Source organism: Thermobia domestica, chromosome 2 (genome assembly GCF_964235325.1).
Source record: "Thermobia domestica chromosome 2, izTheDome1.hap1.1, whole genome shotgun sequence".
NCBI lineage: Eukaryota > Metazoa > Arthropoda > Insecta > Zygentoma > Lepismatidae > Thermobia > Thermobia domestica.
In genome coordinates this window covers 69,053,344-69,125,432 of record NC_137455.1, presented here as the reverse complement: position 1 = coordinate 69,125,432, position 72,089 = coordinate 69,053,344, and the positions used below count along the sequence as shown (strand labels likewise).

At 35.7% G+C, this 72,089-nt stretch overlaps 2 protein-coding genes across 2 annotated transcripts; one reads left to right on the top strand and one right to left on the bottom strand.

Annotated features, from left to right (window-relative positions):
- The first annotated feature begins 16,318 nt into the window (after positions 1-16,318).
- LOC145679688 (uncharacterized) lies at positions 16,319-21,200 on the top strand. Its single transcript, XM_081750262.1, has 2 exons — positions 16,319-17,821; positions 20,681-21,200. Exons 1-2 carry the CDS (start codon positions 16,461-16,463, stop codon positions 20,682-20,684), a joined length of 1,365 nt encoding a protein of 454 aa, XP_081606388.1. The 5' UTR covers positions 16,319-16,460; the 3' UTR covers positions 20,685-21,200.
- Positions 21,201-38,847: 17,647 nt separating this feature from the next.
- On the bottom strand, positions 38,848-54,170 carry LOC145679067 (thyrotropin-releasing hormone receptor-like). The gene is made up of 2 exons (XM_081749664.1): positions 52,929-54,170; positions 38,848-38,859 (listed from the first exon to the last, which is right to left on the bottom strand). Exons 1-2 carry the CDS (start codon positions 53,790-53,792, stop codon positions 38,848-38,850), a joined length of 876 nt encoding a protein of 291 aa, XP_081605790.1. The 5' UTR covers positions 53,793-54,170.
- Between the last annotated feature and the right edge of the window lie 17,919 nt (positions 54,171-72,089).

The following is a 72,089-nucleotide window of genomic DNA, read 5'->3' as shown; positions in this document are numbered from 1 at the left end:
TAATCAATTAACAGGATGTCTTTCGCGTCCCAAAACACACTGGCCATGACCTTAAGGGCCATACGATTGTTTTTCCTTTCTTCGGCGCTGCACCACGGGCTTTTACCCACTGCTTGAACTGCTGTTCCATTTCTGGCATGTAGTGATGAACCCATGTCTCATCTATTGTCACAAATCGCCGCTCAAAATCGGTCGGATCCCTTTTGAATTGGTCCAAAGATTGCTCCGAAAATCGTTTTCGGATTTGCTTTTGGTCGGCAGTCAGTAAATGCTTCACCAATCTTGCGCAGAGCGGATCCCTTTTGAATTGGTCCAAAGATTGCTGCGAACATCGTTTTCGGATTTGCTTTTGGTCGGCAGTCAGTAAATGCGGCACCAATCTTGCGCAGAGCGGATCCCTTTTGAATTGGTCCAAAAATTGCTGCGAACATCGTTTTCGGATTTGCTTTTGGTCGGCAGTCAGTAAATGCGGCACCAATCTTGCGCAGAGCTTTCACGTCCCTAGTTCTTTGTGCAAGATGTTTTGCATCCGTTCCTCCGATATCCCCACATTCTCAGCTATTTCACTCACCTTCACTCGCTTGTCGTCCAACACGATATTATGCGCTTTTTCGATTGTTTCTGTTGTGGTTGCGGTTTTCGGCCTTCCTTCACGTGGGTCATCTACGAGGAAGGTGCGACCACGTTTAAATTCAGCGGCCCACTTTTAACGGTTGACATGGAAGGAGCAGAGTCCCCGTAAACTTTTGTCAACTTCGGATGAATTTTCGTAGGGGTTAATCCATCCAAAATGAAAATTTTGATTACCACACGATATTCAAGTTTATCCATTTTCACAACTAAAATGTAAGACGTATATCTGCAATAATGCCTGCACACAAACTACTTGAGAGAACAAGTTAACACCTTTTACACGAACAACTGAAAGGTGCCCCAGGAAAGAACAATAAAATTTTGCTGATTGGAGTGCCAGCTCTGGGTCAGGCCGAAAACTTTTCTCCTCGCCCTCGTACTTTGAGAAGCATAAGGTTTCCATAGTAGACGTACCCTTCACGTGTCCACTATGCATCAAAAAGCAGTTGAAAAGAAAAATCATCCAGGGAACCTTAGCTATCAATACGGGTATCAGTAGTGTAAATAAAGGTGTTGTGACACCTGTTTGAGAGCACGAATACTAAAGAATCAGGTCTAGGTTAGGAGGCAGGTCTAGGTTTCGTCGCTCCTGTCTCACGATTACTCCTGATACCTGCTCAACCCTGACAAAGTCTTTGGTGGTATCGGAAGAGATTTGCAGTAGCTAGACAAGTGGCGAACACTGGTATTCAGTTACAAGAATCGTTTGTTTCTCTGAACAGCGATGGCCGTGCACTTTTGCAGGAATGTAGGCGTGCAAAAATATTCACTACGATTACACTCACTTTACAGAAATTACACTTTTTTCTGGTATAGGCGAGAAGCTACACATCTTGTTTTACTCCATTCTTATTCAGAGGCGTATACGTAGTGTGCTGTACATTCGTGATGTTATCATTTCTCCCTTCCGAAATTATCAGAACGCTTTAGGATACCCTATATTCCAGGGGCAACACATGTTAGCGTGCTGCAATAGCAACACAACGTAAACGCGGATACTCAGAACGTGCCTTTTACTCTGCTTTACTATGTTTCCGGGGCTAAGTTCTATTGACCATTTACAGTCATGTTCAACGGTTTTCGATCCCATCTAGGCTCCTGAAAAAACAATCACCAACTTGCACTAACATCTACAATGAACAATGCATGTTTTATCTCAGATAACTTGAAGGATATGTAGGACGGCACGACCGGATTTAGGGGGCGGTGCACCGGAGCACATGCACTCCCCTCCGTTGTGAATATACACTATCTAAAGGGAAAAGCTGGCAGTGAAAATAGCAATACCTTCCGAAAATTTCATGTCATGTTTTCGTTTCGGGCTTAAAAGAAAGCGGATTTTTGCAAAAGCAATAGTTTAAGTCAAATTCCTAATACACCCACAGATGCCTAAAGGCATTATAAAATACATTTTATTCAAATGTACTGGTAGTTAATTCAGAAAATCCCCTTCAGAAAATCCTGGATCCGGCCCTGTAGGATGGGTTACCTGGTTGATAAGATACTTGTGTGTTTCATGGAAACTACATGCTTTGAACACTCACAGGGAAAAATTTCGGAATGTTCCACAGCACCATGTAACAATGAGTTGCACTTATCAGTACCTTGTTCTTGTGTATGATTTGTGTTTTTGTGAGAAACTATTTATAATAGGTTACTTCAAATGTGTTTCCATAGCTGGTATATTTAAAATAAAACCTCGTTACCCGCCTCATCGAAGTTTTATAAATGATTAAGAGTTTGGGAATGCGCAAAAATTCATCTTGTATGCTCTACTTTATAATTGTTCATGGTCCACTGTTTCGCTAACATGCTATGTTTATTTACCATCTCTCTAACCTTAGTTGTAATTAAGAAATTAGCCATAACAACAACATAGATTCACTCATCCATGAACTTTTAGAGCAATATTCTATAATACGTAATAGATTTGACATTCGAGAGAGAGAAATCCGAAGGGGAAGTGAAACTCAAGAGGAAGATTATTAACTCTATCGAAAGCTTTGCTGAAGTCAGAATAGATGACGTCCAGACATTTCCTTCATTAAGAGTATAGTTTCGTCTTGGGGAAAGTGTAACGTCGGTTAATTTTAATCACTCTTTGATAAAGCTGTGTTTATAAATAATTATATCACGTAGCACATACGAAAAAATACTATCTAAACTTGTCACTTTCAGCTGTATCCTCTGTGACGTTTTTCAGTAAGCCTTTCCGCTTAGCTAGGAGAGGGCAACAAAGATAGTGTTGATAGAAGACAGTGTTTGTAGATGGATGGTTTTGAAGTTACACTATCAGAAGATTCTTGCAAATCTCACACAGCTAACCTTGTTCAATTCTATTTCACCTATTTCGCTCCAGCTTTTTTGTACAATCCTTCATTTTCTCTTATCTCTGATCCAAAAAACAAGCTACTAGGTCATACGTTCTGAAGTTGAAAATGACTGGTGTAGACAAAAAGTTCACAAAGTTGGGAACAAAGAGCAAGACTCCGAGATTGATAAGTAGTTTAAAATAAAAATTGCTTGAGCCTGACATTAAAACATAAGTGATTAAACAGTGTTTTCAAATGTGGATATTTGAATAATATTTGATATAATATACAAAAGAAAATGTATTAAGATGTGAGGTCATACAGGTTCGATCTTAATTGTGGCGACATTGTAAGCGTAAGCGTCTTTGGTGCAGAGGACCCGGGTTCGATTCCCGATTAGAAATAATATGGTTCATGTTCCACGTTAAGCTGTTTATCCACGTCTCATTTAACCTCACTGTTGGAAGGGATACAAATCTATAATTCAATGCAAAGGCATACGTTCATTAATCATTACTATATCAATCCTATGAATGCCTATCATCACCTATCAATGCGTGTCGATTTGATTGTTTTAAGTATAATTAAAATATGGATTTTGAGAGCGAATATTACCATATTATATTTTGAGAAGTATGAATGAACCTGAGAAAAAATTCCATCTTGATGATTAAAGTTCAAAAATGGTCATTAAAAGCAGTAGTGGAGCCATAGGAATTAAAAATAAAGAATTTCGAAAATGACTTGGCTATAGTTGTTTTACTGCACCTGAGAGTGTGTGGAACGCAGCTTACTTCGTACGCAACTAAACAAAAGTTAGAAATAATGAAATACATAATAAGATATCAATATCTTTAATATTTTCAAGGGATTCCACCCTTCCAATTCTCTTAAGCTGTACTGAATAGGGCTTCTATTCATCGCTCATTATTGCATATTGGTAACCTAACATAAGAACTTTCCTATTTTAAAATAATGCATGTTGTTTAACGTTATGTCTTATGAATTGTGCATCTTAAGCACTAAATTGCTTAACTTAAAAACAAATCATTAACGTTAAAAGAAAAATTGGAAATTGGAAATAATACGAAAAGGAGGAATATCATATTCAAGACTTTGGCCTATGGTTCTTTCTTAATGTTATGTATCATGCTAAAATTTCTCCTTAATAGCGGGTGTTACAGTATTATCATAAAAGTTTTTAAACCCGAAGAGGTAGGCATTAGAAAGCTCGGTTTCTTTATGTCAGCAATATTTTGGTATTTGGAGCTTCAAAGAAATGATTATATAGACAAATACTCAATCATTAAACACGTTTTAAAAGTCGATATTTTATACACTTCCATATGTATCTGTTGATATAGAAAAGTTACATAGGTATCATGAAATTGTAATATTACAATTCAGCTAGATTTTAATCTGTAGAATCATAATAGAGAATAGGTTCGCAACCAAATTAGGTTTGGATTGATCATTTCGAAACTTCAAAATAATAAATGTTCTTGGTTTAATTACTGATAATATTTTTATTGAATTGAGTGCCTGTCTGTTGAGGGCCTAATATAAAAAGAATTAATTAAAATACTTAACTACCGTATTGTTATGATGTAGAAGACGGTTGTTTACTTTTATAACGGTAGTTTTATCTAGAACATAATTTACAAATCATTCCATGAAATGAGAAGTTTATTTGTAATAGTTTCATCTGCTTAAAGACAAAACTTCAACTTTGATAAAAGTCCTTTTCCACTATTAGGTCTATAAGTAAACTGAAATAATACTGTGAATTATTAACATTGGTAAATAACCACATCGAATCTATAGTACCAAGTTGATTCGAAATAAATTTAGTATTTAATTGAGTCCATATAATTGCAATGGTGAGAAATAAAATCAAAACGAAGTGATGTGCAATTACTTTGCAATGTTAAACCAGAATTGATTATGTCATACGGCACGTCGGAGGCTTTGTGTGTCCATTCCTGAATCCCTCAGTTTGAGTTGTTATCATAGGTGAATCAGTTGTAATTCGTGACCTCCGAAGATTTTGTTGAAAACAACGAAACAGCTTTGGTAGCGACCAAGGTGGTACGTATTCTAAAAGAAGAAATAGTGGAAACATAGGCGTTACAACGATAGTTTAAACGCTTTAAAAAGGGAGAGATCAGAATCGAATAATAGATACACAGGATTCCCCCGCGTCCATTAATGATTCCCTCGTCAATCCGCAATAAGAGAACCAGGACATCAACATGGTAGGTGGAAGCTGAAGTACAGATGGCAGAAACCAACATGGCTGGTCATTTTCATGTTCAATTTCAACTTCTGTCGAACGTTTTTGGAAAATCCTCAGAATCTGTGGTTCTAGAGACAATTGTAATTGATGATAACATTTGTGTCTACTGCGATCTCTTGTCAATAAGAAATCAGAACTGGAGGTCTCACGAATGTGCAACGAGGACCATTGACACGAATATAGTGTTGTGCACTTGGTGGAACTATGAGGCCCACTGTCACTGTGAACTCATTCCAGATGATGTACTGTGTGCTCCTATCTCTATGGAGAAAAACTTAACTGGTACACTGAGTTTTGTGCCACAAGTACTGGGATTTGGTGAGGCAAAAACGCGCCCTGCCACAAATAGACGAGGCTCATTGTGATCGATCAATGATGGTTCAACAGAAACTACCTAAGAGGGGAGATTAGAATCTTTTTCCCGTTCAGTGTTTATGTTAGTCCCAACTTGCACCCGCCGACTACTACCTATTTCGTTCTATGTCTCAGTTCCAATAAGTTTGGAAGGAATACGAACTGAAGTATACGAGTTTCTCCAATCATAACCGCTGGGGTGAAACTGGAACAACATTAAACAGTTTTACAGCAGAGGGATGAAGAACATTCGATAGCCTAAAGCCGATAATCTATACTTCGCTTAGTTCCGTTCTGCCTGTGTGATATAGGTATGATATAGGCGACATTTTCTTTTTCTCAGGCTGGTATAAATATTGATAGTAACAACATAGTTCGATGAATTTTCACTATATTGAAAGTGATATTACACAAACCCAAAATAGATCGTTCACCTCTGGTGCATGGGGTTCCTGGTTCGATCCCAGCTCGTACCAAGTTAACTTTATGGTGGACAAACACCTTCTCCGTGGGTTTTCTCGGAGTTCTCCCGTTTCCTTCTATTTAATTCGTTCGACCATTTCATTCATTTCTCACCATCACTGTCTCCTTTAGCCTACCCTTCATATTCCTGGAACGTAAAACTCAAAAGACTTCATTTCATTTTCATTCAAAATATCCAAAATCCACGAATTTCTATATTTTCGTAATACTAAGTCCTCGTTTCTCTTTTTTTAAAAAAATAAACAGTTCATATTTATGCAATGGTCAAAGAAAATAAGGAAGTATTAATTGAGTCGTCCTTTTATTGTGTCAAATTGACACTGCAAATTATAAATTTATATAAAAACATCAAATAACAAATATAAAATCGAACTTGCAAATTCTGGAAATATTTAAGATCCAATTATGAGCATTTAAAACAAGACACCATTGTAAATGAGCATTATCTTATTAAATAAAGTAAAGAAGCTTAACCTTGTTATAATTTGTAAATGTTATTAACAATAGACAAAAAATATCGTTAAAAGTTGAAACTTTTTTTCTTTTAAAAAAATTAAAGTAGTCTCTATACAAAAGAAATACTTCTTTCTAACGGGATAATGAGTGCAATAATTAGCGTCTCTAGGAACCGTTTTGAAGAAAAATATCGAAAAAAGGAAGCACTTCGAAGTGGGAAGAAAATCTCCTTTATTCTAACAAGCCATTATGTATTCTTCTCTTTACAAAAAAAAAAAAAAAAAAAAAAAAATAATACGGAAGATCTTACGAAAAAGTAAAAAAATAAAAACACTAAAACACTAAGTAATTTACCATTATTGATTTTGGGACGTCTCACCTTGAGTAATTAATTACGAACACAAAAATTCTCTTATACATACCAAAAGAAAAGATAGAACAAAGAAAATAGCAAGTTGGTGAGTGCTTTTTCTACTAAATATTTTTTATAGTAGCAAGCTATCTTCTGTCTTCCTACAGGTTTCCATAATCGATACACCGTAAAAGAAAAACTCTTTTGTGAACTTAAAAAGTTTTTTTTTCTTTAATGCATCATTCCTTGTTTCCTGTCGTATACGTAAACTAGGTCTTCGGTAAACTCAATAAAACTGGATCAACTTTGGCAAAATCGCAATTCGCACCAAGCGGCTGTTTTCTGGTGTGAATTGACAGCGGAGTTACAAAATGGATTACCATTTTAAGTCAATAGATAGATCCTTTATGTTAAAGCAGAGAGGATGAAAATTTAGTTTTCAATAAATCAATATATACTAATCAACAATATGGGTTGTCCTGCTAGTCTAGCGGTTAGCGCGCACATCAATGGTGAACGGGGTCGGGGGTTCGTTTCCGGCCGGAAGAACATTGAAATTTGAACACGCTACAGTAGTTCAAATTTTACCTTAAACTAAACGTCTCATATAGTCTAAATGCTGTGGGGGACGCTAAACGCTAATGCAAACAAACAACCAAGTAACAACTGATCAACCAATAACTAATTTTTTACTTAATACAATAATACTAATAGTACTAATAAGTATATACTAATACTAGTATGCAACACTATAAATTCATTATCATAAGACAAAGGAAAATGCGGGAAGATGAACTTTAATTTTGTTCATCTAGGCGACGTTTTCCGATTGATATTAAGCATGTATTACATCAACATTGATTTAAAAAAAAAACATAGTTTAAATGTACAAAATAATTTTATATTAAGATAAAATGATTGTGTGTACTGTTATGTTGGTAGTAACATAAGGAAAGACTTGATAAGCGTATATTACGCATACTTTACGTCATCATTGGTTAAAAAACACAGTTAGGTATTTTATATTGCAGTATATCTCATTAATGATTGTGTGTATTGTCGTCTTGCTAGTGACATAACGAAAGACTTGGTAAGCATATATTATGCATACATTACATCATCATTGGTTAAAAAGCACAGTTAGGTATTTTATATTACAGTATATCTCATTAATGATTATGTGTATTGTCGTCTTGCTAGTGACATAACGATAGACTTGATAAGCGTATATTATGCATACATTATATCATCACTGTTTTACAAAGTACAGTTTAGGAATTCTATATTATATCTCATTAATCATTATATGTACTATCGTCTTGCTATTGGCATAATGGAAGACTTATTAACCATATATTATAGTATCAGTTTGACCTCAATAGATGGTGTGATTCTCATCTAACATCAATTTTCAAGTTTAAAAATAATATTTATCCATTATTTAAAGAACTACGTATGGATATATACCTTTAAATATGTTGTTAAGTTTAATCATATCAATTTGCCGACATTTATTTCATCTTTGGAGAGAACTGTCTTCATTGCATGTTGCAAATATTTTAAAAAAATATTTTCTAATTATTTCATCTCTAGTACGAATTTAAGTATCGATAGGGTAAATCAAAATCTACTGGTCGAAATCATGGTATACGTTATGTCGACACTACCAAATCTGACACAAGTAAAACACGAAAAAAAGGATAAGAATAATCCTATTAAAACAACATTAAACTAATGTGTGTAATAACAATTGCTTAATTTTATTATTAGTAACTATATATATATATAAGGATACTGAGCTAAATTCGTAACTTCCTGTGTTTTACATAAATATATCAGAATACGATCGTCATATCTTACGTTGTCCCATAAGTTTTACGTTTTCTCGGCAAGTTTCACATTGTATTCTTTAACAGCCTCCCGTAAATCTATTTCTTCCAATTCTTTAATAAATCAAAGACATGATAATCCTGTTTACTTTCAATTTTTTATAAGTTATTACAATGAAAACAATATATATATATATATATATATATATATATATATATATATATATATATATATATATATAAATTAAAGAAACTGATTTCTCACACTTATTATCACAACTCAACAATGCAACATAGTATTTGGAAGGAAAATGAAACAAGTTGTGTTTCCTTATCTCTTATCTAAATAGCATCTCAACTATATGTTGGAGAATATTTTTTTTCTTTTAACATCCTAGTCTTCGTCTGTCAACATCACCAAGGTTATATCGTAATTTTGAACGATTGTGATATGCTGATAATAGAAACAAAAGTTATTATGAACTGGTAATAACAGAGTGGTTGTGAATACCTATCTGCCCTGCAACGAATTTTTGAACGCATTAAAGTGATGTGGGACTACTAACAGACATAACGTATTCACTGAAATACGGCAAACAAGATTTGTGTAGTACTTGGTTGGTTGAGTTTGACTTTAGCGTCCATTTCAGCACCGAGGCAATATGAGACGAAGACCTGCAGCTTAATGTGGGTGTCAAACCACATGATCTCCAACCAGGTATTTTAATATTGTTTTATGTCTTGCAATTATTTTTAACCCTCCATGCATACTGGCCTCATATGAGGACATATATTTAACAAATCCTTCCTTATCCAATTAAAAGCAGAATTTTCTGTAAATGCACGAGTGTCTTGTAGAAGAACAGGAAAGCATCGGTGAGAAGTCACAAGGTGGCAGCACCTCTTGTTCTGGTGATGTAGTTGATGGAATATGTGAAAACGCGATGGAACGCGTGGTGAGCATATGATCGTAAATTATATTTTTTTCCAGCGATTGGAATCATTTTTTCAGGTAAATATTTCTTTAGTTTGCTGCTTTGGTGTAACTTTATGAAATTGTGTATTTATTTTGAACAAAAGTATTATATAAAGCGAGACAATAGCGAGAAAAGACGTGTCCTCAAATGAGGACGTTATGCAGTTGTGGTTTCAAACTTTTCTGGTTGTCATTATATTGCATACGCAAATATTGCATCTTGTATGTTTTATTTCCAGTCTTTATGATTCGAAACTGTAAACATTGGTAACATGAAACGAAGTAAGGTCAAAATTATATATGTCTGTGTATTTTAAAATTTCTTTTTTCATTTAATTGAGATCACATTACGAAATGAAATGTACACAACTATTACTTTACAAAGTTGACCTGTTACCATATATAAATCCGTAACTCAATTTTTGAGTAAATATGAAGGTAGGTCGGTCGATAACGCTTCTGACTACAAGGCTAAATTGTGCTCAGGGGCAGTTCAAATATTATACGTAATCATAAATTTGGCTATTTTTCAGCAACTCCCCCTTCCAATAAAAAGTAATCAAACATGAGACCCCCTAATAATAACAATACTTTTCAACCATAATATTTTTTTGAATATCATTGAAAAGATAGGGATATCACTAAGTTGGACTAGAACCTCAATTGATTGATTGATTAGGAAGGAATGGGAACGTCAGCATCAAGGCCGTGATAGTGGCCCATCACCATTATCACGGCTGCTCCAATACGAACTGCAATAATAAAATTTAAGGAAATGTTGAAACAGATAAATCAGAAAGAGCTCCGAAAGAAAGAAGAACATTCAAAAATTAAAGATAAAACAATAAATGTTTAGAATAAAATAGATAACGATAACAACAAATATAGAAACAAACAATAAAAAGTAGAACAAAAGATAAAAGCATAGCAGCAATAAAAGAAATAACAGACTAAAATCGCTCAGAAAACGTGAGCAACCTCAGATCCATGAATACATTGAAGTACCCAGCAAATAAGACGAACGTCATCTCCCAACACACTGGTCAGCGTACAAGGCAGTCCGTGACGTTCTATGACATATGAGTATTCAGGACATTCAATAAGAATGTGCTGAATACTTAGGGAAACACTATACTCCTCAGAATACGGACGATTCAAACAACGCAGCAAACATCTGTGTGTCAGATGAGAGTGTACGATATGCAGACGCGCGAGGAACACTTCATTTCATCGACTAGAGCGAGAGAACGTATGCCACTCTCCTACGGCGGCTTAACTACGTGAAGTTTATTTCCAACTACCTAGTTCTAATGGAAAAATTCAAAAGATGAATATATGGATTTTCTTGAGTTCAAAACTCGTATGGCTAGAGACTTATTTACAAAGGAAATGCCATCACACCTGCAAGACTTACTGTTAGAGGAAGACCCGGTAGTGTGACTTCGCTACCTCCACTAAAGAAGAAATCAATTCTGAACGTACCCAGGAAGAAAAAGTTTGATGGAGGAGGTCATTACTCAAAGAAAGGTGACTGAAAATGTGCAAATCGTTGTCCTGATCTGAGGTGTAAAAGTAAGACACAATATATCTGTGGCAGGTATGAAGTACCATTGTGTACAGAGTGCTTTAAAGTGTTTCATACAATTTAATAAATAATAGTTTTCATCGTTTAGTGGGTTAATACAATCTTTTGCTGTAGGCCTATCATTTTCATTATTTTCTTGCTAAAAAAATAAAGATTTATGTTAACTTTTTGAAGCCTCATAAAAAATACGGGTTATTTTATTGTATTGTATTGATATTTTGAATATTCTATTTCAGTATGTTGACTTTCCAAGGTATATCTTAATTGTTTTGCAACAGATTTCTCACTTTATGTAGTTTTTCACAATTTTGTGTCTCTTATATGTCACTAATAAATTCATCCTTTGAAAAAATATTGATCCCTTTATTGCACTGCGTCCACATATGAGGACACGCCATATCTCACTTATCAAACTACAAAATTTAATTTTTTCAAATATCTATTTTAAGGAATCTACTTGATCAGAAAATCAAACCCCAAAAAATATTTTATAACTTTTTCATAATTTATGCATGAAAGGGTTAAATGAACCATCCTACTTACTAACTAACATTATTCTACTTTATCACATGAAACCCTATATGCATTTGTTATATGTTAATTCTGAATATAATATCTTCCGTTTCTTCCCCCTGAAAATCGAAAATCTCTTTTTCCCTCAGAAAAATATGGCAACTCTGTCAGAATGAGTTGCCAGTCATTAAAGCCAGAGTGTTTAATCTGTCACTTCAGATACACCCGTAATAGTAAAAGGAACTGCAATGGACTAGCAAAGTCACTGTAATACTGGAAAATAGTTACCTGCATCATGATTTGTGCTAGGCATCTTCATTTAGCAATCGCTATACCTGCTCAATGGGCGCAAACACCGTAAAAGTGCACACGACATGAAATGCAGAGATGTAACGGAAACTAAGAAGCCGTAGATGAATCTGAAAATACACAGGCGACGTTTCAATTGCAGCAGAACACAATTCAGTCTTCGGACAATTTCAAGAGAAAATAATGAAATAAGTGTTCTGTTTCCTCTTTATGAAATGGATATTGTAGCGTGCACTATCAAGCTGGTCGTGAGTGAGGAGTTCCACTATCACTCACACATGGGATGTAAAGGTGAACTCCTGATAGAAAACACTCGATCAAACTACCTGGTCAAGACAAAGGAGCTCCTTAACGAAATGAAACATCTCGTTGAACCAGTAAAAGAAACATCTCGGTTCTTCTATGATACAAAAAACTTTTTACCATATACAAAACCCCGAGAACAATATATGATTTACTTACAATGAATAGGACGTTCCCTGTGTCATCCACACAAAATTTCTCCAAAAGGTGATGTGTTTGGATGTGTCCCTGTTAGGGTGATATGACGAAACTACGCCCCTTTGAGGATGGACTCAGCCCCAATTCAAATGGCGGTCCTGAACACCGTGCTGAAGTCTTAAGTAGAGAGGATGGCTGCTGGATGATTACGTGTGGCAACAAGATTTGTCTTCCTGCCAGATTCAGATTAACGCTTAAGCTAAGTAATATGGAGCCTAGAGCGACAATCAATTTCGTGGTAGCATATTTTGCTCCCTCTTAATACTACAGAATATATTACTTATAAAATATTACAAAATAAATTAATGTATTTAACAAGAAATTTCCCAGGAGCTCCTTCGTGGTGGTAGATCCCCGTTCGATTCTGATGAGAGCTCATGCAGTTTGGAACCCACATTAAAATGTAGATCTACGTTTAATACGGCATCGGTGTCGATAGGGATGCTAAACTCAATTCCAGGCTTGCAAGTAGAAATTACCCACGTGGACGTTTCTGCATTACCGTTTATAATATGTTTTTCTTTTCCTTTTTAGAGTGATCCTGCAGTATAAACATGTATTCATCAACACGATTTTGTAACACCGCGACTGAGTGCTGGATCCATTATCGTCGACAATTTGATCATTGTAAGTGTAAAAGTTTTATCAAAGTGTATAGTTTTCTTCATGTATTAAAATAGAATTAACTATAAATATATTCGTAGCTATATTATCTCTTCAAGAGAGTGGAGCGGTTCCGAAAGTATAGTATAGAAAGCAAGAGTAGGTTAACGCTGTCCTGCTCCTTGACAAACCGATGGGAAGACTCAGAAGTGATTATCGCAGAGCTTTTACGATTTCAACAGTTCCAACGTGTGCCATACTAACTCCCCTGATTGCAGTTGTATACTATTACGTTTTGAGCATGGTTGAGCAAATACTGTCTTTAACACCAAGATCGAATGGATTGTGGCTGCACTTTGTAACGATATTTGGAAGAGAGAATAAGAGAGAAAGATTAAAAAAAAAAAAGCAGAACTCAAGACTTATGATATTATTTCAGTTTCGCAGCGCCGTAGTGCCAGAAAATGGAACTACGATGTCTGTTGGTAGCAGATTCGGATTCGGGTTAATATAGCTACTTAAAGTATCAGGTGGAACACATCGAATTTTGAAGCTTTGCCTTGTTAAATAGAATACGCATAGCTATGATTCGAAGGGACATTAACGTAAAGTGGATTAACACCGTGAAAAGAAACCTTACTTTTGAGTGTGATTTATATTATATTCTGCGTTAAAATATTATTGTGTTATGTTCCTCCTACAAGGTTTCGTCATGAGACATTTTGTGGGTGAAGTTACATTCCGTATTGAAGAAATTGATTCTTTTCGAGTGATGTGATTAATGGTTGGCCAGTTTGCCTTACTTATTTGTTCGTCAAATTAAAATTCCACGACATATAGAAAAGAATTTTCTCTCTATTTCTCGTAAGAACATTTGATTCTATGAAGAAGTGTAAAAATATAATATTTAGAGAGGAATACTGAAACACCCATATATGTGTTGTAAAAGGGACAAGCAGTTTTACTCATTGGTAAGTGACTCAATTATATGCTTTGATAATACATATAGATTAAATTCTGTTGTATGAATAGCGTTTGTAATATATATATCTATCTATTCAAGTTGTCATATAAATATTTTCGATCATATACAGCTTTTTCTTTGCAATAAAATTACAATTAATATATTCATTTGACCTATGAACCCAATAGGTATTGAGTTAATTAGATTCGTAGCTTGTTATATTTTATTAAATCATATAATCATTATTCTAAAACAATTTAAATTCAATTGTAATTTCAGTGTAGTGAGTTTTGTAGGGCAGTTTTAATTGTTCCGGCTCACTTCCACCCAACGTCACTGCTATTCCATATTATATGGGACGGGGTACGTTGCACAGCTTTAAGTAGCTATCTTCATGTTCGTGAGTTTCTGTCTGTCTGTTAAGCCGACAGAATACCATATAATCAGGTCATTGATTGTTGTAGACGAGTGTACATGTTATGTATATATATATATATTTAGTTAAGTACGGTCGTCAGTATTTTTGTTTAGCTCGATTGGTAAGAATTTATGCAATTTGTCTGCTAGTTTGCTTACGCTATTCGGCAGTAAAAAAAAAAAAAAAAAAAAAAAGCAGGAAAAGAAGCTACAAGAATAAAGTTAAGTTATTTCTATGAGTCATTGGACATCGTTGTATGAATTGGCGTGTCGATGTTTTTTCTTTCGTGGTGTGTTGACCTCAGCTAGGGTAGATAGCTTACATTCCAGATACGTAACAAGTCAAGGTTACTCGTTTCTGTCTGCCGATAAGAAGTGGGTGTTGTTATTGCATGTTTTTGCTCTGTTGTGAGCAGGTGTTTAAAAACCTGTTTCTTGTTTATATTAATTACGTGTCCTTGCAGCACCAGGAAAAAAAAATAGGTCAGCGCTGAAAAGATAGATAAATGCTATTTACTGTGTATGTTAGTTTTGATATTATCAAGCTACTATCTTCATAATAAGTTAAATTGTTTTTTTTTTTCATTCACATAAAAAAAGGAAAGAAATTAAAGACGAGAAAGAATAAATAGTGGAGGTAAATCCCTCTTACAATGGATTTTGAGGGCTCTAGTATTAGTTATCCCGGTCAGCTAGTATTAAATAATATGCCCAATGGGGATTATGGTTATGTTATTCGACATGATAGTACAAATCCATTTTTTGATAGGAGTGATCTTTCGTTGTCTCCTTCAAGTGATTATAATTTGTTAGTTACGTCGGACAGTGACGTAAATGATATGACGCCTAGTCATGTCAACCAGCAGGTTCAAACGGATTCATATGTTAACACGGGTTTTGTACAATATAAACAAACATCGTCCCCAACATATTGTGTTGACATGAGTAATTGGTATAACACAGGGGGTAACCAAAAGCCCGAAGTTTCGATGCCAAAATGGGATTTGAATAATGAGGGAACAAATCCAATGCAATGCATTTATAATAGGGATGGAGACGAAAGTCGCTTATTAAGAGGGTTTTCACCTTTTATAGTAAACATGGATAAACTTACTCTTCGTGCTGCTGGTGAGAATTTCTCAAATTTATGTATGCAAATACCAATGTGTGATGGGTTGGATGATCGCCTCTTTTTTGAATTTTTGCTGTCTGTATATAGAATAGCTAAACGTAATATATTTCCAACTGAATCTCTTGTTATGGCCGCATTGGGTAAAACTGCAAATCCCTTACATTCTGAACTAATTTCACAAATATCTGTAACGAATGATTGGGTGCAAATTAGTAATGCATTGTTTACTAAGTTAGTTACGGGTGTTGGTCGAAAATATATAATGGATACTTATGTTTATTGTTTGCAACAACTACATGAGACTGCCATGGCATATATTGAAAAGGTGTGCGATAGTTATACCATTGTGAAAGGTGCTTTACATGAAAGTGTAGTGAAAGATATTATATTGAGTGGATTGAACCCCCAACTATCTTATGAGCTTTTCCGATATACTCCTCCAAATAGTCTTGGTGCCGTAATACATGCTGTCAAGCAGCATATGTCGCATCTTAAAAATATTTCAACGTACTCAGCATTAGTAGAACAAAATAAAAGTGAACTTAAATTGAAGAATACACTTGGTAATCCAAGACCACAGTGTTTTGAATGTGGGGGTCCGCATCTTGTTTCGAGGTGTTGGGTTCGACGTCAACGAGTGATTAATAATAGAAGTATTAAAACGAACACGAATTAGGGGAGCAGGAAGTCAACTGTGATAAAAGATAATGTTAGGATTGTCCCCAAGGATAATAATAATAGACAGATGGTTAACCAGATCACTCAAGGTGGTTACGATATGACCTCGAATGTGTGTGACCAAAAGTCCCAGGGTCGATCCCCGCAGGTGGTGTCGGGAACGTATTTGAAACCTAAGGAAGTGAATAATAGTGTTGATATGCCATCCAAAATAGATAAATCGAAAATGATTGCTGCATTTGTGCATGCATATATACTCGGTGGAACATTTCTTGGGAGTCTTGATTCTTGTTCTTCTGTTTCGCTCCTCAATAAAGAGCAGTTTTTAACATGGAATAATAAACTTAAACATCCGATTCAAATACTGCCTGATAAATTTAGTGGAGTTAGTGTGGACAATAATAAGGTTGAATTGGAGGGTGCTGTCCGTATACCGTTGAAATTTCTTAGTCGTGTGTATAGATTAAAATTCTTTTTGGCACCACGATTAAGACCAACATTTATTATTGGCATACCTGAACTTAAATATTTAAAAGCATCAATAGACATTAATAACAATCTATTACATTTAGGTATCGAAGGTGGAGAAGTGCAATTAATATACGATAAATCTTCTTCTATACGACATCCTTTTCCTTCCACTAGTGGTGATCAGCAAGAAAATAGTTTTGACTCTGTTAATCAAGATTTATGTTACAGGGGGAGAGGTGATTTAATTTCACAAATGTTTCTTCGTGCGGATTCTGCGATTCTGACAGGATATGAGTGTGGTCCAGATGATATGGATGCTGGGAAAACTTTTATTGTGAATTCATCTTCACCTCACATTAGTTGTGCGGAACAAGATTTCCTGTATCCAATAGGATCCAATGGGCGAGTTCCATCCAAAGGTGCCGAGTCTAGTGGGATCATCAGTGATGCCAACCCATATGGAGGTGACAGTGTTGCCATCTCTTCTGAGGATGTAGTCCAGTCCAAGTCTCAACGAGTTGTTAAATCTTCTCAACGTCGGAAGAGGATCCAAGGGGTAAACCACTCAAGCGTCTCCAGGGTTGCCAGCCTTGATCGACCTATGTCTACCCATGGAACTTATCAAAGGAAGGACCAACCAGATGTTCCAGCCAGGGGTCAAGGAGTTGTCCAGACATCTCAACAATGGATGATGGGGCAGAGGAAGAGTCAGCCAAGGGTGTCCAGTGTTGCCATCCCAAGTCCGTCGGCTAGTGATACAGAAGTACGGAGTTTCCCAGGTGTTCCTGTTCAGAGAATCCATGGATTGGGACAAGAGCAGAGTATTCCACCCAGGGTTGCCATGTCTCCTCATCTGAACGATTTCTATCCAGGCATCTCCAGGATGACCAATGAGAGTCAGAAGTTTTCCATAGATGTTGATCCAGCTCTTCTTGAAATGGATCCAACATTAGAAGGGTATGTACAATCTTTGTGTACTAAATATCCTACTGTTTTTTCTAATCGTGTAGGTGAAGTTCCTAATTATGAACATCGGATCGAGCTTAAAGATTATTCACCTATTCGACATAAGGCTTATCCAATGTCGCGAAAGGCTCAAAGAGAAATGGATAAGATTCTAGATTCTCTTTTAGAACAAAATATAATACGCCCTAGTACTAGTGAGTCTTCTTTTCCGTGTTTTATGGTAGGTAATAGAGATGGATCCAGGAGACTTGTAATTAATTATACTGATCTAAATAAACGTTTAGTGTTGAATTCTCAGTATACTCCTAGAATAGAGGATGTGTTTGCTGAATTATCTGATGGTGTGATCTTTAGCAGGATAGATGTAATGAAAGCGTACCACACAATTAGACTTAGTGAGGATTCAAGTAAATTTACAGCCTTTCTCACACATCGTGGTTTATTTGAATATCGTTATGTTCCTTTTGGCATTGCTAATGGGTCATTTCTATTAAGTAAACTTATCACAGATATCTTTTATTCTATGAAAGATCAGGGTGTAACATGGTATGCAGATGATTTAATCATAAGTAGCCCAGATTTAGAATCTCATAAACATACCTTGGATATGGTAATACGTAAATTGGAAGAAAATGGATTAACCTTGTCCATTGATAAATGTAAATTTTTCCAAAAGAGAATTTCGTATTTAGGACAAATTATAGAAGGTGGTAATATGTACATGGATCCATCAAGAGTTGAATTTATACGGAAATTGCCAGCTCCAAAGAATAGGCGTGGTGTAATAGCATTATGTTCTTTCGCTCAATATTATAGTAGATACATTCCAGGGTTTCAAGAAGTTCTTGAACCAATCTCTAGGTTAAGATCTCCTAAGGTGTTGTTTGAGTGGGGTGATGAGCAAAAGCAAGCCTTAAAGAAATTGAAAGAATTATTTGAAAGCTATGTTGTACTTAAGCTTCCTGATCTAAATTCGTGCTTTGTTGTGTCATCGGATGCTTCGACCCATTCTTTGGGGGGAGCGATTTCACAATATGATAAAGCTACAGGGAAACTAATTCCAGTGTCATTTTTCTCCCGTAAATTGCGTAAATACGATGTAAACAAGCCCATTTTTATTTTAGAACTTATGGCCGCATTAGAAACCATGCAGCGTTTTCGAACCTTTCTTCACGCACCTTTTGAATTGCGTGTAGATAATATGGGATTAGCGTACGCATTGAAAAATTTGAAAAGGGTGAAAAAATACGGTAGCCTATTATATAAATTATTTGAATTTAATTTTACTGTGAAATCTGTTCCATCCTCATTAAATGTACCAGCGGATTTTATTTCCCGCATACATAATACTGAAGATTTTGAGGATTTCCAGGAGGATCCATCCCTGGATGAACAAGTAATCAATATGTTGATGGTAAATTTATGGAATATGCCTTATGCGCAGTTATCGATAGAAGAACACCAAAAAAGGGACCCAGAATTGAAAGCTATTTTTGATAGAATTAAGAATAAGGAGAATGTACCTGATTATAAGATTGTGAAAGGAATATTATGTAAGAAAACACGAGCAATTAAAAATCCTTACAAAATCTGTCTCCCCAAAAGTTTGACCAATAACATAATTGCATTCTATCACGAATCGATATTGCCAGGGGCGCATTTGGGATTTTCTAAATGTGTCGCGAAGATCTGTATGCGCTATACTTGGGAGGGCATGATACCGCAAATAAGAGAGTACATAACATCGTGTCCTTTATGCCAATTGAGTAAAAGTAATAATATGAAAGTTATGGGACAATTGGTCTCTAGTTTTGAGAAATTTCCGAACGGAAATTGGGCATGTGACGTCATAGGTCCTTTGGTAGATACGCAGTCTGGTCGCTTTTGCTTGATAGTGGTTGATTCATTTACGAAAAGGGTATTTTTGGAACCTTTTCGGAATCTATCCAGTCAAACAATAATTAATAAGTTATACAAACTAATGTGTCGACATGGATTTATTCACTCTCTGACCCATGATAATCACAGTATCTTTACGTCGTCTCGCTTTAAAGATTTTATGTATGCTAACGGGATACGAGACATAAGGATTGCACCCTATCATAGTGGTAGTAATCCCAGTGAGAGATACATCAGAGTAATCAAAGATTGTTTAAAAATTTACTTTCCGGATAAACAAAATAAATGGGATCGTGGGATTCATGAGATAGAATTTTCGCTTAATACATCAGTTCATTCCGAACATCAAAAGTGTCCCATGGAATTAGTGTATACATACGATGTATGCGACCCATTGGATATCAAGTGGAGGATAGACTCTACTGATATTAGACAGAGAGATCCTAATATATGGGTTAGTGCTCTCAAAAACATGGAACATGCATGGGAAAAGAGGAAGCGAAAATATGATAAGAAGAGGGTACCGACATCTTACCGAATTGGGGACAAGGTATTAATAAAAGCACAGGTCCAGTCCTCATTAAGTGATAAGATAACAAAAAGCCTTTGTAATCGGTGGTCGGGGCCTTATTCTGTGGTCAAGATTTTAAATCCTAATACCATTCAAGTACAAGCAGTTAATAATGAGCATGATATTAGGAAGTCTCATGTATCATTAACCAAACGATTTCGAGAACCCCGTAATGTTGATTAGTGATGACTGTATAGCAACATAAGTATGTTTTGTAAAATTTCTAGAAATGTAGTTACATTATCATTTGTAAATTTTATTAGGAAATTTTAGAGATTCATTCATCAAATCATACATATTCATAGGTCTCATTTTTAATCATTATATTTGTGAATGAATGTGGTTGTGTTGTATGGATATTCATATAGTTCTCTTTTCAGATAAGTCCGATCGGCATTGTTAGTTTGTCCTTGTATAACCGATTGTAATCATCGTTCTATGTTGTATGTATTTGGATTGAATGTATCTTCGAGTATCGATTCTGCTGGATGGACGACGCTCAGGTCATGAATGAATGGAATATGGAATCATAGTAATCATATTATCATTATTTTTCTTTTTCCTACATGTCTGGAATTTCATAAAAATATACTTATGATCTAATGCTATAAGGCATATTATATGTAACCAATTAATATATATATGTAGAGTGAATTCTATATTGAATGTTTTTGTTAGGGTGTTTCTTTATTAACTTGATCTTGTGTAATTATGAAAGTGAATTACTGTGACTTATGACTAATTAGACTAATTAACCTTAGTAGAAAGGTGAGTGGATTACTGTAGAGTATTTTTTTAGTGCACTTATTTTTTTTTGTTTTGAGGTAGTTAAATGGTCAAATAGGTAGTTTGAATACTAATATCGACAGTTGACTATGGTAATTTATCTTTCATAAAGTTAAAAAAAAGGTTATTATATATATATATATATATATATATATATATATATATATATATATATATATATATATATATATATATATATGGTTATGTAAAAAAAAATATATTAGAATATTTTTTTTTATCCCCACAATGGGATTGTGTAACGATATTTGGAAGAGAGAATAAGAGAGAAAGATTAAAAAAAAAAAGCAGAACTCAAGACTTATGATATTATTTCAGTTTCGCAGCGCCGTAGTGCCAGAAAATGGAACTACGATGTCTGTTGGTAGCAGATTCGGATTCGGGTTAATATAGCTACTTAAAGTATCAGGTGGAACACATCGAATTTTGAAGCTTTGCCTTGTTAAATAGAATACGCATAGCTATGATTCGAAGGGACATTAACGTAAAGTGGATTAACACCGTGAAAAGAAACCTTACTTTTGAGTGTGATTTATATTATATTCTGCGTTAAAATATTATTGTGTTATGTTCCTCCTACAAGGTTTCGTCATGAGACATTTTGTGGGTGAAGTTACATTCCGTATTGAAGAAATTGATTCTTTTCGAGTGATGTGATTAATGGTTGGCCAGTTTGCCTTACTTATTTGTTCGTCAAATTAAAATTCCACGACATATAGAAAAGAATTTTCTCTCTATTTCTCGTAAGAACATTTGATTCTATGAAGAAGTGTAAAAATATAATATTTAGAGAGGAATACTGAAACACCCATATATGTGTTGTAAAAGGGACAAGCAGTTTTACTCATTGGTAAGTGACTCAATTATATGCTTTGATAATACATATAGATTAAATTCTGTTGTATGAATAGCGTTTGTAATATATATATCTATCTATTCAAGTTGTCATATAAATATTTTCGATCATATACAGCTTTTTCTTTGCAATAAAATTACAATTAATATATTCATTTGACCTATGAACCCGATAGGTATTGAGTTAATTAGATTCGTAGCTTGTTATATTTTATTAAATCATATAATCATTATTCTAAAACAATTTAAATTCAATTGTAATTTCAGTGTAGTGAGTTTTGTAGGGCAGTTTTAATTGTTCCGGCTCACTTCCACCCAACGTCACTGCTATTCCATATTATATGGGACGGGGTACGTTGCAACTTCCTCATGGTTCCACATTTGCCAGAATTTGAAGCTGACTTGAGGCGGCTGTGGATGCTGAGGGTGGCTTCTTTGATTTTTTTTATCTTTTCGCTGTAGTCATCTTTGTGTCACTTTCATATTACAAATATATTTCTTTCAACACTATTATTTTTGTCATCTTTCACAAGCAACTGCCAAATTTAGTCCCAACATCCTGTACTTACCGGATATACACTGCTGAAGATTCATTTTTGTTGCACACTATTTTCATGTAGATCACACACAAACAGTTAATTGTAGTCTATTGACAAGCAAAGCAGAAGGTAAATTATATGACAATTATATGACTTTTTGGATTTCAGAACACTGAAATTATATTAAAAGTCAGTCCTTTCCTTAAAAGGATATAATAATCTTGTACATGACTAATATTGTTGCAAAATCCGATTATATAATTTTCCTTATGAGGGCGAAAAATTTCCCCTCAACATCGAAAATTCTAGATACGATTTCTGTACAATCATTATTGGAAACCATGGGAGTTATTAATGAAATACTTGTTAATTTGGTTTTATAACATCTGACTAATCTTTGGCTAGCTGGGGCCTGCGCTCTCAGACCCCTGTGTTTGCTTGGCCTACGGCCTTGCACCTTTTAAATCCACAATTCTATCAAATTTCAAGTTTTTTTTCCTTTTCAACTATCTACAACATAAGATTTTGTATCCCAAGAAAATGCCCATGTAAATAACATGTGAATTTCTTCATCTCCCCTTTATAATCCTTAAAAACTAAAAATATTCACTTTTATCAATGTTCCTGTAGGTTAGTCCCTCAAGGCTATAATCATATGAAATTCCATCATTATAATCCTGCTGGAAGTGCCTAAACATTTTGGGGTGTAGAAGATGTACTATATAAATAACATGAGATTTTTCAGTTCCCCATAAAACCGCTCTACAGTTAAAAGAAAATTATTTTTAGCTATTTACTTAGTTACCACTAACGGTAACGTATAAGCCTACAAAATTTCAAGTTTTTCTTCCAATTCTAAGTACCTGAAATATGAAATTATAGGACCCAAGATAGGCCCATTTAAATAACATGGGGAATTTATCATCTTCCCTTTAGATCCTCTAAAAACTAAAAATATTTACTTTTGGCAATTTTTCTGTCGATTACTCTCACAAAGATACAATCATGCCAAATTTAATCATTGTAGCCCTCCAGGAAGTGCCCAATAATTTGGGGTTGTAAAAGGTGTCCCATATAAATAACATGGAATAGATTTTTCAGTTCCCCATAAAAATACTATACAGTTGGAAATTTTTACTTTTACTTATTTACTTAGTTAACGCTAACGAAAACGTACAAGCATATTGAATTTCAAGTTTTTATTTCAATTCCAAGCACCTAAAACATGAGATTCTTGGTCCGAAAAATGTCCATTTAAATAACATGGGGAAATTCTTCATCCCTTCTTTAGACACCCTAAAAATTAAAAATATTCACTTTTGGCAATTTTCTTGTCGGTTAGTCCCGAAAAGCTACAGTCATGCCAAATTTCAACTTTCCACATCAACCGGAAGTGCCTCTTTAATTTATGTCAGCTCATGTAGTTTTATATATACACTGCTCCACAAAACTTAAGCAACCCGAGAGAACGTGGTATAAGCGACGTGTGGGGCCCATTCAACACTGGTTAGTGGCATGCACATACACAGAGACGCGTCAGAGACACACAGGCAAGGCGAGCACCCACTCCATCGCATAAGCAGCACCGTTTCAAGCGCGGTGAACAAATTATGACATGAGGCGTACACCACAGCCTAGTAGTGTCCGAGGCTCCAAGCATTGTGTTAGTGATTCTTGTGTGGGGTACACACCTTGCAATGACTGATAGACGACATTTGAGTGACTTTGACCGCGGGCGAATAATTGGGCGGTTGGAATTGGGTCGATCGCAAGTGGAAGTGGCGCAGGAATTCAACGTGCACAAAAGCGATGTGTCAAGGCTGTGGAGTCGCTTCCAAAATGGAGGTAAAGTCAGTAAACGTTATGGAGGAGGCCGTCCGAAGAAGACGTCGGCCGTCGATGACGGATATCTCACAATTTCTGCCAAACGTAACCGTCAAGAGTCACGCTCTCAACTGGCCAGTGAGTTGTTTCAGGCTACAGAACAACGCGTGAGTCGTGAAACTGTTCGTCGTCGGCTCAACAGAGCAGGACTGTGTGCAGGAAGGCCTGTGCTGTGTGCGCCATTGAAAGTGGAGCACAAACGCGCGCGTTACACATGGTGTCAGGAACATGTTGCATTTGGGAACACCAGTGGGCGCGTGTCATGTTCTCCGATGAGTCGAGATTCAGTTTGTCGTATGATTCTGGTGGGCTTTTAGTGTGGAGAGAGCCAGGAACACGCTATCATTCAAACTTCATTGCTGAACGGCCTTCCTATGGCGGTGGTTCCATTATGGTGTGGGGTGGAATTATGCTGAATGGGAAAATGAACCTCCATATTGTGCAACATGGCACTTTAACAGCACAACGGTTCCGGGATGAAATTCTGAATGCACATGTGCGCAATTTCCGCGGAGCATTTGGCCCAGACTTCCTGTTCATGGATGACAATGCCCGCCCACACCGTGCACATCTTGTTTCCGGCTATCTGGAGAGCGAAGACATTACGCGCATTGCGTAGCCTGCATATTCGCTGGACTTGAATCCCATCAAGCATGTGTTGGATGCTCTTGGACGGCGAAAAGCGCAGTACAGTCCACCACCACGCACTCTCCCTGACCTGGGAGCAACTCTCCTCGAGGAGTGGCAACATCTGCCACAAGATTGATTAATACTGTGATTTGCAGCACGGAGGCGAGATGTCATGCCTGTATAGCTGTTCGTGGTGGTCACATACGAGCATGGAGGCCATATTGACTGCCTACGCCGTCGCACAATCCAGCTTCACCTGTTGAGGTATTGTTGTGCTGAACTTTTGGTCACTCTGTACATCCTAACTGTATTGTTCGTCTTCACTTGTGTTGCATTGTGCATCTGGACCGTCGGTTTGTTCATTATACTTGGTGCAGTGATGGTGTCGTTTTATTTTCTGCCGCTTTCTTCGAGTTGCTTAAGTTTTGTGGAGCAGTGTAGTTAAGATTTTGTTACGAAATAACAGCTTTAATTTATCTTATATATAATAAAAGTACTAACTAATCTTGCTTAAACGATAAAGCGGAAGTGACATAAATAGTATAAGTAGTACAGAGAGTTTCGTCACTCATCATTTCACTTGCAAACTTCTCTTCTGGTATTGCAGCCTTAATGATCAACAGTGTATTATGATTGTTATCACTAGTAAAACTTTTGAAATTAGATTGTTAACTATCATGTTGGACATCCTTTTATTGCAGTATAATTAATTATAATTATTAATAAGCTTACTAGATAATATATTCCAGTGATTTTAATATGCGACAAGAAAACTTGACAGATTAATTAAATCTGCTAAATCAGGCATATGATGGCTCTAAATTTTAATCTTCTTTTTCCTCCTTAATTTCATTACTAGAACAGATTGTAATTACAGTTGAAGAGACTTAATTAAAAATTCTTGCGGTTAGTTGAGACAAATGTAAATTGGTTACATTCCGTATTTAATAGATTTTTCTCAGAATATAGACTAAATGCATATAAGCTCACCAGACTAAATGCATACAAGGTCGACTACATTGCGTATCATACTTAAATTTCTAGACATTACTTTTGCCAAACAACATGTAAATGATAATATAATTATTCATTGTGTTCTTAAGTCAATGAAATAGATATTGCATGACGAAGTTATAAATATATATAATAATATCACAAAAGCATTTGATGTTGTTGACAGAATTTTCGGTTCAACAAGTTATCAAACATAGTAGTAACTGAAATGGTGTTGGAATGCTCCCAGTCATGGTTAAAGTTGGAAAAGTGCTCTCCGACATATGGATAATCAAAACAAAAATTACTCAAGGTTTTCTGTCATAATCAGTATTACTATATACAATTATTGCAAAAAGTGAGTTTCGTATCACATTGTGCAACAAGGATAGATTTCCAAACTATGCCAAGTCAATATCGAAACTAGATATAGTAGATCTATAACTTCCAGTTGTAATACAAGAATCAGATCATAGATGAAACTTATTCTTCGGACGTTGAAACCATATCAAAATGCCATGCAGTCCGCCGAGGCTCAGTGGTAGAGCTCTTACCTCTGGTGTGTGAGGTTCCTGGTTCGATTCCCGGCCAAGCAGCAACTTTGTGATGAACGATATTGTGTCCGTGGATTTTCTCGGACACTTGCCCGTTTTTCCCACATTTTCACTACACCAATTCTTGCATCATAATTCGCTTGCCTTAATCATCGTATGCTATAGCCAAACGGGCAAAATCGTTGGGCATTAAACTGAAAGATTTTATTTCACTGTTTTAAAAATGCAATTTCTTGTTATCTTTTATCGTATATGCTGTCTAAAGATTAATATTCTAACCGGATGTAGTAGTAGATGTCTACAACTATCGTTTGTGTTATAAATATCAAGTTTGGAGATCAAACATATTCTTGCGCAACCGAACCCACATCAAGAAACTGCATCTCGTTGTCTATTACCGTTTTCTTCTATTGTGATTAACTTTGAAACCGAAAAAGTTAATACGTACCACTTTCGGTTTGAGTAGGTAATGAAGAGGTAACATGTTCTATTCTTTTGGCGACGCATCTTTTCCAGAAAAACCTTCTCGCTATTTCTTGTCGCTTTTCTAAATGAAAATTTATCTTGAAACCGAAAGTAGTAGTAAATATTTACAGCTTTTGGTTTTAGTTGAGGGATAGGATGAAGATGAAATATATAGTTGGGATACGTAATCAACTTCAGAATATCACTTGTCCCTATCTTTTACAATTATTGCTCTGTGACAATCAACTTAGAAACTGGATGTGGTTAATTTAAAGCAATTTTGGTTTGAATAGAGGAATAATCTAGGAGATAGAACCAATTTTGGGGGATTTGAATTTTCGATACCAGAAGATGGCTTCTATCTATTACTTACCGTTTTTTTCCTTGATACCTGTTGGCAGACAAATAGAGGGAGACACATTCCAGTTCTATAAGACTTCCGATACTTACGCATAGCATAGTTTGGAAACCTATTGTATGCATTAATCAAATTAGTGTTTGCTGTGAAATAATGACCTTAGGACGCGCAGGTGTGAAATTCTCTGGTAAGAAATTTGTTGATGAGTGAGCGAATATACAAAAATGTTAAAATAGTTCTCGCCTCAATAAGAGAACATATAGCATGTTTTCCGAAGCAAATGCCCTCATAACAGAGTTTGTAATGTTACTGTAAGCACGTTGGTCGATGTGTAAGTAGTACTTAAGGTCAACCATCAATTCGGCTCCCGCACACAATAGCTGAAGTATACGTTTTTCGCACGACAAGTATAAGAACCATGATAAATATTTGATGATCTTTTTATTTCAGATCTTTGTTAAAATGAATTCAATTTCAAAGGCTAACTTCTTACACAATCGGCCTAAAATAATTACCTTCAATAGCAAAAGACAAAAAGTTAGATCTTTTTTTTTTTTTTTTTGAAAATCAAAACGGTGAATTCACCATATTTCTTACAAATTCTTTGTCCATTCTTGTCAACCTGATGTTTTTTTCAGAGATCCCATTACTGATAAGAGTTTTCCCAAAGATGGGACTAACGTGTAAGTTAATTCTCTCTCTTGCACCTGGATGTCTTCCCTTTCAGTTTAAATAGTTGCTAAAAATCATTATTCCTCAAAATTAGATTTTTTAAAGCCACCCCCTACTGATAAATGTTTCTACTTCCGAAACTTTATTGAATAAACCTACAGCATTGACATAATGAATGCTGAAAAATCTGTGGAACTATATTTATGTAAGTGTCAATTAGAACACTGTATAAGATAATAATAACATAACTATTATATTCTATATATATAAAAATGAAAGTGACTATGTTTATGACTTTTCTCGATCCAGACCGATCTCGATTAATTTTTCTACACAGATGATCTTCGGATCTGGGATGCTTTTTATAATTTCACTTTGACGGTGCAACTTAGGTGACAAGGAGGGGGAAATATATAAAACTGATTAAAAATGGCCGATATTAGTGTCAAATCCATAGTTTTCAGGGTTGCTGAGATGAACAGTGACGCTTTCGATGTAAATCCAAATTCAAGTTTGTAATTTGAGAGAGGGGGATATGTATAAAAATGATGAGAATGACCGATATTAGTGGCGAATCAATAATTTTCCGTTTTACTCAGATGAACAGTGACACTTCCGATTGCGTTTAAACCCAAATTGAGCCCTGTAACTTGGGGGATGGGAAACAGAACCCTTGCTCTTACACGGCCAACTTTATGTGGTATTGTCTTGAGTTGGAAGTCCCTAAAATTTATATGTTCAGATTGAAGAATTACTAATGTTTCTTATTTTAACTTAGCGAAGCCGGTAATTGACGCTGATTATTATTATGTGACAGAACTTACATTTTTTTAGCGTTTCATTAACTAAGTGTCACAGGTGTATGTAATAGAAAGCACTACGTGTTATAGAAGTAAGTGTATTTCAGTTAATCGAACATAACAAAAACACTATGATTAGAAATTTCTGTAAATGCTTTGAAGTTTCTGATTTTCCATTTTTTTTTTACTTTTTTTCTTCTATTCACTTTATTTGATATGCATCGCATGAGAAATATAACCTATTGAACTACATGTCTGCCATAATATTCACTACTATTCATATATATCAAAAGTTGGAGATGATAAAAGAAAGAAACAGAAACGAATACAGTAGGTTACTGAAAATATTAATTGGCCTTTCACATGAACGAAAATGAAATATACACGCGAACAATCTATAGATTCATCTACTGTATAAGAAAGTTTCACGAAAAATTCTAATGCCAATCAATTCTCCAGTGACAGTTATGCTTTAGTTCAGCTTCAGATTGTTGTTATTGTTTAATGCATATCAGTTATCGGATTGTACGAGATTGATTTAACAGTGAAATTGCAATTGTGAATCAAATTTATTTGGAAGTTGTAAGCATGCAATGAAAGTTACTATTTATCAGTCTATTATAAATGTTGGAAGTTAGAAATTAAGTTTTTGATTAATAGGTGATCCAGAGAAACGTCATAAGTTTCTTTTCCGGATTCGATTCATAGTAACAGCACATAACGCTCATTGTTGATCCAACATTGTGAGGCTAGAAAACGTTGTGGACTATTTTGAACTAAAAACAGTAATGGTTCTTGAGGAAAACAACACCAGTAAAAAAATATATGTCGCTATCAGTTAAGGTGAGAAATCTTACTAAATGTACTAACTTATATATACAGCTAAAACTTCCTTTGAAATGAAAATGAAATGAAATTGTGAGTTTTACGTCCCACGGTTATGCCGGTTAGGCTAAAGGAGACGGTGATAATGAGTAATGAATGAAATGGTGGAATGAAGAAAGTGGGAGGAAACGGGAGAACCCCGAGAAAACCCACGCACACGGTGTTTGTCCACCACAAAGTTCACTTGGCGGGAGCAGGGTTTGAACCCGAGACCCCTAGCACCAGGGGTGAACGCTCTACTACTGAGCCACCGCGGCCCCTTAAAACTTCCTTTGTAGCCCCAAGCAGAGTAGTCGCTAACGCTCTAGCCTTTGGTGTGAGTGGTCCCGGGTTCGATTCCCGGTGGAGATACTCAATCAAAAAATATAAACCCTTTTACAGGCTAGCCATCCTGAGTGAAATTTCTCTGGGATTTCCTCATTCCCACCAGGCAATTGCCGGAATAGTACCTAACATAAAGGTAAAAGGTCGCTTCTTTCTTTCCCTAATCCTTTCTTCCTTCCCCCTCTTCGGATAGTGTGATCACCGAGAGACGTCACCCCTTATATGTGATAGATTAACATGGCCATAGATGTCGAAAGCCAAGAAATGTGTGGTAAATCCTAAATCTATGAAACTTCCTTTTATTAGCTCATAAGTAAAGAATTAAAATTTTAGTGTAGAGACTTTCTTCAAGAGCTCACATTGATCAAAGAGCTAGAGAGCTCCTGTTAAAGATGCTAGAAATAATAACTGTGGAGTCTTATACGCTGCCAATATGTGGTAGAAGTAGTATACGTAAATCACAAATCAGTCATATGAGGTGAATGTTCTCTATATACACTGTAAGAAATTATGGAGTGTAAAAATCACTTCATAACTCTGATTTCCTTTATTTCCAAGAATGTGTACCATCAATAGCCAGAATTCAGGAATGTAACAATTACTAGAAGATAGATCAACAATCTTAGACGTTTCCTCTAGTCTAATAGTTACAGTGTACGCCTTTGATACATTTAGCCAATGATTTGCTTCCCACTGAGAGAGTATTGAACGTATTCCCCTAAACTTTAGGCCCCCGTCTTAAATATATCCGTCCTAAAAAGGAACAAAGGAACAAAAACAAGCAATAACCAATGACAATGCTTATATGTTCAAAGTTCGAACATGCTTTTGAATGAGTTGAAGACCATCTAACTCCGAGTTCATGGGAAAGTAGACGAACTAAAAAGTACGCCCCGAGTTGGTTTAACATGAATGATACACGTATCTTTTTAACAGCGTTAAGTAGCTTCGACTTTCTGGTCCAGAAATCCATTCCGAAATGTAACCAAACATTTTACTTTCTCAACTTGGTACCATGTTACTTCTGTACACCACAAGCCCAAACAGGCTGGAATCGAACCAGATATTTTTCGCTGCAGATGTGGGTGCCGTACTACTAACGCCTCTTGCAGACAGTATTACTATCTTAGAAAAATACATATATGTACTTAGAGTATATGCTATGTACAGTACTTTATATAGGATTTCACTGTAGACAGTTTTACATTATTGGAGTATTAGCAGGTGTGGTTCCATTCTTCTGTAGTCGTATTTATGCTAATCTCAACCACGACTCACATCGCCTTCGCTTCTAGCGAATACGGCAATTCTCTTTGGAGAAAGTTTAGCCACTTCGCTTAAACTTTGACTTTTGAAACCCTACTTGACCTTTCTCGCATGGCTAACACTCGTGTCTTTTGTGTACGAGCAATTCTGGCCACATATTTAACTCCCAAATGCACTAGAGTTGTTCACATTTAAACTGTCTACTTGCTTGTTTATACTATATATTTTTCTTTTGCTGACAAAAGACGTAAATAATACTAAACAATCAATCATAACATACCCTATTATTTGAGTCATTTGTCACTCTTAATTAATTTGATAAAACATACATCCACCGTCTAGAGAAAAAGGAATGTTTTGGTATGAGATGTAAATACAACATATTAACACTGGACCAGTTAACTTTAAATATAGTTTAAAATTTTAAAATCTGGATTTCCTAAAAGCATTAGTCAACTTTATGCAATAAAACAATCTTATAATTTAAAGAATTATGTTACAGGAACTTCTGAGAATTCTATATCATTTAGGTACAGCATTTCAAAGGATGGATCCAAGGGTTAATATTTCATAAGGAAAAGAAAGTACTAATAACAGGGATAACTGTATCATGGATATATTAATTGACAGAGAAAAACATAGGCAATTGAACTCACTCTTGGATCTCCAAGATAAACGGCAATAATAATAATAATAATAATAATAATAATAATAATAATAATAATAATAATAATAATAAACCTCATAAGAAGCTACAAGCTTCAATACAGGGCTAGTCGATTTGGATTGACGATATCGGCCACATAAAGAAGACGAAGGAGGTTGAAATGAAATGAAAGGATCATATTCATGTTTGTACCGTCTCGTTGATTGACTCAAACTGAAGGAACATAGATGGATTATGTTACGTGATACAGTCAAACATTCCATCTATCTAGAAAGAACTTTCTTTCAATTGATGAGCTCAAAATTTCTTGGAATTCATTTGGAAAAATGAAATGAAATCTATGAGTTTTACGTCCCACGTTTATGCCGGTTAGGGTGATCATGAGAAATGAATGAAATGGTGGAATGAAGAAAGTGGGAGGAAAAGGAGAGAACCCTGAGAAAACCCACGAGCACGGTGTTTGTCCACCACTAAGTCCACATGACGCGAGCTGGTATCGAACCAGGGATCCGAAGCACTGGAGGTAAACGCTCTACCACTGAGCCACCACGACCCCCTGGAATTCATTTGATGAGAACAGAGTACTATGACGGTACAGAAAAATTGAACCATGCTATGATAATTACTTAAATGTACATGGCAAATGCATTTTAAAGTTTAACAAGGTATGTAATTTCTGTATCATAATTTTTTTTTTTTTTTTTTTTTTTTTTTTGCAAATATCATTTTTCATTGATATTTCACACTAAAATATTCTTCTTTTTCTGGGTGGCATTCATACTTTGGAATATTGAGTAAATAATTGTTAAAAATCCGTTACAAATGATACTTCAATATTGTTACGTGAGTTATGTTCCAGTGTAATGTTATTACTAGAATGACTTTAAACAAGATTAAATGGGTGGTTCGGAAAAGAGCAACATCCGTATGAGCTAATTGAGTTATGACTCCAGCTGCAATATATAAACCTGAAACCACAGTTTTGCGTAGAAAACGATATCAAACAAGTCCACAGCAATAGCAACACTAAGCCACAAAATATTTTGTGTTTTATTAAAATATATGAGAGAATGTATATGTTTATTAGTTCTTAGATGTAATACATTGACTAATATTCTTATTCAAGCTACTGATTTAGTTAAAATATGACTAGTCACAAAGTTGGTTGTATGTATGTTCATTATGCTATCCAACATACCGCGTGTAGATTTACATCCGTAATCATACTGTGGAATACCAGACTATTTTCAGTAATTTTCTCAGTGTAAATATAAATATAAACTATTCCATTATATTCTCCTTAATTCGTAAATTTAAATTTAGGGTTTGAATGAATTACGTTGAACTCAGATCAGTTTTGAATACGAATTTTTTTCTCTTGGATATTTGAATGTCCATAAGGTCGCGATTTAATTCCGAGGACGAAAATATTGTTATTATATTGGGATATGAGGTAATATATAGACTCCTATGCAAAAGAATAATTTCTCATTAGATAGGCGGATTAATTGAATTCAATACTCACTCAAATTATTACATGAAAGTATTTATATTTTGTTCAACAAATAGTGCAAATTTTATCCATCAAAGTTTCTGAATCAGATTTAGTTAATACAATGAAATAAGCTACCTTTATGAACAGATATATTGTTTGGTGTTCGGAAATTATAGCCTGTCTCAGGGAAGAATTTTGGCACTCATTATTGCTCAAATAATCTTTGATACAAACAACACATGTGCCATCATTGCTTGCAACATACTCCTATGTTCTTTCTTCCTAATTCAGAAAATATTTATGTTGTTTTGGAGAATATGCAAATGTCCTTCTCTTATTCTTTTATAGATTAAGAATATAAGAAAAGACTAACTTTTCGTTTTGGGGAATCTCTTCCAAAACAGAAGTGCATTGATTCTGTTATGCCCAAATCAATAATCTGAATTTCTCAAAAGGAAGACGGAATATTATTCCGAGTCATATAGTCATTTGTACAGTCAGTCATTCATCAAATTCGTGACCTCGTGTAGCGTAGTCGCTAACGCTCTCACCTTCATTGCGAAGGCCGGGGTTTGATTCCCGGTGAGGGCACTCGAGCGAAAAGTGTGAAAAGCTTCTTCAGACCAACCATCCTGAATGGGGCTTTCCTCATTTATACCAGGCAAATAACGGGGTGGTACCTAACTTATAGGTCCCAGGCAGCTTCCTTCCTTCCATTTCCCCGGATAGTGTGCTCGCCGAGCCTTGAATCTCTTAAAAGCAAGACGGAAAATTATTCCGAGTCATATAATCATTTGTACAGTCAGTCATTCATCAGATTCGTGGGCCTGCGTAGCGTAGTGCGAGCGCTCTAGGATTCGGTTCCCGGTGTGGGTACTCAGTCGAAAAAGTATAAAAAGCTTTTTCAGGCCAGCCATCCTGAAGGAGCTTTTCCTGGGTTTCTCTCATTCACACCAGGCAAATGCCGAGGTGGTACCTAACTTATAGATCCCAGGCCGCTTCCTTCTTTTCCCAATCCTTTGTTCCTTCCCTTTTCCCGATGGTGTGCACGCCACCCCTCATATGAGATGGACTAAATGGCCGTCAATGCCGGAAGTCCAGAAATCTAAATCCTAAATCCTAAAATCCATCAGATTCTAATTGAGTCTGGTTATAGACATTTTCAATCTTGGGAAAGTACAACACGATTATAGAGATCTACTAGTATTTTGAAGTCTGCTGAGCACTGCTCACTCACAGAGATGTAAGAAATTGAAAACACATGAGGAAGTATTTTGTGAAAAAAAAAATCATAGACCCAAATTTATTCTTCAAATAATCACGTGTTAACTTCACAAGCTTTTCCAGTTTAATGCACTATTAGTTTCACCCTTTACTATTTTTGAATACTAACGATATTCAGACTTAGATCCAGGAAAGGGAATCTATGAGTAATTTAGTTCACTCTAAACTACGATCATAAGTTACATTTATACACATAAATTTGTATCTCAATTGAGGATTATAGTCTCATAATGTCTCCTTGAATACGTCTTTATGCATGTATAGGTATGTGTATATACAAATTCACTCTATACTATGCAAACATTAATGTTTTGTCTGTATATGTACATTGGTCATATTTAGTGTGTATGTTATAGCTGTATCGTTTACGCGTGTGTTATTCAATCCACCAAACACGTAAATATTCTTCCCTACAAACATATATATCTTTGATTGTATGCAGCCGAGCGAGGAGAAAGAGGTAAAGCAAATAACATACTTGCATGTGCTTAGTTTACGTGTCACTTGTCTTTGATACCTAAGGGAAATGAATACCATTAAGTGATTATGAAACTGTAAATCGATACTAAATTTTCTTTTCTACTCTACAATAATTTAAATATATAAAATTAAAGTGTCCAGAGATGAGACATACCAATCAATAGACCTCATTAAACTGCAGAAAATGAGATGTTTGAAGGTAAATATTTAAGCGCGGGTTTCGAGAAAATTACCCTAAAGAATATGGTGCTAAAACTATGTCAGTAGTTTCCGATAATAATTGATATTTTTTTTTACTCTGCAGGAACGGATTGCTACTTTATTTCTTCAAGCGAAGGAATTTGGTTTATTTGACATTATGTTTTCTTAACTAAAATTGAAACCTGAAGTTTCCAAAATTTCAACCACTTCTGTTTTTTTTTTTTTTTTTTTTTAAGTGTGTTGAGAGTTTTGATAGTATATTCGTTTGACACTCTGAATCGATTGCAGAAAAATTGCTCGTAGCTATATATTACCGGTTTACTCTATAGCGATGAACGTTAAAACCGGAAGTGGTTCATTTCTGCCGCTTCCGGTTTGAATTGAAAATTAAGAAAGAAGATGATACTTACTCTTAGAATTCTAAATTGATTCGAAGAAATGATTCTCGCCATCTATTATCCTTATTTGTTCATGTGCATTAATATTGAAACCGAAATTATATAATAATAACCAAGAAAGGTCTGTCGCTTTTTTGTGGAGGTCTATGTTCAATTGGCCTTCACACCGTGAGTTGAATGTGAATGAAGATAAGGCGATTGTCAGTTGTTGGTGTGGGTATATTCAACATACTATCTGGTTGTGGCAGTTCAGTTACACCGTGAACTTATGTAAGGATAGAGTGAACATGGGACCTCAAGAGAGCCTCATAAGGGCATGTATGCTGTACAAGGTCAAACGCCGCTGCAGCAGAGCGGAAAATATTCCAAGCCTTTGGAATGAGTGTCGTGACTACACGGACAGGGCAGCGGTGGTTTAACAAGTTTAAGGACGGTGACGAAACACTCGAAGACGCACCACGTGCCACAAGATCAACACATGTACAAAAAATGAAGATTTTTAGGCAGCAATTGAAGCGAACATTGAGCAGACATGTGAGAAACTGGGACTACAATTCAGTGTGAGTGTAAAAGCTATTCGGCAACACCTCCATCAACTTAGGAAGCACTACAAGTTTGATCGATTAGACTCCGGGCAGAAGTCGACGCGAGCAGACACTTGTGTTTCTTTGCTGTCTCGTCTGGGGAAAGAACCATTTCTGAACAGGGTGTTGACATGTGATGAGAAGTGAGTCATGTACGAAGCTCCATTTCGCCATTATCATTGGTTAGCATCCCATGAACCGGTTTCAACACAGCCGAAACCAGCACTATACCAAAAGAAGGTGGACTGCTCGAGACATCATGCATCGGGAACTGCTACCAGCTGGTCAGAGCATCAATGCAACTGTGTACTATCAGCAGTTGAGCCGTATTCAAGAAAAACTAAAAATTCTGGAGTCAGCACTTCTGAATTGCGAAGGGGTTCTGATGTTACAGGACAACGCTAAGTCCCATGTGGCTAGAATGACACGGGAGACCATTCTGCGCCTAGGTTGGGAAATGCTATTGCATCCGCCATACTCCTCGGACACTACACCGTCCGATTATTACCTGTTCCGTTCCTTGGGCAATCATCTTAAAGGACACCAGTTCAAATCCCTAGTAGAGGTGCAAAATGCACTTAATACTTTCTTCGCCTCACAGCCCACCAAGTTCTACCACAATGGAATCCATGGCCTTCCAGAATGTTCGCCCTCTACCTCCCTATGATCCGGAGTTAGATTCTTTACACCAGCAATAATGAAACATGATTCAGTAAATAAATCAATACAAAGTCTTACTCTTATCTTTAATACATGCTCTCATATATATTCCTTCAGTGTGGTATTTCGTCTGAGGAAAGATACATAAAACTAGAGGCTCTTTCAAAGTGACCATAATTTTAGCTTAATCAAACGGGACACATATGAAGCGATGGGAAGTGTGTCACCCTCTCTGATTTCCAGGTTGCAGCGCAAGCAATGTTTTCAAGTTACAAAATATATAAATAACGCGTTAAAAAGTTTCAGACACTGAAGTGAATCTAAAAGTTGACAGGCATGGTTTAAAATGAAATGAAATGAATGATTTTATTTTAATGTCTCATGGTTGTTCCCTTTAGACTAGATGAGACGGATGATTAATGAAAGTTAGTGAATGTAAAATTAATCTTTTGTGCTGTACCCCGGGACCATATGCACCAAACTCAAGTGCGCTAGTCATTAGACCAGTGGGAATCCTGCATGGCCTAAACATTCACAATGTGAATTATTATAAAAAAAAAAAATAGCTGTATACACAGTCATTTTAACGAAAGAGTGTAGAGTTGTTCTTATCGTTTTAATTTTAAATAATAATTACGGGGAACTAATGTTCAGTTTGACTTAAAACTCACAGTCAGTCATCCCGTTTGACAATAAAAATACAGGACAACACCTAAAACAAAATATCTGGGCACTTTGGTCTCTCTAGAATTGAATGTGCTCAAAAAATGATATTATTGATCCTACTGCTAGTGTTGAGAAGTTATCTCACATTGTTAGATATTTTGGTTACGATCCTAATACTGTGATAAAGCACTGGATGTGAAGCGGAGGATAGAGACAGAGAATGAATTAAGAGTAGAAGACCGCAAGCAGCAACATCAGTGCCAGAAGATCGAGTTCTGGTTCAAAAAGTACGGAATCATTCATCACGTCAAGCTATGAGAGATCAACGACCAGTCGGACACTTTCAATTCACCACTTCCAATTCAGATAACTATGAAAATACAAATCATTTTTACGAAAGCTATCGTAAGAGGTATTTTCTAAGCTTCAGGGTGGGAATACAATTCATTCCTCCATTCTCGACTAATTCTGCACCCAAGCATTGGGAAAGGATTGGAAAGCCTCAGATACATGTATCATATATTCAACAAAAATTGAAAATTTGTTTTCGAATGTTATCGTGCAACATTTTTTGATCGGAAAAGTAAATACATTCCTCTTTTGTTACCGACTTTAACTGTATCCAAGGGGAAGCATTGACAATCTCAAAAGAAATATGCTCTATGATGCTATAAAATCAAATTTATAAATATATATTTCATTGGGGCTTCACTCTTACATTCTTGACAGGCTTTCAACTCTTGCAGTGTTGTGATTGGAAAGCTTAAAAGAATGTATACGCCATATTGCATTAAAATCGAGTCATTGCTATAAAGTTATCGAAGAAAGTTATTTACTTAATATCACTTTTTTTCAATAACGAAACATCGAAATTTTGGGAACTTACATCTTTTATCAACTTATCCTTGATTGGTTTCAATTGAAACTATTCGGGATGATTGGAATACCATAAAGAAAATATACACTACATTTTATCGAATTCAAATCACGTTTATGTAGTTCCTAGCAGAAAATTATTTTCTATATGAGTCAACTTGCGCATGGGATTATTCCCTTTTATACCCTAATTTTTGACAGACAATATCAAACAATATCCTGCAATATCAAACAATAAAATTATATTCAAAGATTTGGAAAAGTCATATATCAGGTTTTATTAAAATTAAATAAGTTCAAAGCGAGTTATGGTGAAGCTAATAGAGGGACGAAGAGAGACACAAATGCTGATTTGAGTCAATTACAAGGCACCTACTACTTTCATTTCAACTATGTGTATATTTAATTTCAAATGTAAGCTAATTTCTTAATGGAAAAATCTAGAACACCCTTATTTATGATCTAGAATTATACCTGTAGCTTTATGTTATTACCTTAGAAAAAAATATGAATAAATCTAACAGAATGAAACCATATCTAAAACTTTAATACTATATTAAATTAATATTTGATGGAGATTCGAACATAATTTAGTTGATTGGTAGGTAAGAACATTATCCAGGTAGAACGTTATCGTCCCAAATATGTATACGAGGAGTGATCAGAAAGTAAGGTTACAAAGAATGGAGTGAAACGTGTATACATATTTTTCATAGAACCAATAATAGCCAACAGATACTACATACATTAGGTTATATTTCGACATAGTCTCCATTTTGGTTGAGGCACTTTTTGCATCGAGGGATGAGTTTGAAGATGATCTCCTGGTAAAACTCCTGTTTTTGCGAGTTCAGCTACGTTGCCACGAGTGCTGCCAACTATCATTGGTCTGACGTCATCTTTTGGCGGATAGTCGCCGAAGTAAAGAAAAAATGACTGCCTACTGCCTGCATCGTTCCGCTTTCGGTTCCAAGCGAAAAGCCACCGAAGCGAAAGCGAAGCGGCTGCAGTCGTCGGAAAGTTAGCTGGCAGTTGTTGTTTTTCCGCCAGGCGATGTTATAGACACTTTTCGAGGAATGGTCTCTGAATGATGGTGAGAACTCGGTAACGTCCGCTGCTAGGATGTAACAACAACAGGTGACAGCAGTGCTACTCATGTAACTGTTATTACACGGTTCATAAACTTACAGAACTATTTTAGTGACCGATTAGAGCAGAACATGTTACGTTATCCGTTACTTGGCTAAAATCTCAAATATACTGCGGAAAGTTTTGCTCGTTACAAACAATAAAATCCAATTAAAAACTCTCACTGATAATTACTAGTTTCTTCTAATATGTTGGGAAGGCCATGTTTTTGGTGTTAACATACAAGTACGCTAAAGGGGTAGTTATTTTGTGTCTTAACCATGTATGGCATAGGACTTTCAGCGTATACATACCAATGCAATGCGTTGTTAGCAAAATTGAGAGTAGAGGATTAAAGGCGGTGGAGAAGATCCCATGTGGTGGGTTTATAGCGGTACTGGAGGTTACAAAGCGGCCATGTGACGGTTTAATGGCAGTACTGGCAGTTCCAGTTCAGCTTAAGCGGTTCAGACTAGGAGAAACAGCGGATGCCGCTTTATTACCGCCATGGCGGTAAAATTGCGGTATTTGTGTTATTTCGTAACGGTACCGCCGCGTTAAGTCGTCATCGGCCCGACAAATTTTCAAGTGCTTCACCTTCTCGTCTGAAGCGAAGCGACGGCCTCCTAGGTTCTCCTTCAAGTGTGGAAACGGGTGAAAGTCGTTTGGAGCGAAGACTGGGCTGAAGGAAGGGTGGTTATTGATATACCAGATGTGTTCTAATCTGTTGATGTCGTGCTGGACGGTCACTGCTATCCTCGTCGGTGACATTTTCTCTACCAGAAGTAAACTTTAGACACCATTCTTGCAGAGGAGACATTACAGTCTCTCCGTAAACCTCTACCACCTGTCGGTGAATTCCAGCAGCAGTTACATATTTCGTCTTCAGAAATCGAATAACTCAGCAGACTTCTTCCCGAAAACAAGTTTTCCAGACGAGTCGCCATTTGTATTTACATACAACTAGGTAGCGGGTGGCATAAACTCTGCACGGTTGCCAAATACATGTATTAAAATTACCACACACTTCTCATAATAATAGATGGAACTCCAGAAATATTGGCCTCAGTACCTTAGTTTCTGATCTTCCCTCGTATATGCGCTAATACGCACTAAAGTACTCAAACGCTATCACCTGCATCACTTGCATGCATAAGGAAGTCCTAGAATAATAACATAAATATGCTGCGGAATTTGAGTTGCTTGGTCGGCAAAATCAAGAAAAAATGTGAAATATAAAAATATTAGAACTTTTAATTAGGCATAATTTAATATACTTATATATATTTGTGTAAGTAGGTGTGAGTTTATTGAGATATAAAACAATATCTGTGCATGGTTCAATAAGTTAATTCAAAGATTTCTTGTTGACCACACTCTATCTGTCGCTCAAAAAGGTCATTCATAAACTAACACGTTTGAGCTACACCAATAATGGGAGAAATATCACATCTAGTAAAATCTGCTTTTGATTGCGTAATCTTGAAACATGAACATTCACGGTTGGTTGAAACATAACAACAAGAAAGCTCATGCACAGGAACATTACAATAGTAACACTATGTAGACCTACAGTTTAATCTCTCTACTGCTGCATGAGGTCACTATTATCAGTACTTCAATGAGTGTCTCTGTGCTCATTATAAGAACACATACAATAGTACTAGGTATACAATGGTTGTTCACAAAAGTTGGTTTCCTGAAGTCCTTTAGAATGAAGCCGAAACAAGTGACTTAAAATATCGTAAATATTCATATTTCTCCACACCAGCTTTGACACTCGTATACAGAGATGTGTCGTCTGCCCTCCTCGTCGTTAATCCTAATTCTACTGGCCGGAGTTAGTTATTGCATTTCTTTCAGTGCTCTCCAATTTCCCTCACAATATTTGGGGACCGCCATAATATATTCACTACTTGGAGAGATCAAATGTTTTATCCATGAAAAACTGACTAGGGTTGTTTGAGCACTATGATTTTATCGGAATCTGTAGAACTAGAGCGACTATAGATTTTCCAAATTAACCAGCCGAGTTCTTAACCTTGAAAATACTAGAAGCAATTATATTTTGGAGTAGAAAATAAAATACATAAAGGAAAATGGGGAACACAGTATGCAACATAGAAGAGGAGAACATAAAAAATATATTGAAGATATAAGAATTAATTATCAGCACTTATATCTCGGCTGCAGTTCTATGTTCATTTTTTCTGGAAAGTAAGCTTGCTTCATGGATTATGTGAAGGTAAAACTACACAGTTTCAAGTTCTTGGGTGTTGCAGAGGTGATCTTCCTAAATAGCACAGCATGCCAACGTATTCTTTGTCAGAACATACACTTTGCTTGCATAGTTAGTAAATCATTTCAATTTCGTTTAAGCGTTTTTACACTTTTGAACCATCTTATATTTCCATATGTGATGATTTTGATAGTATCATTAGATACGCAAATGTGTTATAGAGTTTCAAGTCGTTTAGCTATGAAAATGGATAAACTATTAAGATATTTCGCTCAGATGGACATACAAGCTAGTGAAGGTTCTATAATATTAATAAGAAACAATTATCCTGTTATATCCCTGAAATTCTATATTTATATACAAGACAGCGGTTCTTTAAGTGCTTGCGTTCTATATTTCTTTGTAGTTACAGTTGATAGATTTAGTAACGGGATATTCGTGAACAAGTCAGATAAATTTCCGGAATTTCGTTCAAACTGAAGTGGTCAAATTAGTTATTATAATAATCTAAATTAGTTGAAAGTCAATCGAAGTGAGTTAACTTATTTTCATCTTTTAAGTGATAAAAATAAAGTAAATTATAAACAAAAAGTTTACTTTTAGAAAGTAACATCAACGAGAACAGAATTAATAGGTTATTAAATAGGTTATTAAAAACTTGTATAACATTGAAAGTGTCTGATTCCGTCGATCATTTTAGTGCTTGGTGCTGTTTAGTAGTAGTAATCTTCTAATAAATTCACTTTTATGCTTAAAGCAGCTTATATGGATCTAACAAAACTTAAAGCGACTTTATTATTTACGGGCAAAAGAATTTAAGTAAATAGACACCTAAGCAAATGGATAAATAAACCTTTAAGCTACTTTCTACTTAAAGATGAAAATCATTCAAGTACATAAAAGTATAACTTGTTGTAAAAACTTTATCTTTCAGATGCAATATATTTGATCAGACATAACAGTTTTAACTGTTAAAGTAATACCTTTCAGATGCAATATATTTGATTAAATATAGCAATTAACAGTTAAAGCAAATCTTGTTGCTTTCAACCAAATCATTAAATAGATAAACACGCAATACATTAACACAAGTAGGAGTGGAGTCCCTGTTTTGATCCAGAGTCAAGTAAGGTTGTGGTGAACAACATCGTGGCAATGAGTTATCTCGGGGTACCCCATATACTAACCATACCAATTCTTTCATCATCATTTACTTGCCTTAATCATCGTCTCCCTTAGCCTAAAGGACATAATCGTTACACGGAAATATTTCATTTCATTTCATTAACACAAATAGAAAAATATATAAATAGTTAATACAATATTGACACCCAAACAAAAAATAAATATGAAACTGTAAGTTTAAGGTTTTATTGTCCACATATAAGAAATGTTTTTAAGTATTTAAAAAATAAAAGAAACACTTTGAAAGAGGTATGTGCAACAACCTTTGTGTATGTGGAAAGACAAACACTTAAAGAAACTTTAGTCTTCCGCTCAATGCATCTGAGATGATATAAACATAAACGATTACATTTAAAAATTATATTTATGCAAAAGACAAATAAACACTTAAATCAAGTATATTGTTTTCGTACAAGATTATTCAAATAAGTAAGTAAACAAGCACTCGAGGAAACTTATTTCAAACAATTATTATGTTGAAATACATAAAAATATAGATATTTTAGAAGAAATCCTAATATTTCTAGAATTCGTGAATTTCGACAGGTAGAAAACTGGAATAATATTTGCTCGATGATAATTTTTATGCAATAATGCATATGAACCTGAGATAGAGCAAAAAGAAGAAGAGAACACTAGAAAATTGGCTTACTCTTGCGCTCTACATCATCAATAGCTAGGCAATTTCCTCAGTTTAGACCAACGTTGGCCTGCTTTCCGTTTTCAGTAACTTTCCAGTTTGCTTACGGCGTTGTATAAACAAACTCAAACGGTCAAACGAGCTTCACCAGAAAGTCAAACACGAAACCATTTCACCTATCAAAAGGCCAGCATACTAACCTGACTTGTACAATTGCCTGGTGCAATTCTATAACTTATAAAAACAAAGTGAAATGGGGGTTAAGATTTGCAATGAAAACCTAAGAGGTCATACTGCAACCTTAACCAAAAAAAAGAAAAACTCACAATCTAACTGACAGAAAATTTTCTCCATGAGAAATAAACGGTTGCTTTTATGTATGTTTATCTTCTCCAAGAATGTTTCACAAACTTCTCTTTCCTATCTGAAAAAAACCGTTAAAATTTCGTATGTACTGTTTTCTTTGCCCAAATATCTAAAAATGGTATTTTTTTTTATAAAGTAATAGCCATGTATTGCGACGCAAAGAAGCAATAGTGTATGCACGGAAGATTAAGGATTTACACAACCTCGAGGAAGATATTATGGAAAACTAAACGTTTTCTATATTAAAAGAGAGAAAGTAACATCTTTAAATCCATTAAATCTGCATTTATTAATACCCATTTGTTTATCCTTTTTATTAACATGGTGACAGAACTGTCTCTCTCATATGTCTATTTATTGCATGATGGGAAGAGTGTCCTACATGTAACATGTTACCCGCTGTATATTGGAGCTTGTATAACCTTAACTGTTAACTAGCATCAGCACGAAGCAAAATGAAATGAAAATGAAATGAAATCTTTGAGTTTTACGTCCCACAGTTACGCCGGTTAGGCTAAAGGAGACGGTGATTATGAGAAATGAATGAAATGGTGGAGTGAAGAAAGGGGAGGAAACGGAAGAACCCCGAGAAAACCCACGCACACGGTGTTCGTCCACCACAAAGTTCACTTGGCAGGAGCAGGGTTTGAACCCGTGACCCCATGCACCAGAGGTGAACGCTCTACCACTGAGCCACCGCGGTAGTAGTCAGTAAAAAGTCAGTAAAGTCAGTAAAGAAAAAAAGGATCATGTGCCTCAATACCTTTTCATTATAGGCATCCAACATTTCTTTGTTACTGTGCAGGTAAACTTATAAATTTTAAGCTGGATATGGAAACCCACCGTTAACGCCATTGTTACTATGAAAATTTTAACTGATTTACTTCATTAACGCCTAGACAATTCATCTAGCTATCCATGTGATGAAAAGGTTCAGAAAATCGCCTTCTTTCAAGTTATCTTATGGAAAAAATGAAATGAAATCTTTGAGGTTTACGTCCCACGATTATGCCGGTTAGGCTAAAGGAGACGGTGATTATGAGAAATGAGTGAAATGGTGGAATGAAGAAAGTGGGAGAAAACGGGAGAACCCCGAGAAAACCCACGAGCACGGTGTTTGTCCACCACAAAGTCCATACGGCGCGAGCTAGGATCGAACCAGGGACCCCAAGCACCGGAGGTGAGCGCTCTACCACTGAGCCACCGCACCCCCAGTTATCTTATAGAGTAACGGACAAAAAGCTGGGCGGACATAACAAAATTATCTTATAATCCCCACTGACTGATCCTCATAATAAGTGTTAATTGAAATTCAAGAGAACTGCACTAATAATTGTTCTTTGTGGAAATTGAACATTCATTCCACAACCGGGGCTATATGAAATGTGGACCTACAGTATAAGTTGGTATCTAAATTACCATAATGTGTTGAAGTTTCAATGGTCTCATACATGGAATCAAAGCTGAGACTCTGTACACCACAGATGGACACATGAACATTAAAGCATTAGGGCGGGTCTCAATATTAATTGAATAATTAAATATACTATATTGTAAAGCTGGTAATGAAACGTTTTCTTACGAAATATAAAGAAGATCATTTGAGTACTTTTTTATTTAAAGAAATCGTTCACAAAAATCACAATCTTCGCCCTTTTGAATGTTTACGAGGAAACACAAGTAGTGTAGTATTGTAAGGTTATTTTATAAAATATGTACATATGCATTTCAAAACCAACTAGCATATCAGTAAATCGCAATTAATTGATTTTTTATCCAACAAACTAATAAGTTGTTTCTAGTAGGAGACGAAAAACTGAAAAATCTACTTCTTCTGACATTTAAGACTTTCGTGTGAAGGAATCATTTCGTTGAAAACGGAACTGTACTGTTCTCGTTTGACGGCATGTTTTCTGAGTTTTCCATCATGCATTGTGAACTAATGAAAAGTCATAAACCAAACTGTTCTATATAATTTCCAAGTGTATGACCCCTCTTTAAAATAAAAGTTTATGTAAATAATAGTAGAATTACAAAATGGTATGAAGTATACTTGGGTTGGAAAGAAGGTTCATATTAATTTTCAAGTATGTTGTGGTAGAAATAATGGCTGTACAGCTTTATTAATGATAAAAGTGTTGCAGTACAAGTTAACGAGTATGATAAATTTCCTTTAACCTGACAAGAAAAAAAATGAATATAATATCATTTTCTTTCTAAAGAAACTAGAAAGTAGTTGCAATACCAAACATTTGACGGCGATGCTGCTTTTGGGTGTTAAAAGTGAAAATTAGAAAGTTCCATAAGCAGTTTTATGTATGCACAGAGTAGAAAAATGAAATCATTAAGTTTTACGTCTCATGGTTATGGTGACTGGGCTAAAGGAGACGGTGTTGATGAGAAATGAATGAAATGATGGAATCAAGAAAATTAGATGTAACGGAAGAATCCTGAGAAAATCCACGCACATGGTGCTAGTCCTCCAGAAAGCTCACTTGGCACGTGCTGGGATAGAACAAAAGATCCAATAAACCAAAGATAAACGTTGTACCACTGAGCCACCACTACCCCCTATTGTGTATGCTGCACAATAAAGAGTTCTCCCCGAAAGTGTTAAAATTTGGATAACAATATGTTAAATAGTGTGACATCTAAGAATTCGCATACACACAGACAAAGACAAGTCAGTAAATTAACAAATGAATAAATATTCACAAACCAACTGTTTGATGAGTAAAAGTTATTGAAATACAAACAAATAATACTTCGTTGTTTCATGATCATAATACTTTTTTTAAAGCTTTACGTTTTTCTTAGACAATTATCATACTACGATAGGAAACTATAGATTTTTACTCGGAAGTTGTTATATTAAAACAAACACACTCTGCTGAGGACAGTAAAGAGAATCTCGCGATCCCATGTGTTGGACATTCGGAGGACTATTTTGTGATACGAAACGTTACATCATTTTATTATAGTCAACCAACGTTCTTTTGCTGCAGAACAATTTGAATAGTTGCTAGGGAATGTTATACAAAACTGGGCATGGATAGCCATCGTTAATATCACCGTCAACCAAGAAGATATTAACGGAATATTTCCATTTACGAACTCAGTCGAGATAAATGTTCCAGTTTTCAATTAAAAAGACAATTCAAAAATCCGATTTCACTGAAGTGTTATCGAGTGAAGTAACGGTTGAAGGGGCATACTAGCAGTACAATGTTGTAAATACTGCTGATCCTAATAAAACTTCCTGGTACGAAGTTTTAAAAGTAATAATTCCACCAACTGTCGATTTCAAATTGAGAGAATGAATGAATTAGCACATCAAGATTCCTGTTGTTACGTTATTGACTGTACAGTTCTATACTTTTTCTTCTGATTTGCCCTCACAGTTCTGGATGAACGCCATACTTCTAACACTATCTACTAACAGTCCTTCATCAGGCCTTGAAGGTGCAAGGAATGTGTGTGGATGTAAATGTATCACACGTTCCTGGCTTCAACACTCATAGAGCACTACAATTCAGCCTCCTTTACTTCCTCAGTGTTCCCCAGGCATCTATTTTGGACACAATGAATAAACCTCAGAGACTCATTGAAACAAGAGTAGAACGAGAAAATTTTCCGACTGGGCCGGGGTTCGAACCCGATGCCTCCAGTTGTTGAATAAACGTCTTCCCAAAGTTATCGCGGTTCTTTATCGCGTATAGCTACTAAAGGTATCTAGCGCTGTTTCACTTTAGCGATCTCATTTTCATGGATAAACCAGCGCCTGCAATGCGTTGGCAACAAATTGTCATATACAATATGATAACTAACATTCATTTCTCGTTTTTAATACCACAGTAATAGAAGTGTTCCAACTACCAACATTTCTCATTGATCCTACTCTAATAATTTCAATAAGAAAAATATGATGTACTACACAGAAAAAAGGCAACAAATTCCAACTTAGATAGCAGCGACAAATGCGTATATTAAAGTTATTGCAAAAAAATACAAAGTATGTACGGAGAAGGTAAGATATGCTTTTTTAGTCTCAACGATACATGTATAGAAACAAGTATATAATAAGAACTCCATATAATTATTTGGTTGAGGAAAAATATTGTCACGTTGACGTTTTAACACAAAACTGCCCTTCATTTTAATCTTCTTAACCTGACTCCATGAACGAGAGAATGTTATTTAAAGTTTGTAATGAACGGTATACATAACCTCAGAGTAAATAAATACAATTCAAAACAAGCGTAATCACTTTCAGTTTTTAAAAGTAAGAAAGAAATTTTAAAATTTTGTATAAGAATAAAGTAAGAAGAGTGAAGTTTTACCGGTATAATTTTCTTTTTCTACCAATTAATGCGAAAAGTTCTGAGAAATTATTATTATTTGTAATTATATTTCAATTCCTAAATAATGAAATCAATTCTGAATGAATAATCATTTACTCATTGTCAATCATACGAGTACATGCAGGCATCGATTATTAAAAGAAACCCTTTTATGTTTACACCCAATAGGAAATGTATTCTAGTTACACATCATTTATATGGATCCCTCTTAAACTTAACCCTTCACTTTTAATTTCCATTCTTTTCCGGTTTAATTGGAACTGTTTACTCTTAGCATTACAGTCCAGATGAGGCATGACCAGCCAAATATATATAAATTTGGTGATATGTCCTAAGCATATAATCCTGTGTCGCCGTTCGTTCTAGCTTTTCCGAGCTCGTTAGTTCAAGTAGCTTCCAAATGGTAACACTAATCAGTATAAACAAGAAATTATGTTCCCCCACCAGAACCGGAACTACACGTGCTAATCAGTCCGATATATTGGAGCACACAATAATTTATATTAATTTAAATATGATCACACATACACAAAAGCAGGAAAAACATCAAGATAAAATTAAATCACGTTTCAAAAGAATTAATATGTTAAAATCATATAAAATGTAACATTAAATGAAATCTCAATGGTTCTTAAATTAAAGGTGGTTCCTCCTGGGAAGACATGAACGCCTAGCACAGCTACTGTAATTTGTATTTACTGTATGGGTCAGAAAGAATAATTATCAGGTATTAAATACAACATCCTCATCTGGAGTGAACCCAGGATTTCATGCAAAAGCACATAGTATTAGATGAACAAAATAGGCATGGATTGTTGTAAGGTTTAAAGAAAAGGCGTCGAGTAGGAAAAAATCAGAAATCTTTGATTTTCTATATGAAGCGTTCAAAAAAGGTCATTGTGCAAAATATAAGAAAAAAGAAAAAGAAAAGTAATTGAAATTTGCGTCACAAGAAGTCTTTGATGTATCTAAATATCTCTTGAATTGTCTTTATTAAAATCAGTTTCTTTAGTATTTGTCAGTTTTATATCTTCTCTCGCTTTGGAAGTGAACAATAGGCAGGAGAGACATATATCCCCTTGCCGTTCTGCAACCTGCCGAAGTGAAGTGTTGTGTTGGTTGCGTGACGCTTTAACTTCATTGATAAAGATAACGCAATTAATCACAAAAAATAATAATCAACCCATGTTGAAACGACATAAAACTATTGAAAGCATGTTATTGTCAGGTTTAAACTTATTTTTAAAATATGAGTTATTCTTCCAAAGATGATATGGTACCTATTTATAGCGTATATGAATTCACTTCTACTAATTTTCTTTTCTCAAAATAACGTTCAACTGGATGAGACGGTTTTAGTGCGGTTTTCTCTATTTTTTTTTTAAATATACGTCAATGATTATTTTATTCAAGACAATTACTCAATTTAATTAATAGCGATTTACAAAATAAATATTTCAATGTAAGAACGTAATTTTAAAATTTGAATAGTCTGATGGGAAATATATTGATTCAAAAGTTGCTTCAGATAATTAGCTCGTAAATACTACTACTATAGCACCTTCCAAAAGTGAAATGAAATGTTTCAGTTTAATTTCCCACAATCAAGGACGCCCGGGCCCCCAGAAAACTCGTGTGGGCCCCTATTGTATTTATGAATATACAATATTAGGCATAATTTGAATGCAATTTGTCTTTAAATCCTCATACCTTCTGCATCTGAATGCTCCCCCCCCCAAAAAAAAAATTTACAGAAAAATCGGCGCCTTACATACGATTATGCCTTTTGAGATGTTGCATGTAGATGATTTTGCCAATTGAATGATGATGGAAGTATCCGTAGAATGAGAATGTGGAAGGAAACGGGAGTAGCCCCAGAAAACCTTCGGACACGATGTAGTCCATCGCAAACTTTCTTGGCCAGGAATCAAATCAGTGACCTTACGCACTAGAGGTAAGCGCTCTAAGCATACATTAAGCTAGTTCCACTTTCTTTCAAGGATATGCCGTTTTATTCAGTAGGTTCTTTAAACTTTAATCCGTACTGTTCTTTCTTATTCTCAATATTGTATTGTATCTTCATGCAAGTTGTTAGACAATAAGCTTAAACTTTACTGCTGTTGACAAGTTCGATAGTAATCATAGTCTTCATTATTATTTTCTTTTAAAACTATCAATGCTCCCCGACAAGAAATGTTACTAGCGCGTCACATACTATTTTTATAAAATAAATAATAACTTGTTATTTTGAAAGATTTCTGCATTACTAAAACTTTCATTGAAGTTTACCTTATTTACTGATCGTTTACTTGTAAGACTGAGTTGGGAACAAGGTACTTCAGTGGTAGAGCGTTCACCTCTGGTGCGAGCTGCCCATGATTCAATCTCAGACAAAATGAGTGTGTGGAAGACTACATAGTTTTTGTTGATTTTCTAGGGATTCTCCTCTTTCCTTCTACATTTTACTACATACAATTATTTCTCAATTATTCACGTTTATTAATCATCCTTCACCTTCAGCATAGAAGACATAATCATGGGACGTTAAACTAGTTATGTGTTAAGTATTTTGTCAGCAGGAAGAACCTATCGCTTAAGGTATGACCTAAACCAGTGGTTCTGAACATATGCATTAACGTCCACAGGGGGGTTGGGGTCGTTAAAACAAAAAGGGGTGATTAGAAGGCGATAGACTATTTAGGGAGTTTTTCAGATTTCATGACTTATTATGTTTGTTTCTTATCACTCGACGAAAGCCATTGTTCATTTAACAAATTAACAAAAGTTTAGATTATTTTTAAAAATAATGTAGATTCTTCAAGGCTGATTGAAAGAATTAAGGCCTTTTTCTGTCTCTTAGACTGCTTTGTCTAAGTTTTGCGTTCAGGCTTGTGCATAGATTAAGATGACGAGGCCCGCACAGTACAACTATTCAACCAAATGGACACTCGAAAAGCTTGAGAACCACTGCTCTAAACAATTGTAGTGCGTTTCATGCTTTTCCGCCGAAATTGAACCTGCAACCTCGTGCTCTATAAGCGCACCCTCCGCACAAGACCAGTCATGAGATCCATCACTTGCTTAAGTTATACATTATTACTGCATGTTTAAGTTGAATTATATATTAGTGCACAGGTAATAGCGTTGTAAAATCGACCATATTCTCTAAAAGTCACCCAGAGTTCATTGTTGACCAATATGTAACCGGATTCATTTAGGAAGAAGTAAATATGCATCTTTGCTATATCGTAGAAATACTATATAAAATATTGTAATACAGCCGCAGATAAGCTATGATACAATTTCCTTTGTTAACAGTTTAGATAGCAGAGAAATATTTTCGTAAGAGAATTCCATTTTCTCTAAAATACAGGGAAGTGTACTCAAATGGGCATATAAAGTGTAAGGTATTTGGGAGGTAAAGTAAAAGTGGTTATGCACTATTTTTAGCTTCTGTATATGCAGTTCTTTACACATTGAAATAATTCAGATATACAAATGTTGAATCAACTTAATTCCAAAAGTCACGATGTAGCATACTATGTACTTCATTGTTTCAAAACTTTATGTCATTCTCAAATTTAATGTTCGAAAAGAATACTTCGAACCCTCTCGCAGGTTTAGTTACTATTTCTAACCCTTCGGTGCTCAGAGGCTCAGGATCGATTACCGTTGAATAACTTTGAGATTCGAACGTATTATGATGGTTCGTGTTCATCTTAAACTGTAGGTTTACGTCTCAAATAGCACCGGTGCTGAATTTGAAAGGGATGCTAAATTCGAATCTGACCAACAAGATTCGAAGAAAATCCACACAAAACAAGGAAATTATTTAGAAATGTCAAAAGTTCTTATGCATGTAACTTATATAAAATGCAGCAACTTATATAACTTCGAAACAATAACAGCTCTTATGATTTTTGTCAATTTGTCACATCTTCAGCATAATAAATATTAAGCCTCTTTCAAATCGAAATCGATGCCGCATATGCTATAGTTCTTGTAGGCAGGATTGATGCTCTACAATCCGCCGAGTTCAAGAATTGTGTTGGTTGCGTAACTGTTCAGTTCCAATGACCAAATATGATCACAGCTAATCACACAAGATCCTCAATCTACATTGAAATGAATTAAAACTATTGAAACTCCGTCAGTATCTGGTTTAAGTCTATTTTGAAAACAATACAATTAGTTATCAGAAACGTTTACGAGCTACTTATATACTGATTTCACTTCAGCTAATTTTCTGTTATCAAAACAACGTTGTAATGGATTACGTTCAAAATATGCATATCTTGATACGGTATCTTGCATAAAAGAATATATTGATTCTGGAGAAAATGATATCGTAAGCAAACTCTGTACTTACCTGTGCTCTTGCTGTGTTGGTAGATGTTGAATCAATGCTGAGAGTTCCATTCATATTTCCACATGATTTGACTACCTTCTTCATAAACAGAACTCGAGCAATAAGAACGTACAAGACACAAGATAACAACAATGGGACCACATAGAACACCACCAAATCAGCGAAGAAGTAAGCCAAATACTGTTCCCGTGGAAGCTTGAAGTGACATCGGCGAATATCGGGATGGCCTTTGTATGGAATTGGTACGGTGTGAGTTAAATAGAGCCATGGAGAACAGTAGACAACAGCAAACACCCAGACGCCAATGATAATCTTCTTGGCCCGTTTCACTGTACAGACAGCGTGTGCCTTCATTGGATGACAAATCGCAATATATCTTTCAACCGTGAAAGCAACAAGGCTTAGTGAAGACGCGTTGATACCTAGGTTTTGACAGAATACAAACAGCATGCATCCAATGTCACCCCAAATCCATTGGTTTCCGATCAGGTAATAACTTAAGATTTCTTGCGGTACAGATGCCACCAGAACCAGACAATCGGCAATAGCTAAACTCACAATGTAACAATTGGTGGGAGAGTGCATACTCGTGGTTCTTTTAACAACAATCACTACCATAATATTACCCAAAACGCCAACAATGAACACTATTCCTTGGAAGAAAGTCCCAATAGCTCGATAAGTGTAGGAAAAATATTCCGGATCCGGTAACTCCGTTTGATTTGTCAAAGAAGCGGTATTGTTAGTTACGCTATCAACACTAATGTTAGTGCAATTTAAGTTTGTGTTAGTAGCACTAAATTCATCTTCTGTGGAAGTTAAGTATTCGGAGCAGTTCCAAAGAATATTTGATGTTTTATTCATGATGTCGTGACAATGTAGTTTTCTTTTATTCGGTTACGAAAACCAATACTAGACTCCTTTCAACGAAACTTCAGTGGAAAGTTTAAATAGTTTTTAGGTTTCTTATATATTAGTTTTGCATATAAACAACGTAAATTATTTTTCAAAATTATCCGTGCAAAAGTGGTACCATCTTTCGTTTTTTTTTTTTTAAGTGCATAAACGAACTCGTGGATATTAATTCAAGTATACTAACGTCTAGTAAACTTTTCACTTCAATTCGACGATGGAAAGCAAAGAAATAAAACGAAAGCACCTAACGTGGTAATACCTGCTGGATATTTCTTCCCTACTTTCTTACTTTCTCTTTTCTCTTCTGAAGGAACAACAAAAAAAATAAACAAACTAACAACGTTTCTTTCGGACGAGTGTGGAGCGATCGTTTGTGTGTACCGGACTAGAAGCGCCACGGAGCGTTGGTAGGAGCCAACTGATGTTCAAACTCCGGCTTCGCGTGAATCTTCGTATTCCGCCTCAACTATAAACCAATCCCGACGAAGTAGCTTTCCCGCGCACGCCTCTGCTCCTCCCGCGCGCACTTGTATTTCTCGGTATCTCCTCTAGACCTGCTTCTCTCTTACATTTTCATCCGATTCTTTTTTGTTTTACTTTTCTCTACAGAACACTTTTTTTTAAAACATAATAATACAAAAAAAAGTTGAGACAAACAAATGAAGTTGCACAGAAGACTGAATATCATATTAAGTGGATAGGTGTCGCAACTAAGTTTCATGTGAATGATTACTTTTATTTTCACTTCATACCACTAGGCATAGCACACTTACCTTAGAAACAGTACTCTGAGGTGAACATTCCTAAATAGAACATTTATACAATTCTATATTGGTATATCATTATTAGCTTAAGCACATTTAGGTTAAGCACGACTCACACTCACTAAATATTTAAACTACTAACCGAGATCAGTAAACATACTAAATCTGAGCGTCAAACACGAACGAGAGATAATAGGAGTAATAAGGATCTAAAGTTAACACTGTAATTCATGGAAAATCTTAGTTTTCACCTTAGTTTCGAACTTCTAGAAAAACTCTTTACTCGTTTACTAACTAGTTCCTGTCTTCGTGGTCCTGGCTTCGATTTCTGGTGAAAGTACAAAAGTTTAATTTCACTATCATTGTATAAAGTAATGGAAATAACAATGATATAATGAGTAATTAAAACGTTCATGGAACGTAAATTATTCAGACGGTTTTATATTAATTGTTCATAGAAACTTTTATTTATTATTTAGATACAAATATTACAAAATACTGTGAATATGTAAAATCTGTTAAAGTTTGGTGTATACTGAGTTAAAGTTCAGCCATATATCGGTTAAAGATATATTGCAAAAATAAAGATATAGCTCCTGTCGTCGCTCGCACTTTAACAGTAATAGACTTTTTTTTATCAATTATGGCACATTAATTAGTTAGAATTATGAAAGGATTCTAACTCGTTTTCTACAAGTGTATTTGATGCAAAATATCATAGGATATTCTAAAGAAATTATTTTTGTCCTATGTTGTTTTTATTCCCAAAATACACAATTTCCTTAATACATAGCAGCACTACAAAAAGTACAGTATTGTAATATAATTGAAAAGACTAGAACATTTTCTTTTCATCGATTCTTAGTCCAAGTCTGGTCAAAAGCAGATGAGTTGGTATTTAGTAGCATTTTTACATCCATGGTATTTTGCAACTAGTTACTTTTGTTTAGGAAGTTATGCAACACACTTATGCATTAACGAGAGGATGAAAAAAATATTTCAAATATATATTTGTTGCAATGGTTTTGGATGAATAATCGTGTTCTCCATAGATGGCATGTGCTTCCATGACACGATTGCCCTATAAAACTAACTCTATGGCCTATGGAACCCGGAGGTTCAATGCCGCGTTCACAAAAGCTCTCCACTGACTTCTATCCTTAGCTAACTGCATCCAGTTTCTAGTTTGTATTCCAATCTCTGCGAGATCCATCTTAATATTGTCCTCCCATCTGCGCCTAGGTCTTCCTAATGGTCGTTTTCCGATTAATCTTCCAGTCAAGACTTTGAAAGCGTTTCTACTTTCTTCCATTCTAGCTACATGACCCGCCCACCTAAGCCTTCTAGACTTCACGACCCTAACAATGTTGGGTAAACCATATAAATTATGTAGTTCCTCGTTATGAAGTTTTCGCCATTCCCCATTCCCGTTCCTCTTGGGTCCGAATATTCGTCTCAGGATCTTGTTCTCAAATACTTTCAGTCTATGTTCTTCCCTCAGAGTAAGTGACCATGTTTCGCAGCCATACAGAACAACAGGCATGATTACCGTTTTGTATATTTTAAGCTTCAAATTTCTCGACAGAATTCGCGACGACAAGACATTTTGAACCGAATAGTAACACGAATTCCCTGCTTTTAGTCGACATTTAATTTCTCCGTGAATATGATTTTCCCCTGTTAATATTGATCCTAGGTATTTGAAACTACCCACTTTATCAAAGGTATTATTTAATATTTTAACGCATCCATAGTTTGCTGTATTCCGGTCCCGACGCACTTCCATGTATTTAGTTTTCTCTGCATTTACTTCTAAACCCATGTCCCTGCAAGCGTTTAATAAGCTTTCTGCATTTATTTCTATTGTTCTCCTATCATCACCTATTGAATTTACGTCATCAGCATATGCCATAACCTCGTGAATACCGTTCAATTCTAGGCCCTGGTTGCTATCTTTAATTTTCCTTATAGCGTATTCCAGAACGAAGTTAAATAATAATGGCGACAACGCATCTCCTTGTTTCAGGCCATTTTTGACATGAAAGCTCGTGGACAAAAATTTTCCTATCCGGACTTTACTTTGGGATTCATTAAACATATCTTAATTAATCTAATTAGCTTTCTCGGTATTCCAAGTTCTGTAAGGACGTTGTATAATGTTTCTCTCCTAACCGAGTCGTACGCCTTTCTAAAATCAATAAATAGTTGATGTACCGGGGTATTGTATTCCCACTTTTTTTCGAGTATTTGGCGAATGGTAAATATTTGGTCGATAGTTGAGCGATTCCGTTTAAATCCGCATTGATAATCTCCAATAATTTCATCTGCGTATGGGGTCAGTCTTCCTAATAGAATATTTGAAAGAATTTTATAGGATGTTGACAGAAGAGAGATGCCTCGATAATTATTACAGTCAGTTTTGTCGCCTTTCTTGTGAATTGGAACAATGATTGATTCTTTCTACTCTTGTGGCAATTCTTCCTTGTTCGAGATAAGGAGAATGAGTTTGCGTATCTTGCTCCACAATTTTTCGCCTCCAGCTAAAATTAACTCAGCCGGAATTTCATCTACACCCGGAGATTTGTTGTTTCTTTAATTTCTTTATAACAGTTTCTACTTCTATTCGGTTGGGTTCTGGAATATACGGTTCTGCGGTGTGTATCTCCTTTTCTCCACGCACAGTAGTTTTCGGTTGCGTGTTAAGCAAATCGTCAAAGAAATCTTTCCATCTATTTAAGATGCTATCCGTGTCAGTGAGAATAGTACCGTCAGATTTCTTTAATATATAAGCACGAGGTTGATAGCCTTTCTTAAATTCGTTGATTCCCTTTTACATGTCCCGGATGTTTTTATTTTTACTATTATCTTCAAGTTCCTTAATTTTAGCTTTCAGAAAATCGCGTTTCTTTGTTCTAAAAGTTTTGGAAGGTTCCCGCCTGATACCTGCGAAATTTTGTGTAGTTATTTCATTCGGATTTTGTAGCCAGCGGAATTTTGCTTGTTTTCTCTTCTCTGCTAGTTTTATGCATTCCTGGTCGAACCATGGTTTGTTCCTACGTATATCCGTGTGTCCCAATTTTTCTTTTGCTGAAATTTCAATGCTATCTCTAATTTCAATCCAGGAATCCTCAACACTAGTGCACTCCGAATCTTCTAAAGCCGAGAATCTATTCGAAACTTCAATCTGGTATTTCTCTCTTACCTGGCTCTCTTTTAATTTCTTTAAATTGAATCTCTCCGTTTTCGGACAATGAATATTACCTTTATTCAGCGATAACTTCTCTCGTATTATCGCTGCTACCAGGTAGGGGTCGGTGTCGCAATCAGCCCCTCTAAACGACCGGACATCAATTATGCTAGATTGCCTTCTTCTATCTACTAAAACGTGATCAATTTGATTATGTGTTTTCCCGTCTGGTGATGTCCAAGTGTATTTATGAATGTCGCAATGTGGGAATTTTGTACTCTTCACGATTAGGTTTTTGGATGTTGCAAAATTTACGAGTCTAACACCGTTGTCATTACTTTCCTTATGCAGACTTTCGTTCCCTATAATCGGTTTGAAAATATCCTCTCGTCCTACCTTCGCATTGAAATCTCCTAATAGAATTTTCATATGGTATCGCGGGAGTTTGTCAAATATCCGTTCCACTTCTTCCTAAAAACTGTCTTTTATATCGTCATCCTTATCTTCAGTTGGGGCATGTACATTTAAAACAATAATATCACACCACCGTCCCTTAAGAGTAATAAAAGAAAGTCTGTCAGTGACAAATTCAACTCGTTTAATTGCTGGTAATATACGTTTATGAACGGAAAACCCTGTTCCTAACTGGTGATTTTTATTTCCTTCCCCGTAAAAGAACGTAAAATGTCCGGAATTCTCAGATCCATTTCTTTCCCGCCTAACTTCCTGAACTCCTACTACGTCCATCCTGTATTTCTCTAACTCACTCGTTATGGATTTTAACGCGCCTGCCCTATAAAGACTCCTAATATTCCATGTTCCAAATCTCATGTCCATTTTCTTTTGCTGAGGTCGTGCCAAGTTATCAGTCCTTGTCCGAGGCTTTTGTGAATATTTCTGAACAAGTGCTTTTTTTTACAGGATGAGGTTGTTAGTCCTACCCAAACCCCCAAGCTGGAGGACCACTCCTAGTCGGCTGTCCGCGACTGCTTATTCAGTATATTCACAGCTAACCTCTATATCTAGAGGCCTTCTCCTCGATCCGCAACCTGAGGACGCGCCATGCCGTGGTGACAGGAACCCGCGTTAACGATTGCCCTATAGGAAGACATAAATTGCTTTGTAGATTGGTGTGAAATGTGGCAGTTGACACTTAACAGCAAAAAATGCGATAGTATTACAATTACTCTGAAAAAGTCTCCTTTTCCCTCCAAATACCATATTAACAATTCCCTTACAACATGTTCTGCTGGTCACAATGATCTTGGTGTCATTTTTGATTCGAAACTCATGTTCTCTAACTACAACACCTCAATAGTTAAGAAATCAATGCGTATGTTGGGGGTCCTTTTCCGATTCACTGCAGTACGCACTACGGCATCATTAGCAACATTCTATAAAATTCTAATAGCACCCAAGATCGAGTACTGCTCTCTCGTATGGGACATGCCCGCACCTACACATCTCTGATTTTGTTCTTAATTTCTTTATTGCAATAGTCGGCTTTCATGTTGCCGCATTCCGAGTATTACCTAAGGGGAAACTCTTGCGATATCTTAATATCCACAGTACACAGAAATAACTCTGACCTAAAATTTCTCCATAAGATAGTTAATGGGAACTTGAGATCGGAAACCTTTGTTCAAGAACTATCCCTACGTGTCACTTCCCGCAAAATCCGAAATACCCACCTATTCCATCTAGCCTGCCGTAGGTTGGCAATTATACAGAGGTGTATTTTTCACAGAATACCAAACTATTATATATTTGTGTTATTATTGTTGATTTATATCTATATTTTTTCTCTTCCCCTCCTTGTTAATATTTTACTGTGGAAAATGACAAAATTATGCTGTATCTGGGAATTTGTTCAATAAATAAATAAATACGTTCTCAAAAATGAAAAGTAAAAAACAAATCTCACATTTGAAATTGATTCCAGCTTAAACTGCCTGCAACTACATTTAATTGAAACTTGAACTTGTAGAACGCTCAAAATGTGTGTTGCTGAAAGAAAAAATATAGTCCGCGAGAATCAAACCTATAACCAGCAACGTAGAAGTCAATTACTCTAACCATCAATCTAACAGAACATTATGTACACATTTCTTTTCTCTCTTGAAAGTTCAACCCTCGCATCTATGTAACATAATTATGCATACGCCGAGTAGCTTTTGCTCCTCCTTCTCCTCTTCGTCCTTCTTCTTTTTCTTTTTCTTCTTCTTCTTTTTCCAAAGTACAACATGTTTATATGCATTTTGTTTTCATTTACCACTAGACTCAAATATTACCTTCTCAGGACATGGTTTGGGACTGTATTACAGGATAACATAAAGAACGGCAAACTTTCTTTGCGTTATGTTTGCAGTTCAAATTACAATACTGTCAATCGATTACAGGTGAATTTTAAAACACTTATTAAAATCCTAAATCATAATTGTTTCTTTCATAAGACTGACATTGTTTTAATTATTTCAGCTACGAATAAGCAAAGGAAGAATTTTTGTAATAAGAGTTTCAAAATTTCATAGAAGGTGACGAAAATGGTCCAAATAAACAAAGAGATATATCACTTATTATAAAATATCGACACTTCATGCTGTTTCAGGAATTTAAACGATTTTTTTTCGAAACATTGCAATGCCTGTTTGAGTATTTACCGTATAAAAAAATAGCTACTCCTAATAGAAATACGCGTAAGAGTATATTTCAACTTTCAACTCTCGGAAGAGTTGGCATTCTTGATATATGGGAGAACATGATTCAAGGCTAAACAGTTAACGTGATAGCTTCATAATCAACATATTCTCGGTTCGAAACCGTCTATGAAAACTATGTATTTTTAATTCTGTATTTTTCAAATGTTAAGGTCTTTCTCTTCCTGCGCAATCATCTGGTGTCTTAGAGTTCTTCATCTTAATTCAAGAACTGCGGGTGTGATGCTCGCAGATTCACCTGAGAAAAGTTGATTCTTCTACTTCAGAAAATCGCATCTCAGAATATAGATCATTTGTTTCTCCAATTCTCATCTTGCATATGTGCATGTATCCCTCTCTGTCCTCATATTTGAATCTTTCTCTCACTTCTCTTCTCTCTCTTTCTTTCTTTCTCACTTTCTCTCTCCCTCACACACACACACAATGTCGTTCGCCGCGATCTTTGATTAGAAACATACGTCTAGTAACTGTAGACAATAAGTTACGTTTCTTCTGCACGTTATACTGTCCTTTCGAGACTAAACCTGCTTTGATCCCAAACAGCTTGCTAAATTCGATAAAATCGTTTTACATTTAGTTAAGGTGTAAATCCAATGAACACGTTGTAATACTCAATTCAAAAATCTCTACAGATAATTTTTATCACAGTATAAAGGGGTATATTAAATCACAACAGCAATGATTGACTTTAAATAAGGCAAAAGGGAGCGGAGAAAATTGAAAACCAGACGTAACTAATCATTCAAGGATGTAAGTTGTATTGGCTATACATTTTGCTATACATTGTCTATTGACATGCATACTATCCTACTGTGTCTGAAACAGGAATGACTCTCATTGATAAATATCACCACTCTTCCTTCGCCTAGCTAACACAGTCTCTCTCGATACTACCATGGCGCTCACTGAAAATTCAAAGCTGCCTCTTGTCGTGTACACCAGTAAATGGAACACTAATACATCACTATCCAGACGAGCGGCAATAATGTGGAATATTACAAGTCTCGTCTCGTTTACAAGACGAGACGAGAATTTTTACAAGACTTGTGAATAACATTAGTTCATACCAAGCTCTTAGATTTCAAACACTGTTTCAATGTTAGACGATTCATAATAGAAAAAGTATAACTTGGTAAAGTGATTGTACAAGCACAATGTAAGTTGTGTTGCATGTCAGTAGACAGCAATGTCTAAACATACGCAAGCTATTACACAATATGCTCAATAAATATGGCTTAAATGTTGTTATACAACATCATTCATTGGCGTCTCATGACGAAGAAGGATTTTCATATCTCGTAGATGAAATTAAGTAAAAAGAAAAAAAAGGTCATAAATTGTGTACATAAATTTACAAAAATGAAACGAGAAAATTTTCGAGAATGGAAAGGATATGAGAAAACTTAATCGATAATCGAGATGTGTGAGACTTCTACAAAATTTAAGAGATGAGGGGAGAAAACCTTAAACCTTATTTTTCGTCTCGAGTGCAAAACTAGGAAGAATCATCCGGTCTTTCAGAGCTCAACTATCCGACCATTATCAAATTCAGTTAGTTGCTCAATAAGAATCCGATGGCATAATCATGTCGAAGAGGTACACTCATCTAGATACAAATATAAGGAAAACCAACTATTTAGGGTATGTGAGAATAAGTGCATAGTTCGCACTTACAGTCTTTCCAGCCTTAGAACAAAGTAGACGTAAACAAAGCGAAATGTACTATTCCGCGGCTCACACGTGCTTTGGCAGTGAGAGACGTGAACAGCAAGATCGTCTGCTAGCTTACTGTTTTCGCATAATTTCCAAGTATAAAGATACAGTTGGTTGGTAAATAATTAACGCACTGATACTGACTACTGCTATGTTGGAAATATGTATGTTCTTAAATTGTTATATAAACGAGATTGCCTCTGTTCCTATTGTCCTCTTTTGTGTTTCATAACACGAGACGAAAATGGATTATTGTCAATCATCGTCGCCATGAAACTCTGCACTCTATAATTTCAAATGAGCGAGGTCGGCGCGCGAACGCATACGCATGCGCAGTATATACTATATGTCAAAGTACTGGTGAGGTTGAAATAAAGCTGCACTTGTTGTTAAATATTATATATATTGTGTTTCTTATCACAAAATGCAGGATAAATACAAATATCTTGATTTCAAATTATTATTTTAGTAGAGATTATAGTGCGGTAGGATATTAGTGCAATGAGACCAACAACCAATCACTGATCACTGACCCACTGTTAGTCAGGTGGGTTTGTTTACATCTACTTTTTGCTAAGGCTGAAAAGAGATTAGGGCCGTCCAATGCGGGAAGAAATACATCGTACCACTGTAATTCCGAATACGAGGAATCTAGGAGCTAACAGTCTGACTTCCGACCAAAGTATTGCCTGTTCCCAGCTGTTATAGAGTTTGTAGGGCACATTCTGGGCTGTATACATTGTGTGAACCCCTTAAGCTCTATTGCATATTGCTGAGAAGGTTTACGTACAAAACCTCGCGGACCAAACCCTCGACGCCCTAAAGAGAGGGTTAAGTCACTCTTCATTTGTGATCGACTTCAAATTCAAGGATTGAAGATTGTGGGTTTATTTCGTAGCTATGTATATGTCCATTCATTTTAAATTCGTTTATATTTTTAAGCTTCTAATCTCTAAAGTAAACATGTTACTTAAGTCTATTATTATTATTATTATTATTTATTATTATTATTATTATTATTATTATTATTATTATTATTATTAGTAGTAGTAGTAGTAGTAGTAGTAGTAGTAGTAGTAATAATAGTAGTAGTAGTAGTAGTAGTAGCACTAGTATTAGTAGTAGTAGTAGTAGTAGTAGTAATAGTAGTAATATGAAATTGCATATTAAGAACTCATTAGATAAATTTTATGAAGAGGTATGGCCAGGTGAGATTTCTGGTAAGACGAGAGTTTGGCACACGAGGTTTCTACCTGAGTGCTTTTTGACAGCTATGTTTCAGCTGCAAAATTTTGTCCGGACCCCATCTGAGATACGTATTTTTGGATGGCGCATGTGTCTTTCTTTACTTCTCTAAGAACTACTAATCCAGTTTTTCTTGTCTTCGAAAAAGTGCGTGGAACAACTTATTTTTTCCATGCTTTTGACAGTCTTAACCCTGAAACTATGTATTTTTCACCACAAGTGTATATGAGGAATCACGATTTAGGGTTTGTCCGTATAGTTGATTATATATACGGGGTGCTATCCAGAATTTTCGGTGCTGCCATCTGGAAAGTAGCAGTAGTAGAGCTTTGCACCAATAGGTGGCATGACTAGCATATCTGATGAGTGAGAGTGCACAGTTCTATGCAGCAGGGTTGATGTGTTGAGTGTCCACAGTGCTTTTCATGATACTCTGTGTGTGGTGTGTGGGGATTTGACGATCGATCCGAGAATAGAACAGCGCGTGTGTGTCAAGTTCTGTGCGAATCTCGATAAAAGTGCTACGGAGACCTTTGCAATGATTCAACAACTGTTTGGAGAACACAGCATGAGCCGTACGCGTGTGTTTAACCCCTTTCTGCATGATTTCTTTCTTTTAGCGAAAGAAAAAACTGTATTGGAAATCCTCATATGGAAACTTGAAAAATGAATTAAAACTTGAATTTTAGATTTTTCACTTAATTCCGACGAGAAATAAGTAAGTGTCATATATGACACACTTACAACTCACAAAGAACTTGCCAGATGACACCAAAATCCCTTATTCATACACGTCAATATCTCACACAGCAGACAAAACAGTCATTTGCTGCCTTTGATAAATCACAAAAAAGCGAAAGTGAAAAAAGGGTATGCGTCATATGTGGCACGGCATGCGGTAAGGGGTTAAGTGGCATGCTCGGTTCAGGCCGGTTGTACAGACACAGAAGACGATACCCACACTGGAAGGCCCGTTAGCCGCACAACGCCAGACATTGTTGCCAAACTTCAACAATTGGTTCGTGAGGATCGACGTTGAACCATTCGTAAACTTGGTGATGAATTGGGAATTTTTTACGGGACATACCAACGAACTTTGAATGTTGAATTGGGCATGCATCGTGTCGCCGCAAAATTCGTGACAGTGATCTTGACTGCTGATCAGAAGGCACAGCGTGTGGCAGTGTGCACGGAGCTTCGTCAGACGGCATCTGATGATCCAACCTTCTTGTCACGGGTTATCGCCGGCAACGGGAGCTGTTGAGACAAAACAAAAATCGTCTCAGTGGCAGAGCCCAAGCTCACCACTACCAAAAAAGGCGAGGCAGGTGAAGAGCAAAGTCGAGAGCATGCTCAAAGTTTTCTTTCATATCAAGGGGATTGTGCAGAAAGAATTCGTCCCATCAAACCAAACAGTGCATTCCACGTATTGCTGTCACGTTTTGCGACGGCTCCGTGGAAACGTACGGAGACGACGGCCCGAACTTTGGCCACAAGGGAACTGGCTCCTGCATCATGACAATGCATCCTGTCACACCTCCTTGCTCACCAGGAACTTTTTGGCAAAAATCAACATGGCGGATGAACCCCACCCACCGTACTCGCCGGATTTGGCACCCTGTGACTTCGCTCTTTTCCCAAAACTAAGAAGCGAGAAAGCGAGTTGAAAGGCCATCGTTTCGACATACTTGAGAGGATTCACGAAGCATCGCTAGCGGTGCCCCACACCCTCAAAGAACAGGACTTCCAGGATACGTTTGGCCAATGGCAGAATCGCTGGGACCGGTGTCTTCGTGTGAAAGGGAACTACTTCGAGGGTGATGGCGGTCATTAGTCCAAAAGTACATTTTTCACCAGATGACATCACCAGTCCCGAATATTTTGGATAGCACCTCGTGTTGTAATGTGTATTTGGTCCGGGATTAGCCCCGGGATAATAATAGTACGGGATTAATAGTAGCCCAGGATTAGCTCTTCACCAATTTTATTATAAAAACAATTCTCTATGGAACAATTACATTTCTTTGTAAAACGAAAAAAAAAATGAATGTTTTCCATGTTAGTCCTTATCACACGTAAAGTGGCTTCGGTTGATGAAGGTTGGAATTAAGTATGTACGGGTAACCCTTTTGCCCAATGCAGCCTCCAGGGTTTAATAAAAGAATCTCCGTAAGTATAGGAGACGGTTCATAAGGATCCTCCTTTGACCAATGCATTCCCGGAGGTGGGTTGTGATTAGGAATCTTTCTCGTCCAATGCAGCTACTGAAGATTAGGTAAGGCAGGAAAATTCCTTTGTCAATTCGACCTCAGGAACAGGTGTTATAGGTTAATTTATCAGCAGTCAACTGATAATTTGGTCTTTGATTTGATTTGATTTTCTTTGAGTTTAACGTCCGTTTTAGCAACAAGGCTATAGAAGACGGGACCTACTGATTAACGTGGAATCCGAAGCACATGAACTCTCGCCGGGAATCGAACCCGAGTCTCCCAAGCTAAAGACACGTACACTAACTGCTTAGCCAAGAAAGCGCTTTAAATTTGGTGTTGTCCTTGACCCATTTTATAGGTTGCTTCTGAGCGAGTCGATCATCTTCGGGTTCCACTTTGTCGGTTTCGTATCTTCCTGTTGTTTCCGTGTATCGTATGCTTGCTTTGATGTTTATAAACAATAGCATGTGTTTTACAGTTGTATCATGTGCTCGAAAAAACAATACACACTAAAAGTGCCTATCCTATATATATATATATATATATATATATATATATATATATATATATATATATATATATTATATATTATATATATACGAGCTCTTGAAATTTGCTTTTTGCGTTTCAACTTGCTAAACAAATTTGCTTCGCAATCTAAGAGTTTTATATAACATTTTTATAAGCGAAATAAACTAGTTTCTTATATATCACAAACAAGTGGATAATGAAAATCAAAGACGGGAAAAGGTAATGATCATACTTTTTCTTTAAAAAAGATACTCACTTTGTCATTCTACATACTGTTTAACCTACTAACTACTTTTGAATCTGATTATGTAGTTCATTTTTATTAATGCTGTCAAGGAACGGAGAACTGGCATTAATTAGCGTACGAAGTGAACCTTTATTTTTATGACAAAAAGCAGAATAACTTAATTTCACACAACTGTTCATTTCTTGACTCAATTTGTAATGAAATTGCTACGCACATCCAATTTCGTTTCCCATTATTAAACGTTTCTCAACTAAGCGTTACGTTTCTTTCACGTTTTCAACTACAGCACACGAGGGCAAATACTGAGAAAGAAAAATAATATTTCTGGGCAAATTCTGATAGTTTTTCTTTGCGAGAATTCTTGTCTAGAAACTCTATACCATACACTTTGTTCATGGTCTAATGTGGGGGGGGGGGGGCGCGGTGGCTCAGTGGTAGAGTGTTCACTTACGGTGCTTGGGGTCCCTGCTTCAATGCCAGCTCGCGCCGTGTAGACTGTGTGGTGAACAAACACCGTGCTTGTGGACTTTCCCGGGGATCCCCCGTTTCCTCCCACTTTCTTCATTCCACCATTTCACTCATTTCTCATTATCACCGTCTCCTTTAGCCTAACCGGCATAACCATGGGACGTTAAACTTAAAGATTTCATTTCATTACATGGTCTAATGTTTAGGAAACTCAAGTCATTTTGTTTAGGTAACATATATACACACTGATCTAATCTAACCATCTGATCTAAACATACACGTATATGATCATTAAGAGGTTTAGTCACTGCGAAATCAAACTAACGCCAATTATACAGTACTTATGTGATATCCTCAAATAGATAAAGAAAAATAATCGAAATGTGTAACAAGGGCGCCCTAGACGATATTATTTTGCATGAGGTACCGTTATCATGAGTCACCTAGTAGCTTTCCGTTTGCAGCCATTTAAAAAACGCGAAAATAAATGCAGATTTTTCTAAATGGCTAGAAATCAAAAGCAGATAGGTGAGTCGTGATAACGGTATTTCATGTAAAATAATATTGTCTAGGGCGATCTTGTTCCACATTTCGATATATATATTTTTTTATCTATTTGAAGAATTTTAATTTCGTCGTTATGGGACCTCTTAAAGAGTATTATATCAATTGTTTTGTTTTTTGTTCTTGTGTCTTCAATGTTTCTTCACTTTGTCATTACTATGTAAAAATTAAATGACCGTTACTATAGAAAAAAATAATTTCTCCAATTACAAATAGATGTATGGTAATAAAAGTAGTTATATTTTATTTTCATATGAGGCATATTTTCACTATTTAATTGCAACCTATCTCGCTTTGTAGAACGAGGGTAAGTCAATAAGTATCTGCAATAATTTTTATTATTTATTACCACATGAGTACAATGTTTTTATTCATATCATTTTTCAACATAGTCACGCTGCTTTTCCATGCACCTGTTCCACCGTTACACAAGCTTTCCGATACCCTATAAAAATCAAGTTTGTAGTTCCGCAGCAGCCGGATGCACTGCTTCCGTCATCTGTTGATCACAGCTGAACCGACGCCCTCTGAGAGCATTTTTAAGTGGACCAAACAAATGATAATTTGACGGAACAAGTTCGGGAGCGTACGCAGGATGCTCCAACACCTTGAAACGCAGCGTCTAAAGAGTTTGATCAGTGTCGGTGGTGGTATGTGGACGCGCATTGTCATGCAACACGAGAACGCCTTTTGACAATTGATCTCTGCCTTCATTACGAATTGCGGGATTCAACTTGCTTACTAGCATAACATTGTATTTTTACGGTTTATTGTTTACTTGTTTTCTAGGTAATGTTTCAGGATTTACCCTTATGAGTTCCGAAACACTGTATTATTCTCCATGCAGAAGGTTGACTCTTCAATTTCTCCTTGACACGAGATCAGGGGTGCTTCCATTCCATATTTTGGCGTTTGCTCTCTTGTTAAAAATGATGAATCCATGTTTCATATCCACTGATGATTCCAATGAGAAACGCTTCACCTTCGTAAGCAGAACGGTCCAGTTGGTGCTGACAGTTTCTCACGCGGTTTTGCTTGTGCTCTTTTTCTAGTTTTTTCGGGATCCATCTTGCATAGAGTTTGTGAAAGTTGAATCTATTATGAATGACGTCATATGCAGAATCATGACTAATCTAAATATAGGTTGATACTTCATGAACAGTTACTCGTCTGTTATTCATAATCAAGGCAAGGGCTCGTTCAATAATGTCATTAGTTATTGCTGTAGCTGGACGCCCTGCTCTTTCCTCATCCTTCACGCTTATCCGACCACTTATGAACTGTTCTATATACTGGTAAACACTATGTTGTGACAACAGATTGTCCTCGTATTGTGCTGAAAGTCTTCTATAAATTTCTGCTCCAAGCACACCTTCCGACCACAGAAAACGGATAACAGAATGCTGTTTTTCTTTGATTCACACAGGTGGCACCTAGTGTTTGGTCAGCACAGAATGCTGTAGAGCCAACCTGAAAATAAATAGCAAAACATTGCAGTTACTTTTTGACTTACCCTCGTATACATATTAAGAAAGAGGTTTTTTTTATTGCAGATATTAAAACTTCAAAATTAACTTAGAAGCTATACTTTGAACATTGATTTTCTTTACATTAAGATGACAAGCAAGAGTAGGGATTTTAAGGACATTTTTTTATCGAGAGAAAGGAAGAGGAAAGGCACTAATTTAAGGAAAATAAGAAGCCAAAAACATTGCTATTTCCCTCAACTATTTTTACAACTGCGCTTTTAACAAATGGAAATCTTAATACAGACTAAATAAGCCAACATCTTTACTACCACTACAGGATAGAGCAGAAGGGATGGACGTTGTTTAAAAATTAGAAAATTGTTATATTTTTTAAAACAAAATCTATTTACAGATTGGAGACCTATTGAATTAGCAGTTTACAAAATCACGTGTGGAAAACATCTGGCATATAGTGTTAGTTCTTACATAACTTATGCACATCTGAAGACCTTCTCTGATGGTAGCATCTACTCTTTCTAACATAGCACTGTCGATTTGCGCGCCTTTCACTTGAATAGCTCCCTTCATACCTTACAATGTTCAGGACTTATGGTTGTATACATGTGCCTTAAGAGATAACCCCACAATAACTAACCTTACTTGTATAGGTCAGGAGATCAAGGAGGCCACTGTACCCATATCTGTAAATAAAGTTGCCAGAAAAGAGAGGACGAAGAACGCTCACAGATGTTTTAGCTGTATGAGCTCTCGCCTCATTCTGTTGGAATCACATACTGTGAATGGAAAAAATGAAATTAAATCTTTCAGTTTAAAGTCCCACGATTATGTCCTCTAGGCTAAAAGAGACGGAACGTCGAGTAGAAATACGTTTTCGTCTTGATGCAGGCATCATTATTTTCGAAAACGTAAGGGCCTAGCACATCAAATCCTTATTTTTGGGTTACATATCGGCCTTATGTGTAATTCTTTGATATTTTCAGAAGTTCAACAACGACAATTCTGTTGATTCACAATATCATTGAGATGAAAATCAGCTTCATCATTCATATCATTTTGAGATATATATATATATATATATATATATATATATATATATATATAATTTCATTTTATGGGCGAAATTGGGTTTCTATGCATAATTTCCTAGCAAAATGCTCAATTTGTATAGATGGAAATGCAGGTCTAAATGCAAAATATGCCTGAATGCTAAAATCCAAGTTCAGACGCATGCCTGCGGGATCGACGCGGACTGCGCAGTCCAGCTTGTTTTTTTTTTTACATTTTAATGGATACGTCTCACTCCTGTAGCCCCTCAGGTTTTCTGTTCATTAATATTCTTCGTGTAAGAAGTACTTTAACCCAACGAAACATAAATATACCGTCACTAGTAGGGACAGTTTGATTACTGTGAATATTGAAATGATGGCAAAACTCACGCTTAACTGCCATGAAATAGTTGTTGTTCTTAACGAAATTTTCATAGGCAAGAGCACTGTGCTCTATCGTCTTTGGCTTCATTTACTATTTCAGCTTTAACCATTACTACTCTCTCTTCCGCACCTCTAAAAGTTCTACTACTACTATTACTATATATACACACACAGAGTTTTATATATATATATATACACAGAGAGAGAGAGAGAGAGATTTATATATAAAAAAGTCCTGATTGAGTGATTGACAGGCGGATTGCTTAACGCCTAGGCGAAACTTTTTAAGCTAGAAACTTAAAATTTGAAGAAACGATATGAAGTAAAACCCCACTAAAAGGGTGTGTTTTGAAATTCGATAGATAAAGGTTAAAGAGAGATGGCAAGTATTATCTTGAAGTGGTCATATCTTGGAATCTCTGAAGCTTAGAAACATGAAATTTGTCATATGGACTTCTCATTTAAAATAAAGATACATGTAATATTTTCCATAAGTAGAAGCTTTGCTTTGTATATACTGAAACACAAACAAACTATTTGCTGAGCAAAACAATATATTCACATAAAAAACTACATGCGTGTTACAGTTTCGCCAACTAACATTTTGGCTTCATCAGACACTATGAGATACATGAGACACGTGCAGTCTTATATACACACAAGAGCTGAGACATCTTGCTTCTGATTGGCTCCTGGCAGCAGCCAATCCCCTTCAAGTATTCTAATTTGTATTGCCCTATACGGAGGCTTCCTATCTTTTGTAAATTACACATACATAGAAAGGACGATCTTAGCACAAATAATCTAAACTAACAAATAACTGACATAAATAACTAAATAATTATATAAAAATATAAATAAATAAATAAAAATATATATACATAACTAAATAAATATATAAATAAACAGATAAACATACAATACGCTTAAAAGACGACACACACATACAGTATATACACATACACTATAACCAACTATATATCTATATATAAATATACCATTACATATATACATATACACACACACACGTATATAGAGATAACTAATATGGACTAATAAATACATAAACACGTGTGAGACAATCAATATATATACAACAACCATAATAGATATGTGTATTCAGAATCTTATACTTTAAGCTTTTTTTGGAATAGGTTGTTAAAAAAGCTTAAAGTATAAGATTCTGAATACACATATCTATTATGGTTGTTGTATATATATTGATTGTCTCACACGTGTTTATGTATTTATTAGTCCATATTAGTTATCTCTATATACGTGTGTGTGTGTGTATGTATATATGTAATGGTATATTTATATATAGATATATAGTTGGTTATAGTGTATGTGTATATACTGTATGTGTGTGTCGTCTTTTTAAGCGTATTGTATGTTTATCTGTTTATTTATATATTTATTTAGTTATGTATATATATTTTTATTTATTTATTTATATTTTTATATAATTATTTAGTTATTTATGTCAGTTATTTGTTAGTTTAGATTATTTGTGCTAAGATCGTCCTTTCTATGTATGTGTAATTTACAAAAGATAGGAAGCCTCCGTATAGGGCAATACAAATTAGAATACTTGAAGGGGATTGGCTGCTGCCAGGAGCCAATCAGAAGCAAGATGTCTCAGCTCTTGTGTGTATATAAGACTGCACGTGTCTCATGTAT

What these genes read in the sequence shown, in the direction of transcription:
- LOC145679067 (XM_081749664.1), bottom strand. Translation starts at nt 53,792, where the DNA reads ATGAATAAAACATCAAATATTCTTTGGAACTGCTCCGAATACTTAACT.
- LOC145679688 (XM_081750262.1), top strand. Translation starts at nt 16,461, where the DNA reads ATGGTTAACCAGATCACTCAAGGTGGTTACGATATGACCTCGAATGTG.